Raw genomic sequence first — 72089 nt, forward strand, 5'->3', positions numbered from 1 at the left:
TGTGTGGAGGGACTGTAAAGTGGAGGTGTGTTCAAGCAGTGGGTGATTTCTGCTGGAAGGAGAGCTCTTGCTGAAGTAAGTTCAGAATACACTGGAAAAAAAATACTGGAATTATGAGTAATCACACTTTGACAGAAGGTAGAGAGAAGTAACACTGTTTCTATTTCTTTTGAGAAACAACAGGACAAAATGAAATACACAAAGCACACATTTTCAAAAAAAAAATTCTGTACAGTGCTTTGAGTCCAAAATGTGGGGAGATGATGTTACTCATCAGCACTTCTATAGTTTTATTGATGGAGTGCCCTGTTCTGCTTTGATATATACACGCTTGATTAAGATGATGATTGGTTAAGTGAAATGATGATTATCTGATGCTAATTTTAAATGGTTAAAGGTGAAGCTCACCAGTGGAAATTGTTGGTCAATCTGCAGTAACATAGTGTAATATTGGTTATTTTCGTATATTCATGCAAGGTGCTTTGTCAAAAATCAATCCTTGTATTAATGGGAAGGCAAAATTACAGTAATAGTTTTCATTTCCATTTTATTTGTGAGGCTGCCTCCTCATCCTTCCCCAAGGAACACTGAGAAGCTCCAAGAAGAGTGTCAGCCTGACTTGAGGGCTGGGAGGTTGTCTTCTTCTGTCAGTGAGTAAAGGAAAAGGACAGATAAAATGCTGGTGCTGAATGTCAAGCTGGGGATTAAGCATGGGTATCAGCTAGGTTTTTTCAGTTTTTTTTGTGAGGGGCTTTTGATGTGTTGTATCTGGCTCTTTTTTTTTTTTTTTTTTTTTTTTTTTTTTTGCCATTAGCCATCTGGGAAAGGGCTTTTAAAGGGTTCAGCTGAATTTGAAGCAATAGAACCAATGTACACAGTACTTAATTAAATTGGCCAAAGTACTTTTGGCTCCACTTTAGGGAAAGGCCTTATAAAGATTTTCCAATTTGCTTTCAATGATCTGAAAATTAATAGCAGCACACTATTCCAATATAGAATAAGATCTTTTATCAGAAAATTTCAAAGTGACCTCTGTAAGTTTGAATTGACCTCTGTATATGAAAAAATATATTTTCAGTGAGCTGTGATAGCAAAAATACTGTTAAAACAATAATTTATATAATGGATCTTTAAGACTGCATACAGTTTTACTGGACATTTACGAAATTACCAGCATGTACTTTTAAAAAGAATTTATAAGGTTGAACCTCATTTACGCTGGATTTTAGTGGAGCAGTAAGCTGCAGCAGAAATTAAAGGAGTATTAAATATGAAAATATCATATTTGTCATGCTTCCGTGCTGTCAGTACCATTATACCATCCTACATTGCTTATTCTTGTTAGTATTTTGGTTTCCAAATGAAGGCATTATTGAAGAGTGGACTCATATTTTAAGAAAATTATTTTTCTTAGAAATTCAAGGAGACTATTTAAATACTCATTGTAAGTAGGATCAGTTTTACAATGGAGGAACAACCCAGACTTCAGTACACACACAGAGATATGTTTGTGCTTTGATGTATTTTTTCCCAAAATATATTTGTGTGTAGTTTTAGGTCATTTGGGCAGTAATTTGAAAATAGGCACCAAAGATTGTTTTTTTCCCTCCTAAGAACTCAATTCAGCAAGAGCATTCAGGCTGGAGTAGATCTGTAGAACACTGAGCTTCTCTACCTGTGCATTTAGAGTGGTTGATCTTGTCAGTAAGCTGAGCCTCCAAGGACAATTTTGGATAGAAACTTTCTGCACTAGCTTTCTCATCTTTGACAAATATCTGAAAAATCTCTATACTATATTCAGTTTTTACAGTAAAGTCTTTAGGCTTGTGCTTAACTCTATGCAAAATGTGGAGGCTTTTTTTCTGATTAAAAGCTAGTACTTGTTGACATTTTTCAGGCCATTCCTAGACATTTCATGCTTCATATTTGTATTCTGAATTTGAATCTACATTATTTCCCTTCCTAAATGTCTTTAAAATTATATGATACTGTATAACAATTAGGGTTCGGAAATCTGAAGCTTGCTAATGAATCTGTATGTACTTTTTAGCCTATTAGGCCTTACCTTTAATTTCTACTCTCTTTGTTAATAAGAAATTAATTTAAATTAATATTGCAGGTCCATTGAAAGAGGTAATAAAGTCAAGAGGTAGAAACATGCCAATCTAAAAATACTTCAGAATGAAAATAATAAATATAAAGGCATATTAACAAAAATATGAGGATTGATAAGGACACAAAGGATATAATGAGTTCCTTTCTTATTTATTTCATTTAGTAAGTTTAAAAATCCTGTTTGTTAATATTTCATTTAAATCCTGGTTCTCATCTGTTTGTGTATTGCTGTGAATGTGTTCCTAGGAACACCACAGTGCTTTAGCAACAGAGGAACTGAATAGCTCACGCTAGAATACTGGACATTATCTGGCTGTAAAGCTGGCTTAGAGAAAAATATTTTGTGATTTATTTAGGGCTATAACTATGACATCTGTTTTCAATCAATCTTCTCATTGATACAAGTTAAATATTGATAGCCTTACTGAAATACCAATTACATAATTACTAGGGGAATGTTGCAAATTAGGTAGGAAGCTACCGCTAAAAGATGCAATTGGGAGTTGGAAGATATGAATAAATTTAGAACATTTTTTTTCCTTGCACTTCATATGTACATACTTTAATTTTTTTTGTTTGGTTGCTTTTGTGGGGGGATTTTAATAACTTTTATAGAATAATTATGATGAATAAGATTCTGATGATAATAGGTTAGATGTGTATTTTGTGTGAGCATGCCCATAGAAAAATACTCCTATTATCCAGCAACTCAGGCAAAGTCAAAGGTCTTTGAATATGTCATGAGAGAAGGGCTCATGACTGTTCATGAAGTTTCTTGCAGCAGAGGTCAGAGATGCAGTAGCTTTAAAAACTGCTAAACCCTTAGGTGTCTTTGTAGTAAAGTTGATATGTGAATTCAGATAGTTCCCAACTGACTTTCCAAGCCCTACCTTGCCTGAGCAGGGCTATTGCACATATTTTGATGTTCTACTAAAGTGTTGCAAAAGTCCAAAGTTACATTTGCTGCTTTCTTAGCTGTCATTTGGCTTTTATATTTCTGCTATATCTGATTACAACCCAAAGATTTCTGAACCTGGCAGCCTAAGCCCCAGATGAAAACTGCTGTTAAACGGTTTCATGATTATCTAGGTTTTTAGGTCTTCACCTTTGGACATACACTTGCCCCTCAATCTGAATTATACTTCTGTGATTTCCCTTTCAAAATCAGTATGCTTCCACAAAAAGGCTGTGTTTTGAAGAATTAGAATTTCTTGATGTTTGACCAAAAATTCCAGACAAGTTCTAACCTTTTACTAGACCCACCCATTTTCTACTGATTATAGCTTGCCTAAAATCACACTACAAATATGTGCAGGAGGACATGCCTGCACTGGCACATAGAGGCAGGTCTGAGCTCCCTTTAGTTGTGTTAGCCTACGAAAGCCAAGGAAAGACTGGGCAGAGACACCTGTGCAAGTTCAATTAAATTCCAGCAACCTTAGTGCAGCACTTTCACACAGCTCAGTGTAACCAGCTGAGAACTCACTGTTAGCTCATTGTGTTCACAACACTGTATAGGACGTGATAATTTCACGTGTTCACCATCCTCTGCTTGTGAAGTCAGCTCCTCCCAACAAACATACCTTCAAAGTGGCCATTTTTCCCCATCCATTCCGAGGGGAGAATGGTCTTCTCTCTTACCTGTATGTGAATCTGAATGTGGAACACTGGAAATGAGTGATTTTTTTCACAGTTTGAATTTGCTTAAACAAATTTTATCCCCACTGATCTTAGCTGGTAGAAGGAGAGGTATGCTTCTGCACAGGGTAATTACACAAAATCTCTACAGTAAATCCAAAGCAGGAGGGGTTCTGAGACTGAACTGTGCAGACACTGGCTACAGTGTTCATTTATCATGGCACTTTGGCTGGAGCTCAGATATCAGAAATCTCAGACAAAAGCACAGCACGTTGTTGAGTTAATAATGGAGGCTAGAATTTCTTACATACTGGCTCCAGCACTGTCCTGACTATAAATCCAAGTTGGATTAATGAAAAAGTAATATAACTAAAGAGCAGCATGTAGAGCTGCAGCATGAATGAAGCCCCATTTCCTATGGATTGGTGCCTTGTGGTTGTTTGGCCTTGATGGTTAAGGTATGAAAATCCTGTGGCTTTTCTTACAACTGAATATTTATAAGTGCTGGCATGCAGATTCTTAGGTGTCATGAAAATTGTGATCTCCTACTGCAGCCTTTTCTTCAGCCACCAACTTACAGGATCTGATCTCAATCCTCAGTTTTATATTTCTACAGAATGTATGGAAATATAATAATCTTTGAGATCAATATCCTTTTGTATCATTTCCACTGAAATCAGACTGTGAGTTCCAAAGCTATTTAGGAAGCACACATGGGGATATGTATGGAGTGTACTCAGACAATGTTTGACAGCAGAGCAAACTATGGCAGAAACAACACTTCATTTTTCCTAACTGTCATTAGTGAAAAGTTAAAGTATATTTTTCATAATTCTGGATGTATGTAGGGGAAAAATTGTTGTCTTAAAAATTTCTGCTTTGACAAGTTTGGACTAAATCTTGATTTGTGCCTGAGGAAATAATGCCAAATGAACTAGCTGTCTTGGAACTTTCAAGACACAGAAACAGGATGATGGACAATAAAGCAGGAGATTACAAGACTATAGATTTGCACAATTTTGATTGGTTTTGAAGCTTCAATTTGGCACTAACCTACAACTCAATTGCCGGCTGCTCATAAGAAATGCTTTGCCTTTCTTGTACAGTAATGTTGTCTCTTCTTTCAAACAATAAGTTGGAAGTCAGTTCTTAATATTTTATAACTTTTGTGATTTTTAAACATTCCAAAGTAAATCCAGATACCTTGGCTAAATTTTAAATATCAAAGAAATAAGTTTTTAGGGGAAAGTAATAAATATCTCTGTGTTTATAACATTGATTTAATACTGATTAAAACAGAAAACCTAGTTTTTCTCTGAGATATATTTGTGATGCATATAAATTATGGTTTGAAAAATATAAGTTATCAGAGCCTTTAGCACCAGTAAAATATTATTCTTGGCAGACATCAATTTCAATAATATTTGAATCTCAGTTTATGCAAAGTTCTCATAAGAAATTATTGCATTCATCTGTGTAAGGCTGAAAAAAATCAGACCAGAAATAACCTATGCAAAATGTGGAGAAGTCTGGAGAATGAGCCCATGGAAATGGCACTGATTACCTGACCTTACTGCCTCCTCACAGCTGCTCATGTCCAACACAGCTCACTTTTCCTCTGCTTTGGAGTGTGACCACACAACAGCCCTTTCTCCCTGCTGGTGTTGTCTCGTGATGCTGCTCCTCTGATTTCTGCAGATTTATGGAGCAATCTGCCAAGAGAGAGCCGAGCTATGAGGCAGTATATTTATTTCTCAGGGGAGTTACCTCATTAGGAACTCTCTTTGCATTTGCCAGTTCAATGCACGTTCCTTCACTGGACAGTGAGCAGGCACTTACCTGTGTACTTACTCACACATGCACATGCACAGAGGAACAGTAGCTTTGGATCTGCATCCCAGAAGCAAAAAGATCATATTTAAAACTGAGTAGCCTCTGCATTTGTGAATTAAATGGCTGTTTTTACAGCTGAACCGAGTACTGAGATAGTTGCAACCCATTTACCATACTCTTGAGGTGTAGAACAGAGAAGTGGGAGTTTCTGAAGGGTGCAAGGGAATATGTACTCTGGTTGCCAGCAGCAATAGAAAAAAAAAAGCCATATTTTTGAGAAGAAAGAAGTGTTATTTATGTCTGTTTTTTTTTTCTTTTTCAGTATGACTTATATCTGTTTTAATTTCTGACATCCTTGCCCTTTTGATTTGATCTCAATCTTCTACTAAGCTCTATTACAAGGCTTGCAATCTAATAATTATTTAAATTCAGGAGTGTAAAATAAACCTGTTAAAACTCATAATCAGAAACCAGCTATTTCCAGATTAGTATGCTATATCTGTTCAAACTTCCAGCTATGGACAGTATTACCTTGTGGCCTTGATGAACAGTAGAGGATACTGAGGAACATGTGGAAATCAATTTGCTATGCCATAGGGTACCTCTGCAAATCTGCACAAACCTATGAAGTCTCAGATGCATCCACAAGCTCTATCACTAACTATTTTTTTCTGTTGCAATTTTCAGGTCTTACTGGAATATCTGAAATAAGTGATGCCAGACTGATAATCACAGATAAGGTACTTTGTTAGTCTATATCAAGGTACAAAAGAACTCTTTGAAGTTCTTTAAGCATGTCCAGATTGAAAAACTATAAAATATATCTGAACACTGAAGTTGTATAGTGGTGACTTTTTCTGATTGCCTTTAGAGTTGTCAAAAATGTTATATATATTTTGTGCTGCCTCAAGGTCCAGCTGTTCTTATCTAAAAACCCTCTTTATTTGCATGTTATTGTCTCTTCTGAGTAATAAGATTTTCAGAAGTACCTCAATTAGATTGTTAAGACCTTTAAATAGTTTTAGAAAAGTTACCTAAATAAATTCAATTCCTAAGGGTGTATATGAGAAAGACCTATAGAAACAAACAAAAAAGAGTTCATTAGGGGTTTGGAACACCTCTGCCATGGAGAGAGGCTGAGGGAGCTGGGGTTATTCAGCCAGAGTGACCTTAGAGCACTTTCAGGTACCTATAGGGGCCTAGAAGAGAGCTGGAAATCAACATTTTACATGAGCATGTAGTGAGAGGACCTGGGGGCATGACTTTATGCTAAAAAATGTTGGAAGGTCCCTGGAAACATTCAAGGTCAGGCTGTCCATGGCTTTGGGCTCTGTCTAGTTGACAATGTCCCTGCTCACTGCACAGGGGTTGAACTAGATGAGCTTTACAAGGCCTATGACAAAGCCAAAACATCCTATGACTCTATGAATAATTTCATTAATCAACACCTGAAATTTAGTCTGAATAACCTGTGATATTACATTCCTATGTCAACAATGACTGCAATGCACTTCTGTTCAGAAAAACCTGAGTTGATACTTGGAATCAATGTTTTCCAAAGGCTTTGGTAAAGTATATGGAAATGCTTTTGAGGATCAATATAAATGTTCACAAGACTAAATTTTAGCTTGTTAATTTGAAAACATTGGGATTTTGAATTTATCTTTGTTCTCTTTGTACAGTAATCAGAGTATTTAGGAACACGGGAACTGTGACATTTGTGATTAAGGGCTAGAAGAAAACTCATGGGAAGTATTATGTGTACTGGCTCTGTTCTTCTGCTCTTCCTGGACCTCCACATTTGATCACTATCAAGAGCAAAATATGAACTAGGCAGATCTTTGTTGTGACTCATGTTCTTGTAAGTACTTTCTGCATTTTTCTGTTGCTTGAATTGTATTCCATTACAACAGTGAAGCCTGTAAGCTCAGAAGCTGTGCATGTTTTTTCAATATGCCCAGCATTAATGGGGAATTAACCTTTGCCATTTCTTGGTCTGCCCTGGAAAAATATCAATAACATGACTAATAATGTAATACTACATTATTTTCTCCCTCTAATGTAAAACTACGGTTTTACATTAGAGGGAGAAAATAGTGCAAAAAAACAGTGCAGGGAAATAAAAAGTGAACTTCCATGAAAGTAATGGGAGTGGAATTAAAGAGTAAGCTCAAACACTAAATCAGTGTTCAGGTAAGAATGTGATCTTCTGCAAGTTTACTGAACCTAAAAAAAGCTAGGACATTTGGGCTTCACTTTGTATCCACCCATAATACCAACACCTGTATTCATGTTTTAATGCTGTTATTTTAGTAATCCCAGATCCTTCAACCAGACCATGGTATGCTGGTATCCTTTGCTTAATCAGATTTTCAGCTAATGTGGTGGTTTTTATAACTGTGTAAATAATTTGAAAATAAATATTGCAAAGTTAACTGAAAATAAACTAAAATATGTGCACCCACAGTATGATTGACAATTTAGCCTGAAGTCTGAAAATATCTCTTCAAGATTGTTCTGTAATGAAGTGGTTTTCTGGCTTGGAGAAACTCTTGAGGAACTGGACAGATATACCAATGAAGTGTTTCTACATACTCACACCTCCCTTATGCCTTAGCAGAAGGGGTTGAAGATACAGAACTAGGTGCACATCTTCTGTGACTCAGAAAAGCTGTTCTTTCTCTAGATTGTTGCATGCCACTGATATGTGTGTGGCCTCTTTCCCCCCTATTAATTTCATCAACTAAATCAAGGTTTCAGATGACATAGTCCATTGAAGCTTTTGATAGATCAGTGCATTATTTGAATAATTCAATATTGCTGGTGTGGGATTAGATGAGTTGTTTTAAGGATCAATGGAAGTGTGCCTGTGTGACCGTAATATCTCTCATATGAGAATAGAAATTAATTGCCATTGCCATTCCTCTTGTTCATCTTGGCTGTTCTTCTAGAATATACTCTATTGTTTTACTGCTGGAAGTCTTTGTCAACCCATGATCACCTTTTAAAAATAATCCTGCTAAAGAAAATAGATGCAAGCTTTCTCTATGCAGGGTTGCTAATTAAATGAAATAATTATTTTCAGTTATGTCTTGCTGGTTGTTTTTAACATTGAAGTGACATATCATCAAGTGGCCCATCAAAGTGTGTAAATTTCATTCTTTAGCAAGACTCTTAGGACATGCAACTGCTGCCAGTAATATTCTTTATATCTATGATAACTGATGAGTGTAGTTTCTTCTTGAAAGACTTAAAATACAATGCTTATGTCTAATTGTAAGGTGTATTCCTAATAAAGTGCTTATTTGGCAAAAATTGGAAATTGCTTCTCCAGCATGCTATGTGTTGTGTAGAGAATTCATCTGAATGAGAGGTGTTGTAATGTTTTATTAGCACTCACTTAGGATGACCTTACACTGCTCACAATTGGCAAAACCACAGGTGAGTCACCTTGGTTAAACCACAACACATGGCCATCCTAAATGCACACCAAGAAAGTCCTCATGCTGCACTGCACCAGGAAGGCCACTGAGCCATCAGTGAGGCACTTATTAAGTAGTTGACAAGAGTTATTCTCTTCTGGAGAGTAACTCTGGCTCATATGGCAATCCACAGGAAAAAAAAAAAATGACACTTGCTTTGGTTTCTATGATGTGAAGATGAAGATTAAATTTGCAGATAGTTGAGTCTAATCAGAAAACAGGACAGGCCAACTTAACAGGCTTTTGAGCATGGGAAAAATAAAAACAACATCCACTTTTTTTGTACACTAATGGTGTGCTTATTTATCAGTCAAAAACTTCAATAAAGACACAAGTCATAGAACAGCAATTTAAATAAAACAGTTAATTCTAGACTGTGACATTTTCCAGGCTATAGTTGACATATCTAATATGTGCAGGTATGTGACATGCAATATGGCTGGCTTTATAATCAGGAGAATAAATTGTTAAGTTTATATCATTATACAGTTATGGAGGGGAAAACTGCTTCAACAAATCTTTTGCTTTCTGCTGTCCTTCTAAATTCTGTATGCAGCTCTTCTAGCTCTTCTGCTGACATCATGAATGTGACATGTTGCTCTTGGAAACAGAATAGTAATTTCAGTATATTTGTCTTCTTTCCTTAGTGAGTCCCTCTATTGCCAGTCTACATTTCCTGCTCCACTTTGATGTCCTGTTTTGAGTCTAGAATCTGTTTTGAGTTTAGAATCTTCCACAGTTTTGTCCCAAACTGTAGGGTGCTAATATGTAAAAGAAAGATTGAAAGGGTTAGACCTGCAACTTGTTTCAGATGGAAAGGAAAATAAAACTTTAATTTTGGTTTACTATGGCTATAGAATTAATCCTGTGATAAAAGGGAATAAATTGAATGTTGAGAATTGTAACTGTAGCTAGATCTTAGTGAGAACATCCTGTGACAAAAATCTAATCTATTCACCTTCATGTCTTATATTACTTGTGATTTTCTCTTGTTCTTTCCTACATACGTAGGGCTTCTTTCTGGATATTTTCATTTTCAGTTATTTCAGATTTTCTCACTTTTGCAATGTTCCCTGTAAATTTCCATATGAAAATCTTGTTCAGACTGGTAAGTTTTGTAACAATTACAGTATTTTTCTTTCAATTGCAGTTTCATCCAGAATACTTCACTTCATAGAAATAAGACACTTTTCAAAAGTAGACACTTCTGGGAATGAGAAGAGGTGGCAGTATAATGATAATGATGCTAGAGAGTAGCAAAAAAATCATTATTGTTTAAAAACTTGTCACTGGACTGTTAATAATAATGTAAAAAAATTACAAAATATATTTATTTTGTTACCTTTTTTTTTTTAAATTATGCTGTAATTCTGCGAGATTTAGTCACAATTGAATTCACAACATTGAATTTATTCCCCCAATGAGTATTTGGAGTGGCTGAATCAGTGAGAGCATTTGAATATGTGGTGCCAGAGAGTCTAAGCTTGCTGTTTTAGGATAACCCATTCCTGATTTCTTCTTGCTTTTTAATGGAGTGACTCTTTTTAGTTTTACTTAGAAATTCCAATCTCTTATGCCAGAATGTTTGGCAGCTACTTGGATAATTTACTAAGCTGTGAATTTACTATCTTGCTTTTAATCCCAGACAAATGATCCACCTGCCTGGTATTCACTTCCCTGTTATTTTCTCCAATAAATCTCGGAAATAGGATTGGTATACTGGTTTGTGTGTTATGGTGATTTTTTTCCCCTAAAGTCTGCTAATGCTGTATATTTTTTTAGCTTTGCAATCAAATAGTTTTGCTCAAATAATATGCAAAACCACTCACACTCTGCCACTATAACTGAGGTCATGAGATATCCATAGAGTGACCAAAGAACTCACATTACTTAGCAGAAAGTTAAACATCTAGTGAGATAGTATTTAATCAGATAGGCATAAGCCCACATTTTAGGAGGAGAGGTAGCATGCTCCAAATCACAGAGCATGTGCCATGCTGCAGCATTCCAGAGCAGTTAGAGCTCTGCTGATGATCAGGGCATTGATGCATATCCATGCTTAGAGAGAGGAAAGATTCCCTGCTCAGGATGTCAGACATACAAAGTGAGTGTATCACTTCAGGGATGAAGCAAAATACTTCAGAAGGGAGCATCCATCTCCCTAGCAATCTTTCCAGAGTCTTTCCTGTGTGGCATTTATCTTAGGGTACAAGATTTTTTATTAAAATATTCCTTTGTGTATTTTTTGTTGTTTTTTTTTTTTTTTTTTTTTTTTTTTTAAATAGCATCCCGGATGAAGTAAAGTGCCTCAGAATGATATTTGTATCAACCAGTGAGCTGAAAGTCTAGTAGCCAGCCTGGAGGCAAGAAAAGATTTCTGCACCCTGGTTGTTTGGCATGTAGCTGTTGATTTTGAAGGAAATGTCAATCTATTACAGAGTTTTGGAGCTATTCACTTAGGTGAACAGATTTTTTTTCATAAAAGTTCAGCGTTGGAGATATTTACTAGAATAAAAGTGATGTTGTTTCAATTACCTTCTGTTTGACTTAGAATGGCTTAGAAGATTTTAAAGTTATTTCTCTCATGTCTTAAAGAATGTCAGGAAAAGTGGGCAGTCTAGTAGCATTATTTCCCAGTCTCTCAGCTTGGAATTGCTAGATTTTGCAGAAACAAATGTTAATTTCAGGAGTCACTTAAACCTCCCTTTTCCTTGACATTATTAAGTGTTATGGTTATGAAACTAAAGAACCACTTTCTTATATTTGATGGGGTGTGTGTTTCTGTCTGTACATGTCTGTCTCCTGCCATCATTCAATGACTGTTTTTGTCTGGGCAGAGGAGTGACAGAAAGTGTTGGGTGAGCACTGAACCGCTGAATTTCTGTGTGAAATAAGAAGCAAAACCTCTCCTAAATCTGTTTTCATCCCAAGCCTTTTTATGGAGGTCTCATTAGTGACTGTACTTTCAGAGCACCCTAGGGACTCCAAAGAACAAATGATTACAAAATCTGTTGGAGTGATTCACACCAGCTACATCAGTTGATCCAGTGTTTCATTAGGGCCGTCTTTGCTGATCCTCCCAGGCCTTCTGAATGTAATCCTGAAGCTGTGAAATTATTTAGCTCAAAGGAGAAGCTGGACTTGCCGTGATAATGGAGGGAAGGTGAGACAAAGACAGAACCTGCACAGGGGTTTCTTCATGTGCTACTCAGTACTGTTCAGTGTTTTCATGGTTGGTATTTTTGGTATTATTGGTATTATTTGGTATTTTGTAGTATTTTGCAGTATTTGGTTTTCAAGTATTTGAAATTTGAGAATTTCAGATATTTGATGACATAGCAACCATCTGCTAGGTTAGACAAGTGTACCAATTTTGGATCACGGGGAACCAAACTATTTGTTCTCCAGAGTACCTGTGCTGCAAACTTTCTAACATGAATGCAGTTTTTAAGTCAGAGGGGATGGCTTTTTCACTGCCTTCTTCACAGATGCACTGCTTTTAGTTTACTGGTAGCTCTTTTAATCACAGTAGGTGTAACCTGGGACTATTTCATGCTATTTTCTCCAGTATAACTTCATAAAGCAACAGAATATGGTAATTGGGAAGAAAAGAGAATGTGGCACATGTATTACAGGAAAGAATACTTAAAATGCAAGATGCAGTTTTCAAAATACTTAAACAGTAACATTTTCACACTTTTTTATTAACATCAGGGAGATTTTTCAGCCTATTCATTAGGATTTTTTTTCCTTTAAGTAGAGATCTTATTTGCAATTAATTTCATTTTTTTATCTGCTGTTATGGACAAATATGGTTGTTAGTGGATATCCAGAACAACCTAATGTGCAAACTAAATGGGAATAAAATATGTTCTACAATGAGCACATCTCATATCTAGTCAGATGATGACAGCAATTCTGCTATTGTAGTCCAGATTTCCTTCTCTTTTATCTTTTAACCTTTGTTTCTTTTCCTTTTCTGTACTCAAGACAAAGTTGCAGCAAGGTTTTTGTCTTCAAAGGAATCTCTTTGGTTTTGAAGTTCAGTCCGCTCAGAAATGGATGACACATTACTGATTTAAAGACAGAGTTTCAAAGTTTTTATAATGAGAAGTTTTATTTTCAAAATATAAAATTTTTTGTGTGCTCAGGGAATCAAAGATTTCCAGGAAAACTGCCACTTTTTCTTTTTCCCTCTTTCTTTTACGCATGCTTTTATAGACACTAAATTATTTCAGTTCTATCTGGAGGATTTTGTGTTGAAAAGCAGCCTTAGCTGAGGACAGTGTCATGTTTGCATAACTGCATGCCATATTTTTCCAATTTGCACCACAAGAGAAGAAATAAAGTTTATAGCATTTATCAGGCACTGGGTAGAATGCCAAATCCCAGACAAGGTTTTTCTGAAGTCTGCACGTGCCAGGAAGGTAATGGATAATGGATTGGTAGTAAAATGTCAATGCCAGGGGAAAATACTGGCCTGCCATGAAAGTCCCAAAAGGAAAAAGGAAAGCTGTAGGATGAGGAGTCTATTGCCAAAAAGCAATGAGATCAAGTAAATGAGTGCAGCTGCCAGGCAGCAACATGAGTGACATCTTTATGGTTGTGAGCCTGTTTTTCTAATTCTGCACTTCCAAACTGAGTAAAACCACACCAATGTCAATTCTTAATTCCTACCACCAGGCCTACTGAGGTGCTCTCTCCCAGTGGTACTGTGGTCACTGAATGGGAGCTATCAGCAGTGGCACAAAGATGAGACTTCCCTCAGCAGAGCCACTCACAGGTTGGATAAGACAAAGGAGTCCTATGGAATGGACAAAATTTATTTTCCCTCTTTCAATAGTTCTGTCGTAGAGAGCCACATTTGTCTTCATGCTCACTGTTTATGTGACACAATCACATTTCAGCTTTTGTATTTCAGATCTGTTTACCATACCACAAAGACACTGCTGAGCCTCTGCTAAAGTGGAAGGCTGGAGGTAGGTTGTTCTCTGACTTAAAAGGAATAATGGGTTTATGCCTGATCTGATCTATGCCACTTCATTAAAGGAAATTGGAAAGACAGAGACTCCCAAACACTAATAGGACAGTAATTCAATTTTTTTTTTCTTTTTTTTTTTTTTTTTTTATTTCTAGTTTGGTTCACTTTGATATGATGGTGTATAAGGTGTGAAATTCAGTTATTTTCTTAACAGAAGAGAGCCAGTATATAACACAGGTTTTAGACAGTACTGGGAGCCAAATTTATATGAAAGTGAAAAGCTGTGAAAACGGGGAAAAGTATTTTTTGTCAAATAATACCTTTTTCTGTCCTTAATTTTGTATATTTCCTAAAATAGCATAAACCACTATTATTTTGGAAATGAATTAAAATTTAGTTTTTATTGCATTCCACTTGTGTTGCAAGCACAGAGGTAGTTTTTATTGAGGTTTTGGGTTTTTTTGTTTTTTTTTTTTTTTTTGTTTTGGTTTAGTTTGGGTTTTGGGTTTGGTTTTTGTTTGTTTGGTTGGTTGGTTTTTTTTTTTGGTTTTGTTTTTTTTTTTTTTTTTTTTCCTAAAGAGAGAAATTAAATGATTACTCAGTTTTTCACCAGACAGAAAATCAGAGAAGAAAAAGCAAATTCCACGGGCAAGACCCTATCTAGAATTCAAGACACAAACCAGATTTGCTGTGCTACTGAATACTTCCAATACATTCCTGAATATATTGCTTGGTTTCCCTTGCACTTTGGCTTGGCTCAGCAGCACTCCAGTACCTTGCAGGCCATTCTGAGGCAAAGCTGCAATAAAGGCTTAGGAGAGCTCAGCTCTACAGGCACAATGCAGACATCCTCTATTGAACTGTACAGGTCTAATGATGTGACAAGGAGAGACCTTGCTTGGGGAACAGATTACAGAAAAAGTGTATCATAATCAGGTAGTGTGGGCTACAGAACTTCTAGAATTCATTGGTAGCATGCAAACAGGAGCTCATTTTAATTTTCATAAAAATTAGTTTAATCTATAAATGATGCCTCTTGTCTGTATCTTGTTAGGTGTCCCAGCTGCTATTCAAGCCTCTGTTTGCAAAGGCCTCTGGATACACAAGAGTCTCCACAATCACAAACCAAATAAAGGATATGATTGCAGGTTGGTTTTAGCAGTGAGGAGTAACAGAGCTCCTAAATTATCATAGGAAATCATATTTTATTAACGTTTAGGCAGATAATGCAGTTATTCTCTGCTGTAAGTGAATCTTGCATATGCTAAAGATGCTGAGCTGAACTCTCTACAATATGATGTGTAGGGGTCATTCCACTTGTATCCAGAGCAGCTGAAGAAGCTCAGGTCCACCAATTTCTCTCCCTGAGAGGCAGAAAGAGAAAGGTTTCCTGCTTGCATACTGACCCTCCTTTGCGTGCCTATGCAGATGACAATTTGAGAACTATGATTGGTTACAAGATTAAACTACTCAAAACTCTTCTGGGAAGTGGTGCTGCTCTGCCTTGTTCTGAGATTTCCAAATAAAAAATATTGTAACTTGGTTCTCTGGAAAGTAATTTTTATGTTGAAGGGAGTATGTTGTAATCACTTCTGTCCTCTACCTATTTTTATTCCTTGTTAATCCATAGCAGTAAGGATTTGCAGTGAATAGTTTTGTCTCTAAATATCAGGATTAAATTTCTGCTGTATGTTCCTTCTCTTGTTGATGTTGCTCTTAATTACAATCTTGTTTCCTTTTTTTATTATCTGGGATTTTTAGATGTATTCTAAAATAAAGAGAAAAAAATGTATATATGATTATAATGCAATGCAATGTATTGATAAAATATTAGTAATGTAATTTACTCCTAACTAAGCAATAGTGATCAAATTTTCTCTTAGAATGTATCATATTGAATTGATATGAAAAAGAAACCCTGAATGTTAGTGATATAGTTTTACGATAATTTAGTAATCACCACAGCCTGACCATAGCCTTAGCCATACTTGAAAGAATTGCATTACCTTAGCTCTTTCCTTTGCCCAAACATCTGCTATTTCATATTCCATGTTTGTTTTTAAACAAAAAAACCCACTCACTATAATATCTTTTATTTTCTTATGAATCATATTCTTCACAAAAGCAAAATTGAATTTTTTTTTTTGTGTAAAGTCTCAGTGGGTATGCAAGAGTTGTTTTTATCTCTCTGAAACTGCTTGACTTCATTTTTAGGGATGATTGGAAACCAGAAATTATGTAGAAAAAATACCACAGTTTACAAAGTCGTGAAGGAGTACAATGTGTTTCCTTTCTCATTTGGTTTAAGCTCAGGTGCCAGAGGTTACTGGTGATGGCTACTGATTAAGGCTGCAGGCTGGAGTAGTTTTTTCCAGCCTAGATCTGGAAGAGGCTTTTCTTTTCAGTCTCCTGTGTTGTTTTTTGATTAGCAGGACTGAGGACTTGCATTATCAAAACATTTGCTGTTGAAAAGTTGTAAGTTTGATTTATTTACTTGTATTTGGTGGTGGTGGCAGCCTGTGATATTCCTAGGAAGCAATGGTAAAAAGGAAGTCAGTGTTGGAGAGACATCCTGATACTCATAGTAAACATACCATAGGTAAGAAGAAAGGTAGGTGTAGGTTGCACTCAGCAGGTATGTTCTGGAGGAGGGTGACTTTGTACTTGGTGTGTGTAGTGCTCCTGCATTGGCAATACTGTAAAGTGCTGGAATGTGGAATTGTCTGGGAGAGAGGAATCTGTTGTATGTGTGTCTTCTTCTGGCTTGGAAAAACTTTCATATGTGGAGATGTTCTGATCCAAATATTGCTTTCAGTCTATATCATTAAGGGTAAAGGATGCAAATTGTGAAGGAGCAGCCCCATACTGTGTTCCTGCATAAGCTGTGTCACTGCTTGCTAATATGTGTGCTATAATTATATAATTAGGGAAGGTTTTGCCTTGTTTGTCCCAGAGCCAAATAATTTTACATAATATAAATGTTGATCTCCTCCCTTCCTTTATTGAATATTGAACTTTCATTCACTAATGGAAAGGTACATGTGATCCTAGAGGAGTATTACACCTTTTTTTTTCACTTGGAGAATCTAATTTGGAAAGGATGAAGCAATAGGTAAAACTGCAGTTAAAGTAAGTCTGTTAATACTGAAAACTCTACAGAAGAAGATCATTATTATTTTACTCTCTCTTCTTAAGTGTAAATCATATGTTTCATTGGGAATTTTGCTTCTTGGTGAAACTTTAAATAAATCCTTACCAATACTAAAAACCAGAGATGAAAAATACCCTTCCTAATTCATGAGTCTCTGAAATCAGCAAGTAGCTTGCTCGTTAGATTTGACTTTTTTAATCTATAAAATATATAACTTCTCACTTGGTATATCTAGCCAAAAACACTGCAAAACTTTCCCTTGAGACATAATCACAGTTTTCTTGGGCCTTCTGATATAAATAGATTTCCTTTTATGTCTTTTAAGAGGCATTAAAATTGAATTATCATATTCATGGGAACTAATGTGAAATTAAAAAGCACAGGGAATAGTGTCTTGTAGCTTCTTTGTTTCTGTGGGCCATGGTGACCTGGCAGGATCTGAGTAGTGTGTAAGTGAAGGCACCTGCTGCAAATTCCCTCTATAATGTTGGGGTTTTTTGGTTTTTTTGCCAAAGCTGCTCTTTGGTTCTCTGCCAGGGAGTTTTCTCAGTCAGTCTGTTTTCATTCAGTGGAGACCAGACTTGTTTATTTCTCATGTTTTCCATGTTGAGGTGATGTGGCTTCAGATTGCTCACCGAAAACAGAGTGAGGCCCCAGACATCAATGCTGGCTGAGGGGAGAGCACGTTGTTGCCCAAGAATTTGGGATGGCATTTGCAAGTGGTTTCAGAGATCCTTGGTGATTTTGCGTTTTGTAAAGTATTTGGAAGGTTCTGTGGTGGGTATACACTGTTCTGGGAGATGCCATGTCACTTGTGAGTGAGAATGGCCATGGTTTGGTGGTTTTGGTGCCTGTTTGTTTCAGTTTTTTATTTGTTTGTTTTTCTAGACTGCCCAATTACTTGAGGTGGGCACATGCTAGAAGACTGGACAATTGGGATTTGTTATAACTTTATGAAGCATTAAATAATAATTAGTGTTGGTGCTTTAGGTTACAGAAGGAAAAAATCATCAATATCTGTGAAGAACAATAATGAAGTTTTGGGCAGTAGGGAATGTGTTTAGAGATCATGTTGGACTTAATTACTGTGCTTTTTTAATAGTGAGGGGGGAGCACATTATACTTGAAATAGCTCACCAAGGCTGCTTTGAGTTGTTTTAATTTGGAGAATTAAAAAAAACTTTTAATGGGAAAGTAGCCTCTCAACAGAGAGAAAAAATGGAAAAAAATAAATGTGTTTGATTGTCTTGTTAAGTATACACAACTTCTAGAGAAGTATAGTTGTGTGTGTATCTGCTTATCTATGTTTACACACTTACATGAATATGTACATATCATAATGAATTTTACCAGGTTGTCAAGGGTTGGTGGTACTTTTTTTGGTTTTTCTAATAAGTGGCAGAAGTAGCACCCAAAATACAAGTGCACCAGAGGGCTTATTTAGACACTTCTAAGAACTGTCCCAAATGACAATTTTTGGTCAAATGCTGCATCTGTAGGCTTTGGAATGGAACAGTCTTAAGAATTGCCATGCTGTTTAAATAATTGCAGCAGCATGTATGGGCCAACCAGTCACACATTTTCTTTTCAAGCTTCTAAAGGAATTTCAATAGCAGAAATTGAACTGTCACAACAGGGTTAGATGTTCTTACAGAATTGAACTTTGCAGTAATTTTCCCTTTGTACTATTACTTCATTGGACATTGTGAGCCTCAGCAGGCTCTGTGAGTGAAGACGGAACATTGTGAAAACTAAATTCCAGGGCTGTCAAATCAGGACACACAAATAATATTAACTCTTGTAGCACTCTACATTTTAAAAGTCTTCTGAGTAACACTGAACACGGCAACAACTTTGGTGATTGCCAAATGGAACCTGTGTCTTGGTTCATGCCTCAAAAAAACAGTTATGACAAATGACCTGGGCAGAGAGAGAGGGGAGAGTTTGGAGAACTGCATCACTTCATTTCACAATTACTAGTTATTATGGCAGTGTTAACTGAGATTTCCATCAAAGCAATGCAGAGGGCTTTCAAACTGAACTAAACAGGTCTAAGCATCACAGGCATTGTGGCCTCTGTTTTATTAGGAGTTACATAGCCTAATGAATTAGAAAAAAAATGAGAAAAAATTAAGCATGTCTCTGAGTATAAGCTTCATCCATCTGAGTCCTATTAATTTGTGTGCAGAACTGAGAGCAGATTTAATGTTGCAGGCCTTCCAATTTGAATTTTTAGGACAAGGCTAGACTTCCAAACAGATGCACTGGCAGCCCACTCCAAGAGCAAGAAAACTTCCTGTTGTCCCTGGAGATGTTGTAAGAGACCTCTAGATTTTGATCAAAATTAAGAGGTAAACAGGGTAGAACCAACTGACTATAAGGTAAAATAATAGCTTTCAGCTGAATATTCAGAGAGGCTGAAGTATCTTGGCCAATAGAGCTTTTGACAGTCTTGTTATTCTGCTTGTCAGCTTTGAATCTGTGTTGTCAAATTCTTGCAAATCACTTGCAAATGGATATAGTTTTCAGGCAGGGCTTTTTAAAAGTAAGTGACTTTGAATTTTATGATTGCAAACCGATCAACAAACACAATTGTGGTTTGCCATAAAAATTGATCTGAAGATTTAATATTGTAGAAAAAGTGACATAACTTTAGATTAAAGGAACATAATGAAAACTATTTGTCATATTCAGTTTTAAAAGATAGACATAAGCAAAACCAATAGAACAATCACGCAAGCATTCTTTTTACTGTGGGCCATCTACAGTCTACATAAGATGCAGAGAAACAATATAGGCCTGGCAAAATTCCATTTGTTAGACATTTGTAAAGAAAAGCCTTTTACTTTTAGATGAGGTATTCCCACAGTCTGGGGAGGATATCAGAAGTGTAAGCAAAAATTTCTGAAAGAAGACCAAGAAATTTGTTACACTGCTTTAGTCATTGGCCTGTCTTATTTGAAATACTTTATTTTCCATAGAGCCTATAAATTCTTTCTTGAAAGTTCAGTAAAATTTTGTAGCCCTATAAACATCTGAGCTACAAATCAGGCTTTGTTCAGAAGTTTGGGTCTGTGACAGGAAGAAAATAATTAAAACGATTCCCTGAGAAGAAAGGGCAGACTGAATATTTTGGCAGAACCTAAGACATTTTCATTACTGGTATTAAGGGATAAAGGTTCCCCTGTGGCAAGCATACCTTGGGTTCTCCAGCAAAAGTGACTGACAATGAAATTTATAAGGGAATGAGTCTGGCAAAAAAAAAAAAAACCAAACAAAAACAAAAGAGCAAAAAAAAAAAAAAAGAAGGGAAGGCAGTAGAGGACATTTGAAATGCAACTGAATTTGCTTGTGGATATTAAATGACAGTAGAGAAAGTAGGGTTCTCATTACATCTGAATCTATTTGCCTGGGAAGGACTGGCAAAAAATAATCTGCACGTTCCTCACAGAGCTCTGATTGCTGTCAGCCCATTCTCCTCACAGAGTCTATTGCCATATTTCACATAGCTTGATCTGGGATGTATAAAGTCTTTTGAAGAAAAGTAGTAAAATTCAGGTGTTGCTGGTTTTGGGTTTGCTAGTTTATTCTAAGTTTTGGAGAGTAGTATTGCTACTGTGTGTAGACAATTTCAAGTGACCTGGTAGAAAAAAAGGCTGGAGCCATTATGGCATTCTGTTAGCGGTTAAAAGAGAGGGAAGTGCAAAGTCACATCATTTGCCACCAAGATGCTTTCTAGCTTAGGAGAGCTAACGTTATTTAAGGCAAAAGTCCTTGCCTTGGGAAGTACTCTGCTTACTGTCATCCTGAAGAAACATCACTTTCAGTTCTGAGCCTGTCAGCAAAGAACATAAGCTCCATCACCCAGTACATGTAGATCACCTTTTATGAAGTAAACACAGCCAAATTGCTCTGAAAGGAAAATGGAAAATACTGGTGGACCCTTTTGTAGAGCTACCAGTCCTAGAGCCAGTAGCTGTATGTACTATGACTCACACTAAATTTCCCTTCTACTCCTCCCCACTCTCTGCAAAGCCATGATTAAGTGCTAGAAAGAAAGTCTGTGTTTCAGACAGCCAAGGGATGGTGGGAAAGAAGTGATCTGTGATTTAATCCAAGTGGGTTCCTGGGTGTGAATGGGTAATGCAGAGACCTCAAAAGTCTGTGTAGAATAATATCAAAAAAGGAAAAAAAATAAAAGAAGCAACTGGTGGCTTTAAAATGATTTAATGTTTTTGCACTTGTCACAATTTGAAAATGGGTTTTCCTGAGTCTGGAATGTTCCATGTAGAACAATGTGCATCTAAAATAACTCAAGGCATAGCCTCAACTGTAGTGAATTTATGCTCATGATAGCTGGGCTACATATCAGTAGGAAGACACATATCTATAAAATTGAGCCTTCATCTGATACAGAAAGAAATCCCATTAAGATGGGGATTTTTTTCCAGATTAGCTGCATTGGGTAATTGTACCACATCCAGGAGCTTGGAGAAACTGAAGAGATAGAGCAAATCTATATTTCTCTATTTGACAAATTTGTTCCTTCCATTGTTAATAAAAGTTATCTCCAGAGTCTTTCTGTAAAAATCTGTACATCCCTGTGTTCTGTGTTTTAACATTTTAGAATGTGATACAGAAGTGCCTGGTGTGGATAACAACTCAGCCTGATAGTAAGAGTAGCACATTTCAATGCTGTGCACTGTGGTTAGGGTAATAAACATTAATTTCATGCTAGGAACACAGCATGCTAAATACCATTTTCTTTCTTTTCCCCCACCTTTTTATGTTGCGGGAAAACATGACATTTTTTGTCCTATTTTTTGGTCAGGACACAAGAGAAGATCTATTTGAACAACGTGTGAAAGAAATGAACTTTGCATGTAAAAATACTTGAATAAATACTTTGGCATGAGGATTAAAATTGAAGCATGTTCCATCTCCTGCACGTTGCCTTCCCCCTCACTCCTTCTTCACTACTTTCTGAATTTGCTTGTCTTCAGATGCCCTGAATTATGACACTATTCCATCCTGGCCTTTTGGCAAGGCTGGTATCACAGGCTGTGCTTCTTCAGTAAAATAATACCTGTAATCTTTTTTTCTCTGTGGTAGCTAGCTTGACACAGTTCAGAAAGTAGGACAGAGTAATTTTTTTAAAAATTCATAATAAATGTAATATACTTTTTTTTTTCAGGTTGCTTTTCTCAGAACATATCTATTCTAGCCTCCACAAACACACCAACATCCAGCAACTGAAATAATTTTAAAAGAATAATTAATGTTAAATTGGCAGTGTAACTATCTCTTGCTGTCACTTCAGAAAATTTTACGTGACCCGTAAGTACAAAATGATGAAGTTTGTTTCCAGCTGGAAAAGGCAGTCTTTCCATGGGTGAGGTGGTAGAGGAAATGGCATTGAATGTTTTGTGACTCTCGTTTCCTTGAAATCCTTCAGATGCAACATCCCCAGAGACCATTTTGCTGAGAGGAACAAGTATTCAGTAACTTCCTAGGGAAAGAAATAAGCCAATGTGTCTGTCTTTGAGAAGTTATACTGCAGTAAAGATGCCTTCTTTCTCTCTCCTGTGTTTTCAGACTGCCTCTTAAGGCAATATTATGAAAATTTAAAAATATTTTTATGCTGTCTTCAGTAAATATGATTGCCCAAGATATTAAACTCCAAAGAATGTTATTAATCAGTAGAAATTATATATTAAGGCCAAAGAAAATTAGTTTTTCCTTTGTGCTCACATTTTTCTCACTTAAAACGTAAGTTTTGTGGATCATCTGGGACAAAATTATTTCCTACTTGAGGCCATTTAAATTCATTATCACAAAGCCTTATTTTTGAAAATATTTTATTTTTTTTCTTCACAGATAAATAATTAGATTAAAAAAGTAAAAGGGCACCAGATGCCAGAAGCTATCATATTTTCTGCAACATTGCTCTAAGTCAAGGTGGTATATCCTGATTTTGCCTGCAGAAATAAGCATTTGTCTTTGGGCAAATATGTCCATAAATTCACTTTCTCATGTGTCATCATCAGTCTCACCAGATTCCTTCATGTCAGCCAAGGCATTGAGAATCCTAGAGACACAGGGTGAAAAAATGAGAACCAACCATTCCAGAGACTGGATAAGATGGGATCATGACATTTGTTGAGAACCAGCTTTTAGAGGGAATATTCCAAAGCCCCTGTTTTTGTCTTGTTTTGTTTATTTGGTATTTGGGAGACTCATTGTCTCAGACTCTGTTGCTTGCAAAGCACTGCTGGTGGATTCCAGAATGCAACACCGAGTGAGGTGAAGCAGGCCGTGCCAGCTGCTGAGGGTTTTGGTGAAACCCTCGACTGTCCAGAGGCATCGAGGCATTGTTCTTGTGCTGCAGCTCTGTGTGAAGTGCCCTGGTCTCTGAAATGTGCAGTTGCTCCAAACAAAGTCTGCATTTCTTGCAAGGCTGCTCTGGGGCTGCCCAGGGGAGTGTGTCTGTGATGGGCGTGTTGCTGTGGGAACTAATGCAGTTCTAAAGTCGGCAGTAAGATTTCCTACTGCTTTGATTCCCTGGAGAGGATGAGCAAGTCCTTTTAAAATGCAAATCTTCAGTGTGCAGCCTTAGTTGGGGGAATAAAGATGGGAAGGAGAATAAATCTGTATTAAGCTTCAGGCATTTTCAAATTGCTTGTGCTACTGGCGCCCTTTTTTAACCTTTCCTTTTTCATTTCTGCAGAGCATTACCTTGCATAAGCTCTGCTATGCTAAAATCAGCCTGATGTTTGGGAGTGACTTTTTTTCTCTGTGTGCAGGAAGTTGGTGGTTTTAGTGAGAGTCTACATTCTTCTTTCCTCAATGATGGGGAAGTAGAATGCTTCCTGCTCCCCCAGAATGATCATGTGCAATTTTTGACCTTTTTCAGTAATGCACATTGTGGTTTTTTTCTGTTTGTTTGTTGGGTTTTGTGTAAGTTTTGTGGTTTTTCCCCACAAGTAAATAGAAGCATAGGATGTGGCATGAATCCTGCCAGTGTCAATTTATAGCTCTCTTATTCCCTGGGCTCAGGGAGTTACCATTGCCCTTGTTCCCTTCTTTTCCTCTGACTGTAACAGCCCCCACCTTATGGTTTCATCATTGCTTAATACTGGATTGCAGAGAATAAATTTTAGATTTCCTTCTTTGACTTTCAGAAATACTTTGTTCTGCAACTTGTCATCAGTGCTAAGCTACTAATTACCAAGTACATTCTTCCAACATTCCCAAAGTATTTATTTCCTCAAATGCCTGCAAAGTGTTCAGCACCTTTCCTGCAAGGACATGCAGAAGCCTATAATTTGGGAACTCTGTCCAGTGGAAGTTCAATCAAAAGTTGAAACTAAAAGATGACTGTTGTTAGTTGCAAAAAGATGTTGTCTGCTTGATGATTTGAAAGCTGCCTTCTCCCTGAAAGGTTTGCAATTCACATGCTTTAGGAAAAACTTAATGGCTGGGTTGAGATTGCTGCTGCTGTTGGAGAGAAAGTACTTCAAGTGTTGCTTCTGTGTTCCATCAACCTGGGACTGCTCCACTGAGTTCCTTTGAGTAAATCAGCATTTGGTACTCTCTGTCTCTGTCACCAGGGCCACTATAGGTCCTTGAACTGCAATCATGGGGTAGGGCAGTAACAGGTAAATGTAAGAGAGGGCAGTGCTGCTGGGAGTTGTGATACCATTGAATGCCAGAGAATCCAGCCTGAGGACAGATACAGTTCTGTAACACCTCCCTGAACCACCCAAAACCTCTCTGAATCACCCCCAAAATGGCTTGGATCAGTTAAAGGAGGAAAAAATATTGTCTGTCTTGCAGATGGGGCAGTTTTTATGTATCTATTAAAATAAGTGATCAATGAATCAAAATACGAGTTTTCCTTATTCAGTAATCATTATCAAAGCTGTACACCAGTCTTAATTTTGGGAGTACTATTAGTTCCATTGAGTTCAACAGCATGACTTCTGCTTCTCAAGGGAGGAGAAAAAGTAGCTGGACTCATGTTTTCAGTTTCTTTTAATTCTAGTTACTAAGTAGGTCATGACTTTTGCTTGCCATGTGTTTCCCATAAAAGCCCTGGCTGCCTTGAGTGCTATATGATAGGTTGTCTGGAAGCTGCAGACAAAGTGCATGCACTATGCTAGAAAGACTTTCTGAAATATTTTGTGTACAGTAGCTGGGGCTGCCACATGCTGCTTGTGCTTCAGTGTCTGTGTGTGGTCACAGTTACAGTGTTCACACTGCAGCATCCTCCAGAAAAATATCCAATGATAAAAGGGCTTCAGTGCATACAGGATGATGTAAAAAAAATGTTCAAAATAAATCTGTGCAACATCTAAGGAGATGAAAAATAGACTGTGCTTTTGTGGACAGTGGCAGGGAAGGGAGAACTAAAAGCACATGTCAAAACATACATTGAAGGATATAAGAAATGTTCTCTCCTTTGAGATTTATCCTTTGCAACAGAAATCAAGATTCAGAGCTAAAACAAACCAAATCTGTATTGTGTCAATGTAGACTAGCATGCTCTTTAGCTTGTAGAAGGGGGGCTAAAGGGTGATCACCCAAAGCCAGCACTTTACCAAGATTTTATTAAATGTACTGTTTATTTGGCAATACAAGCTACCAGGATTTTCATGCTGGGGAGGGTGTGTGGGAAGGGTTATTTTAGAAAAGTCACCACTTGTGTGTAAAAGTCACCTTCATGAAAGAAAAAAGTATAATAGTTTTTCTACCTTTATTCCCTGCTTGAAAGGCTATGTTTTTTTCAAGCTTGCTGAATTCAGCACAAAATCTTCCATTTTCAGTTATTGTAGGCCACTACTTGTTATTCACATCATCTCGGCCATGTGGCTTCGGTGGTCTTGCAACGACTGCTGTGGTTTCCTTTCATGGGGCAGGCTGTGCTGCACACAGAAGACACATCCCTGGGATAGCATAGCTGTCTCCAGTGGTGTTCCAGAAGGGACACTGATGACTTGGTAATCTTTCTGGGAAGGAGCAAGGTTTGCAGAAACCATTGCCTGCAGGGTAGTTGAGCTGCAGAGCAGACGGATGAGCTGCTGGCGTCCGGAGCATTCCCCTCAGGAAGGGCTCAGCACCAAGGTGTGACATCATGGACTCATGGATCAGGCTGGTGCATCAGGAATGCTGCTTCTGTCCTAAGGAACAGCTTCCTGCAAAGGCCAGATGTAACCTTTGATGAAGGATAAGGTCCAGGCAGACAAATTTCAGGCAGAATCCTGCAATTCACTGCTTCTGCCAAAAGGCAACTGAGTAGTCACAAATTCTGGGCTTTACCCTATACTGGTTAAATTTGTGGACTTTCTGCTGAAAAAACAAATTGAAATTACCAATGCTGTTGCAATTCTTAATGGCTTTGAAAGACAAATATTTAGAAACCAGCATTCTTGTTATTAAAAAAAAAATTAAAACAGCAGTGCTAATTCATGTCTGTGAGTGATGTCTTTTTGGTTACTTCTGTACACAGTTTTAAAAAATTGCTCTGTAATTTAGGAGAAGGGGAAGAGAATAATCCCTGGCATGGAAAATAGAAATTCTGAATAAGGAGGATGACCATAAAATCTTTCTGTCTGTACTCTAGTATGGCTTTCACCATCTGACATATAGATATGATAGCTGAGGAAACTATGTGATGGTTTAAGTGCTTTTTGGAATAGGGAGCCTTTCCTGAACAGACAGAACCTTGGATGGATGGATCAGGAAAGACGCAAATGTCTTGCTGAAATATCTGTCTTCTCTGCATCTAAATGAAGTTGGGACTGTAAGGCTTTTATGAGGAAAAGCTGATGATTAAGTCTTTTCAGTGCACATAAGCACATAATAAATCTGGATCTGAACTCTGCAATGTGACTGACTGTACAGCAGGGTGTATCTGAAAAGCTATAACTTTGAAATCTGTGGAAAGATTTTGCAGTCCTTTCTCCAGTTCTGCACCTTGAATTAATCAGTTGCAATTTATACTTCTGTTTTGATTATGGAATGCTTGAGTAACTTACAGTTAGCAGTACAGGAGCCAGATTTATAGTGGAAATGTATTAATCCTTGTGAGATAAATATCTAAAGTCCTTTTTGTAGTCTAAATAGAAGGAAAATGTGTGGGAAGGTGAGAGGGATCTGGTTGTGTATTTAATCTTTAGTATCTGTTTAGCAGGGATGTTCATAGATAAATAGGAACAGTCTACTTTGTTGCAAGGGAAATTCTCACTGGTTTGTATGAATTTCTTTGTTGTCCAGGTTTGTTCTGTAGAATTATTCTGACTTATTCATCAGCAAGTTTACCCTAGCTAAATGAGGTCCAGCTCATGTTTTCTGTAATATTGTGAATGTTATGGCCAGGTATATTTCATCTGAATTTGTTATGTTAGTCAAACTCACTTATATAAACTATTATAAACCTCAGGAAAATACTCCAGGGCATAAATGGCATCTTACTTTTTAGGTGGCTAAATCTGAATATTGATTATGTATCATGAAAAACTGAGAAGTAAAGTTGAAGGAGCTCATCTGTACACAGAGGCGCAGAAAATCAGGAAAGTTTGGAGGATGGTTTAGTTTCTGCTTGGGATTTTTTTGTTGTTCTTTTCTTTTTTCTTCTTTTTTTTATTTCTTTGTTGTTGTTCTGGTTTTGCTTTGTTCTGTACCTCTGTGTCAGAAGACTTAATTCAAAGGACAGCTTGAATTTAAGACCCAAAAAAGGAAAGAAGGCAGGATGCAATTCTCTAGAAGTTTCTGTTGTTATGTAATTAGGAGAAGAAAAATGGATATTTTTTTCAAAGATGAAAGGGTTTTCTTGTTTTTCTTCTTCAAAGAGTTAGTTAGCCTCCTGCCATTGTCAACAAGTGAAACTAAAATATTTGCGTCTTACCTTGCTAAAGTGACCCCATTTTTTCTTTTTTTTTTTTTTTCTTGGATTGTTTCAACATTAATCAGGACTCTCTTCTGGAGCAGTGTCAAGAAACCTTGACATATCTGTGGTAATGTTTTCTGGGAGATGTACATCATCATGTGAGGAATGATTTGATTATACCTTTCCCTGTACTAAATTTCTCTTTACTCCTCTGCCTGTGCCTCAGACGTTTTACCATTTCTGTGTGGAAATGGAGGCCTGTCCACACCCATCAAACCTCTTAAAGCTGTCCCCAAGGCATTGTCCCATGTTATTGGTAAATGTGACAGATCTGGTGTGTAGAAAAAATGAGCGTAAGGAGACAAGAAGGGGTTAGTGTGCCTCTTCCATCTAAATTACAGCAAAATCTAAGAAAAAATTTAACAAACCCTTTATGGGCAAACACATTTATGCAAAGCAACTATTCATGTTCTGCACCCACCTCACTGGTTCTTTTCTCAATAGGTACAAAACATTCCCCTTCCTGCAAATTACCATGTGGAATTGAGGATCCACATGAGATGGAGGAGAGTGAGATATTGTACAGCAATATAAATGCTAGTCAGAATGTTTTGTAGCTATTACACTTATTTGAAGGTAACTGTGCAGCAAAGCTAAAATATTACGTTTTTGGTGAGGGAAGAATGCTACTATATAAGTCTTACTTGTACCTATTGGATTCTGTGCACACACACACATACATGGTTGATTATGCAGTTAGGATATATGTGCTTCATTTTATTTATCTGTTTGTCAGGATCAATTCTATATGATTGTATTTATCCTTTAATGTGTAATTGGTTTTCAGAAATTTACACCTATCCTGAATATATCTGTTAGAGTTGTTTGGTTTAAATGTCCTTTAATTTGCTCTATTATCAAAAAAGGCTATACATAGGACAGATATATTCATGTCTCATCTTCTTTCATTTTCAGTTTAGGCTGCATCAGTTTTATTCCATTTACTTTTAGTAGTCTAAGGGCCATTGTAGAGCTTGAATACAGTCCTTTCAGCAAAAAAAATTAGCCTGAACTTTGGCTCTTTTCTCTTTGGTAGAGGTTTCTTTTGTGAGGCCACTCAGAAGTGGAGCACTCTATTTATCTCTTTCAAAATGAATTTTGGAAAAAGCAGGTTGGATGCTGGGAGTGCACTGACCTCTTTGCCCTCACCACACAAATTCTTAAGGGATTTTTTCTCCCCAAAGTGTCTTGCTACATAAACAGATGACCTACCTGTTTACCAGACTCATTCCTGGATATGAAATAAATTTCAGTGACTCAGTGCTTCCTATTAAGCAATATTACCAGTATTCAGAGGAAGGTGGTGGAATTTTCCATGCTCTCTGTGGAAAATTATTTCCAGCATGTCTGAAAGACTTGCTGCAGATGCCTTTCTGATATATCTTCCTTTTAGAAACTAAAGAAGAGATATTTAGAAACTTTAGAAGAGATATTTTAGGTATCTCAGGACCAGATAATATAGGAATTATACATGAATAATATTACATCAGTAATCATTTCCCCAACTGTAAAATGAATGGAACAGCTACAAAAGTTTTCAGTTATGCCATAAGAAATGTGAACACAATGTGAATAATTTTCTACAGTCACAATATGAAAATCTGCTGCTACCAGTAGACCATTCCGTGGTACACTGTTATTTTATTTAATCATAATCTTTGATTATGATTAAATCTTCAACACCATTCAGAAATTTTGCGTGGGGTCCAGCACTTATCTGTAAGGGATGACTTTGTTACACATGGGCATAGATCCCCATGTGATTGTTGTTGAGGCTGTGTCCATATGTGGCCATTTACCTGACAAAAATTGATCTGGGATATAGGGAATTTTGAGCCCACGAGTTAATCATGAGTGCATTTTTGTTTCAAAGACTAAGAAATTAGTAAGATCCTATTCTGCCCTTTTGTGTCTGCTTGGGTACTGCAGTTTCTTTTACCAACTTGAAGAGGTAAAGCGCTCAGCAGGCAAGAAAGCTGAACTTTCAAGGTTTATATTCCAGAATAAAGGCAAGTAGGACTCCAATATTTCTATAATCTCTCTTGGTAAAGATTCCTCTGTGAATCTTTCCTAAGCTGGGTGCTAAACAGTTGGAAGGGTGAGTGTGTGTATGTGATTTTTATGTCTGATTGGGAGCTGTTTCCAATATATTTTTTCTGGTTTGATAAAAATTGTCCAGAGATCAATACTGGTTGGCTAATTCCCACGAATGCAGTCTGCAGAGGCATCATACCTGGCTAAATGCAATGTTGGTGTAGGAAAAAAAATGTTAAACTAACTCTTGGTTAAAAGATCCTGCATAGTAATCAAATCTCTTCATCTCAAACCAAACCACCTTTGCTTCAGGTGTGAGTTAGAACTTACCAAACCCTGAGCTGAGAGCCAGTGAAGCTGGGTGAGTTTGCCCTAGCTAAAATATCAGAACACCCCAGTTTGCATCACGATGTGTATCATCTCCCAATAGAGTCAGTATCAGGATGGGTTTTGGTGGAATTCATAGGTGTCCTGCTGTAACTGTCCTCTCCTCCAGATGGCTTTCATAGCTCTGCTGAAGTGTGGAAGACAGATCTCTTACATCATCTGCAGTGTAACTTGGAGTGATTTGCCCGGTTGAGTCATTGATCTGACTTACAGTGACTTGAGGCTCCATGTTAAACAGTGAATAGAGAGTAATTGAACTGAGGGCAGTGGCAGTGGAGGTAAAAAGGGATATGGAAGACTAATGAAGTCCTGGAAAGCAGAATGAATGGATATCTTGAAAAAAAATTACAGGGCTGAGCTAATTCTTTTGAAAAACAATTTGGCTGAACTCATGCTATAAAGTCTTGTGTGGCCATAGCCAAAGAGGAGGTAATTCTTGTCTTGGCCGTGAGTTTACAATGCAGTACTTTTAATGCTAAATATAGAAAGATATATTTAGCATGTATATCTAACAGTAGCTTTGAATAATGTATTGTGCTATTATAGCTAAATGTTTCACCCAAAGATGAATTCACAATAGATTTTTTTTTCTTCCTCTAAAGATTTTGATTGAATGTCAACTTTATAATGAGTAACAAAATACTTTGATAATTTAAAATCTGGAAATTAGATTACAAGTGTCAGACACCGATTTTAGTGAGGAGGTGCAATATTCTTAAAAAATTTTACCCCTTTTCCTCTCTGTTTCATTGTGTACACCTGATTTGCTTGATCATCACCATGTTTTTAACCTGTAGTTTTGTGGGTATTGTCTGTATTTCAATTAAGGGATTGGAGAGCTACAAAAGACTGTCCTCTGGAATGTTTCCTAATTTTATTTTATTACAAAGTACTTAAGTGTAATATGTGCGTAATATGTGTTGCAGCGTTCTGCATCCTAAATAACCTGAATGATAGGTAGCTATTATCAGTATTATCACTCTGATTTCTTCATGACTCATTTCCTTAAAGTGAAACTGTGTCCAGTTGGTCATTTATTTAAGGAAAAATACTATTAATCTGTCAATTCTGTTATGCTCTGAGAATGCATGAAATTAATTCTCCTTGCATCTACATACATACTGGCTTATTACAATACATTTTTAAATCACGCTTGAGATGTTAGTGGATTTTTTTGGTAGCTTACATTAAAAATTCACCAAAGCTGTAGGCTTTTTCAGGCTCTTTTAATCAGTGAGCTATATGTATTTCAATTTACTGAGCAGTTTATTTTCTTTTAATTTATTTGAAAGGCCACCTTACCTAATTTTAAAAGTTAAAACAAGGTTAATTTTTTTTTCCATTGAAGGGTTGCAATTTATTATGAGCTGCTACAATCTTCTTGCTCTGTTTCCAGGAAGACAACTTCAATAAATGTCAGATGTAGAATGCCATGACATATAATGACATTGCTGCAGCAAAGCCTGTAGACTTGTCACATGTGCCTAAGACCTTTGTCACAAAACTACCTGGGGAAAAAAATCCAGTGTGTTTTTCATTTCTTTTAATTTCTTTCCTCCCCAGACTGATCCCTTCAAGACACCATGCTGAATTCTTCTTTCTAATATATTAAGGTAAATGAAGACTGAAAAGATCAGTGTCATCCCTGTAATAGTGGAGTCCTTGTTGAAGGAGAGAGGCTTTTGCCTGAGAATTGTGATGATTCTGCATTGGGTACTTATTCTGGAAGAGTAATTTTTCATTGATGTGTTTTTGTGGGGGTTTTTATTGTTTGCTTGCTTTTTTGTTTTCTTTGTTTTGCTGTTTTGTGTGTGGTGGTGGTTTTGTTTGGCTTATTTGAATTTTTTCTGTACTGATACATGGAAGGTATGAATTTCTTCCATGTCTTTGTATTCCATGTGTCATTCCCTTTTGGGAATGAGAGTATTGTGTCTTCTCAAAATTAAATTAAAGTCTAGCATCAGTCACTTGGAACAAATCTCAGTGATTTCTGTCTGGAGAAGCAGCACAACATGGGTCACATTTACTCCAAGCTGCTGTATATTCTGAAGTTATTTATAAATACCTTAAGAGTCAGTTTGATCACTCAGGAGGTTGTCAAAGGAACTTGAATGACAGCAGCCACCATTTAAGTATCACTGCTGCCTCCAAGCAGTTGCAGGGACATCCATCTAGGGCTGCTGTCCGTGAATCTCTGTGCCTTCACTGTGGCCAAGGGACAAAGTTTAAGTGACACCTTTTTCTCCTAGCCTTGGGAAGGGGAGCTTTCACAGTGAGCTTGTGCCTCGTACTTCGGGAGAGGTGAAGGTTACAGTGGGCAGGACAACCAATCCTTTGGATGGAATAAGAGAGAAAAGGAAAGTTTGACCTCCTGCAGAGCACCTGGTTGGAATATTTGCCAGTGTTTTAGGACATCAATGTCCCACCTTGGGAGCTTTCTAAAAATAAGGGTTTTGTCTACTCTGGGGGCAGGCTATAGAAAAGCGTAAATGTAAGCATGTTTTAATTTTTGTATGTTGGTACTACTACCTTGGTGCCAAGCTGGTGATCAGTCTCTGGGGTACACCGTGCATCACCTCCAGGTTTTGTTCATTTTCTTTGTAATATATACATATGTATATATCAAGTGTTCTACATTAATTTGACAGAAGCTGTAGCACTTCTTCTGCAGTGGAAAAAGAAGCATGATATAAGGCTGGCTTCTCTGACCTTTTTTTTATCATGACTTTACATGATTTTTTTCCCTGTAGAGTCACCATGGTAACACTTGTCTTTTTAAAAATGATAGTTGCATTTACTAATAGTAGCTATTACATTTTTAAGTATGTATAACTTTAAAGAACTTGCTTTCAGGTACACTGACAACTGCATGCATAATCAGTAGTAAAATTTTTAGCTATTAATTATTTTAATTGTTAACTTTATTTAAAAAGTAGTTGAGCTTTTTCATCAAAACAAAAGATATGTTATTCATTTCTAGTTTACTTTTAGGGATGGGTGATGCTGGAAAATTATGTAGAAAAAGAATGTAAAATGCAGAATTAATATTCTTTTCATCTCCACAAATGAATGTGAGGTTTTCAAATTGTATAAGGTGCCATGCTGAAAGGATTTTAATTCCTGATATCTATTTACTTGAGTTTCTGCATTGCACAGCTTAGATGTCTTTTGTCCTTGGACTCTTCACATTTATGTGTATAAATATCTCCCTGCAATGTTTACAGAAACTCTGTATGGCAGCCACATTCACGTGGAGTAAGGGTGGGGTCTTTGTTGGTGATTTAATACAACTCTTTCTCAGTCCTTGAGAATTTTGTCATCCCTACTTGACTCATTTGTCTTTTCTTCTCTCCTCTCCCTGCCATTAAAAGAGTTTATTTTAACTAAATATTATAAATGCAATGTCATCGGCTCGGCTTAGAACAAAAAGAAAAGCATATCCTGGTGGGCAAAACAGAGGCAGATCTCCTCTGCACATTATCAGTGATGGTGGGGGGTGTTATATGTGGCTTAGAATTACAAATAAGTTTATGCATCTGTTTAATATAGTCAAGTATTTTAAAGAACAGGAGCTAATGTACAAATTAAAAAAAAGAAAAAGAGTTCCTAGCCAATGGTGATCCTGTAAGAAAAGATGGAAGTAAATATGAGAGGACAACAGGAAAACTAAGTAAAGAAAATGCTGGGAGGTTTTGTTTTTGTTTTTTATTTTTTGTTTAATTTATAAGTCTAATGAACTGATGCTGAATCACAGAATAGTTAGGATTAGAAGGGACCTCTGGAGCTCTAGTCCAAGCCCCCTGCCAAGAGAGGGTCTCCTCAGGCAAGTGACATAGGACCTTTGCCAGTTGAGTTCAAAACATGTCTTGAGAGAGAGACTCCACAACCTCAAGGGTAGCCTGTTCCTGTGCTCTGCCACCCTCAAAGTAAAGTTCTACCTCGTGTTGAGGTAGAACTTCTTGTGGTCATTTCTCCTTGTCAAGTCTCTGGGCACCACTCTCTTGACATCCGCCTTTGAGATGTTTAAGTGTCGTGAGTCCCCTCTCAGTCTTGTTTTTTCTGAACAGGCCCAGTTCCGGCAGTTTCTCCTCATAAAGGAGGTGCTTCAGACCTCCTCATCTTCCTCGGATTGCAGGGACTAGAATTGGACACAGCACCCCAGATGTGGCCTCACTAGGGCTCAGTAGGCGTAGCAGGATCAACTCTCTCGCCCTGCTGGCCACGCTCTTCCTGATGTACCCAAGGATCCCACTGGCCCTCCTGGCCCCAAGGGCACTGCTGGCTCATGGACTGCTGTTGCCACCAGGACTCCAGCCTGTGCTGGCACTTGGGTTATTCCTCCCCAGGTGTGACCCTACGCCTGCCCTTGTTGAACCTCGTTAGGGTTTCTCTCCATCCACCTCATCCAAGGTCCTGCTGAATGGCAGCACAGCCTTTGAGTGCATCAGCTTCTCCCCCACTGTTTTTGTCATGGCAAATTATTCTGAATTATCCTGTAAGGTATCAAAATACATTGATCTTATGCCTCTGTAAAAAAATATTTTGTATTGTGTCATGGGACAATAATTAAAAGCAAAATTGTGCTGAAAGGAAACAGCCAGAGGCAATTCTTTAAAACAAAGTACGCGAATGAGCATTTGAGCCAGAGTTGCACAACGATGAGTGCCAAGACTAACTATTGCTGTGTCTGTCAAATTTGGGAATGTATATGTCATGCCAAAAATGAAAGAAACCTTCACAAAGAAGTAAGAAATTTCACTGTTGCCAGAACTACGCAGGAGTTCATTTAGATGCTTTGCAAAATCTCACCAGGGTAATTCATGGTGAGAGTTTAGAAAAAGTGAGAGCTGTAACTATTCAAACTATTGTAGAAAAATGATCATCTGTAAAGGCAATCCAATGACCAAACAAGTGAACAAAATCAGTAAAGATTTGAATATTTAACAAGAAGTGACTTTTTATGGTAGATTTCCCCGATAGCCAAGAGTTAATAATGAGCTAGGAGGGCAGCAGGGATGTGACTGATATGGGTTTTGCATTTGTCTGCCTCTTGGTTTGGGGATGGTGCTTGCCTCTGCTTCCCTGCTTTTATACCTTCATTTCTGCAACCTGGAAGATTACCTTAGCATTTAGGGAGGAGGGCAAGACAGTTGAGCATAGCTGTGTTTGATTTTTCTCCTTGAAAAAACAGACCTGATTTTGAAATTCGCTGAGGAGAAGGACAGGGAATTTTGAAAGTTTGAACTTGAAATAACAAGCAGGTAGAATTTCTGTCATGTGGAACAAATTTTACTCCATAGCAGATTTAACGTAATACATGAAAGAAACCACCATTGCAAAATACTATTATTGAGATTATTCTTGATTCTCTATGGGATTGCTCAACCTCCTAAAATCATATTGTTGGTCCACAATCATAGCTCTTTTGACCCTAATACAGTATATATATGAGGTTATATAAAGATAAAACGTGCATAATGGTAGTTGGTCTGGGTATAAATACAACAGTCTGAAATACTGTGCCTTTTGGTGCCTTATAGCTGGTTTAAATTGATATTGTATATTTGTTGTTTTCCCACACCTGGTTCTAGTACAGTTAGACTATAATTTGGCTTTACATATAAACCTAGCGTGAGGGAGCAGGTGGAAGAGGGAGTACAAAATATAATAGCACATTGGCAATTACTATCCACTTCCCAGCTAATAATGAGTTTTCATTCTTCAGTGAATAGAAAGCAAGTGAACTTAAAAATTAAAAACCTTTCAACTGTTGAAAAACATGGCTGCATCCACTGAAAAATAAGATCAAAGGAGTTACTTGAACAGCCTCTCTCTGAAGGCTGCTCAGTCACAGTTTTGCTTGTGGAACACAGAGCTTTGAACTCCTGCTCAGTTCTGGCAGCTGGCAGCAGTTTATAAGGCTGTGTTTTAACCCTCCATCTGCCTTCCCAATGCTATCTTTGGTCTGGTTCCATGGTATCTCAAGGATTAGCTGTGTGCATACTCCAACAGCTTTGCATGTCTCTTGGCAATATCCAGCTTTAAACTTAATACAGTAGGAGGTCATTCTTCCCATTGCTGTGCTTCTTATTTGTTTAGATTTCATGCAGTCACTGGATCTGCCACAAGCTTTAAATTCCTGCAGGATTGGTTGGCCAGAGAGAGCACGTGTCTAACTTACTGATAAGTGACACATTTTTGTCATTGTTTCCAGCCTGGTGTAGTTTGCTACGCCTGCCCTTTTGTGTTCAGTGGTAATCTAGTTCAGCTGCTGTGCTAACGTGTCTTAATAAACTATTGCTTTGGACAAAGTACCTGAATAATTTCATTATGCTTATATAAACAATTATCTTGGTTGTTTTAACGGTTATCTTTCTAAGTACAGCTGAGATGAAAAAGCAGTAAACCAGTTTTCAGGGCTCAGAGCTGGAGGGTGTGGGTATGTGCCCACCACCTCCCTCACACCCCTGCCCAGTGAGGATAATGGTACAAGAGTCACCTAAGGAAGCTCAGAGTTGACATTGCCTTAAAAATTTTCATTGTGGGGGATGCCTGTGAAATTTTATTTACTTGACTTTGTACTTACTGGAGAAAAAGCAGATATTTGTCTGAAGGAAAAAAGGGGAAAATATCTTCTGTGATAATAACCCTAGCTGCTATAAAGAGGGGTGTAAGGGCATTGCCATGAATTTCAACGCTGATCTAAGAAATAAAATAAAAGAATTGACAAGTAATAAATATTCTCTTTCTCTTTCACTTTCCAGAAGTCCTACAAATGTAACACTGTAAAAATGGTACTGAATATTATCAAATGATTTTGAATAGGCTGTTACCTAAGAAAAGCTCTGCTCTGACTCATGTGGTACTTAATCAGAATGAAATGTGTCAAGAAGCTCTTAACTCTTGCTGATGTTGCCAATTGTTTTTCTAGACCATGATTCCTTGCTTTAAATTTGATGACTTGTTGAAGCACTCTTACAGCTTTACTTAGTTCAAATTTATTTTAAACCTGACAATGCCTCCCTCTAATTTGGAGTTCTTCTCCAATAACTTAACACTGAATAAATGCATTTCAGTCCTCTAATGTTTAAGAATAGATAAACTAATCTTCCCTACCTTGGAATAGCAGTTTCTGGTTTAATCCTTTGGAAATGCCCCTCACCCACTTCTAGCCCTTTCCAGAATGAAATAAGAGATTTTTTAATTCTGAGATTTCTGTACCCATTAGCCAGTAGTCTCATGCAGCTGTATAAAAAAGGAAAAAAATTAACCAAAACATTTTGTGCTACTCAAAATTCGTGTGCATCTCAATTTGGAATCCGCAGAGGGTTTCCCTGCGTTTTGCAGATTGTGCGGAGGATTTCCAGCTGATGCCCAGCTGATGCCCGGCTGTCACCCAGCGCGGGCCCCTGCCCCGGGCAGAGCAGGGAGGATCCCCTGGAGGGCAGGGACCGCTCCGTGCTGTTCGCTTTGGTGGCCACCGGGTGTCATTCTAGGAGCAGGCTTCGGCCAGCCCTGGAGCACCACTGCGGCAGCACACTGAGTCACTTTATAGCACCAAATCAGCCTCTAAAGCAGTGATTATTTACTTCTGTGTCTATTTTTTTTTAATTATTCTAAAGTATAAACAGTGTTGTTAACTTCCATCTCTGCGTTCAGATTGTGAATGTTGGGATGTAGAAAAAAGTGCTGAGGGAATCAAAGGCATTTGTGTTAAGATGTTCTGTAAATGCTACACTTGCAGCTAGGGAAAGTTCTGCACCTACCCATCAAATTTGCATGAGCTTTAATACAGTCCAACCCAAGTCATACTATGACTCTATGAATGCCCAGAGGCTGTCAGGGAGCAGATATTTTTGGTCTTGATAAGCAAGAGCAAGTTTTATGATGAGTTTATATGATGCAGGGGGTTTTGGGGTGTTGGTTGGAGAAGGGCAGACACATTTGTGGCAACCCTGCAGAGGTTGGTACTTCTCCTGTCATCTTGGAGCTGAAATAGTTCTCATTCTCATACTTAGAATTCCCAAATGCAGGGTTGATGTAAAGATTTTTTCTGAAGCAGTCGAACAACTTGAGATTGTCCAAAAACTTGTGAGTTAAGTGCCGTACCAATTTTGGGTTTTGGTTGGATCAGACAAAGGAGCATTAAATTTTTTGTCATTTCACTATGGTTGCATTTCTAGTAGTTTCAGATCTTGAAAACTTGCCACCTTTTAAACCGATAGCTGCTTTAAAGACTGTCACATCTACAGCCAGTAAGTTTTCCTCTGAAGGTACTTCCACCAAGAATACAGAGTAAGGCTCTCAAAGAACTTGGTTTCATTTGAGCTATTTTTACATTAGAAAATAAGTAGTTTTTAAAATCCACATTTCAAAAAAGTTTTGTGGCCTTATTCTTTGTACTTTGCACCATTACTGTCTGTACCACGCTATCTGAGCATCAGCTCATATTGGGTTAATCAAGATGACTACTCTCTCATGTCGTGCTTTCCTTTCTCTTCCCTATTGCCTCCCGAATTTCTCCCCAGGAAGAAAATGGTGTATATTATATTCTGTATGTATGTATGTATGTACACATGCTACATGTGCAGGTGTTAGAAATGGCAAAGCCAAAGTGCGTGTGAGTTTAATTCAGAAGAGACATTCCTCGCAATAGCTGCTGATGTGAGGGAATGCTGATTTCAATTCAGGTCAGAATCTGCTTTCTGGGGATTTTGGACATCTTATGTGTCAAGCTTTTGATGGTTTGAAGGAAAAAAATCAGGGGACTCAAAACCAGCTGGATGGCAGCTGAAACAACTTGTCATCTCCCAACAGCTGAAAGTAGCAAAACTGACAAACGTATGAGTCAGGCAGTAGTGGAACCTGAGGGATGAGAGGGTGGATCGGGCAGGTGTGGCTGAGCAGTTTAAAACTCAGTGGCACAGCACTGTGCTACCAGCTGCTCCAGAACCCTTCCTGAACATGATAGCATATTCCTCTGCTTAACTAGCTCTTTTTAATGAAGGTATGAAGTCATTTAAGTATTTCTTTGGCAAAAGCAATATGATCAGTGATTGTGAATGATCTTACTGATGCTGTTTTCCAACTTTTAGAGCTCTATTAAAAAATTATTTTGTGTCATTTCTAATCACTGCTCCAAAGATTGTCCCTTCTATTGCCAATAAAGTTGCTTACTGGAATAATGCCATCAAGAAAATACAAGCCACATCCATTCAATGGCTGCAGATAAGAGACTGGAGGTCGATTTCAGATTTTAAAATGCATATTGGTGTTCCTGTTCCTTCCAGGGTTTTTAACATTTTTAGTGTTTTCTGCTGGATGCATGCCACCTTTTTGGGAGTGAAAACATTTGTCAGCTTCGTTTTGCCGGGGGTTATAATAATACACAGTTCATCCAGAGCTGTTGGTGTGTCTCTCAACCACCTTTCCTTTGCAACAGAGTATTTATTAAGTTACACCTGCCTGAGGGAGCTTCTTTCCAGAAACTGTCATGGGCAGTACAATTCCCACTCTTTGCAGGCTGATCCTTGACAGGAAACACTCCTTAGCCCTTGAATGCTGTAAAGAATTTCAGTTTCCTTCTGATTCAACTCTCATCTTCCTCCTCGTCCCCATCCTAGTTTTAGACAGGCTCAACAATAAAACAGAAGGATCTATATATCAAATATTTACAAACAAGATTTTAGCTTACAGATGGGAAATAAAGATATTTGTGAAAAGCTTTAGATTAATTTTTGCTTTATAGCTTGAATTCATAGCTTCCTAGCTTGCTTAATCTTATTTCTACCCCAGCATCAGTGTTAGGAATTCAGTGTACTGTGACACCTTATTTCACAATGGTTGCAAGTGCTTCTGAATTTTCTTCCAGTGCCTCTTTCTGCCTTAGTGGTAAATTATAGGAAATAGATGAATTGCCATGAAAAAAATGACAGCTAGAAAGAGAAAGGCTGGATACTTTGCAGTGAATTCATCTACCTCAACTGATATGCAGTTTACTGGGCCTTAAGTGAAGCACTTTTGACTGGATAGTTACTAAAGAGCTACTAAAGAGTTCAAGGGATTGCACAGCAGCTGTTCACTTTGACTGAGTAGTTTCATTTATATTAAATGTCACCATGCAAACAATGCATATTCTATGAAGTCTGTGATTTGTAAGCAAATACTAAATTTGTCTTGTAAGACAAAAGATCTTATTGACAGATAAGTGATGCAGCCACATATTGTTGGTTTAGATGTATCTGTGAGATCTGGTTTTGTTTTAAAGTGTGTTCCCAGTGTGTCTTCTTAGTCCTGTATTGGAGAAAAAGGGTTTGGGATTTTTTAATATCTTTTATACCAAGTTATGCCAAACAGTTTGAGGGGGTTGCAACAGACCTAATTATACTATTGTGTTCTTAACGAGACAGAAAAATGGTATGTTGCATACAAGTAGTAATTACTGCAAGACTTAGAAGGTATATTTGAAAAAAAGATCCACTGGTAATGGCTTAAAATATTGTAGCTGCTGCAGAGTTTGCTTTTAATGTTAGGTTGGGTATATATTCATACACAACACATCCAGTAACCAAGTTTGACTTAACTAGTAGTTGTCTTGCTCATGATGTTGAGCAAACAAAACAAAGAAGCTACTTTTTTTTGAGGTTTACTTTTAGTCTTGGTTTTGTTTGGTTGGTTTTTCTCTTATTTTTAGAGGAATAATATTGTTGAAATCTAAGAACTATGGGGTTTGAATGTGTTATCTTGAGCTGGATGCTGCCGAAGCTGAATTTCACCATCCCTCTATCCGCGTTTTTCAATGTGGACATCTTTAGAAGATGGAGGGAGTAAATCTTAGTTTTACTTAAAGAGAATATTCTCCACAAATGTGTGCCTATATAGAGGCACAGAGAGAAAAATCTCCTGCTTCCACAGTGATATCATCCTTTTCTTGAATAGTTATGGACCACAAGGACCAGAGAATAAGGGAGGGAGGAATTTAGGCAGGCCTTGTTAAGACTAAATTTCCTTGTTTAGGCACTTTTTTTTACTCAGAACCACTGGAAAGTGAGTCTTACCTTCTAGCTCAAAAAATCTTTGTTTCTTTCTGGTAATATGATTCTAAATTTAGACACCATTTGTGCATGCATGGCCTGATCTCTTCTTAAAAGACACAAGTTTTTGGGTTTTCCTCAACAACAGAAAACTCTGTAGTTGTTAATTGTTGCATGGGATGGAATGGTCCTGGTAATATAGTGTTGTGAAGTGTTTTGAGTATTGACCACCTTTACCTCTGCTCAAATTTATTTGAAAAACAGATTCTGTATTCACATGTACCTTGATGCATGAAAATGCTTGAATCCAATGTCTCTATTGGAAAAATAAGAATAATAAACATCAGAAAATTAGTTCTGTCCTTCTGCCTTGTTCTTAATGTCAGGCACAAATGAGAAACTTATAACTCTTATAGTAGATCTGGTACCTGTGGGAAGGTAAAACAGAATTATTTCTCCTTTCTCTAGTTCATAAGACAATACTCAGGTTGTGAAACTAAAGATTGACACATGGAGGTTTGTGTTTCTTGGGAAAACAGTGTTTGGTGAAAGTCTTTCTCTCCCTTCAGGTATAAATTAACTAAAGGTTAGCTAGCGAACCTATGCAATAAAGTTCCATTAAGATTTTTTAATATATAAATATAAATTCAATGTATATATAAATATATATTCCATTCCATATATATATAAAATAGATGTAATTAGTAATAATTAATACTGTGTAAATATTCCCAACAATTAAGTAAGATATTAAAATCTCTTTAGTTTAAATATTACTTGGTATGGTCTTCGTTTGCTGACTCCAAGGCTTTCACTTCTATCTCCAGCAAACAGCCAGAATCAATATGCACTCAAATATCATTGGATCTGCACTTCCAACCCAGAGATTTACTGCTGCTCTGATATGATTATAGCAATAATGAGAGATCTGTGTGCCTCATGGTTGTGCAATTCATGCCTTTCATGGTTGGTTTTGCCCTAATCCCGCTAAGTGCAATATTTGTAGGGAGTTACTGAGTGACTGGAAGGTAACAAGTTCAGTTACATTAGCTCCATTTTGAAATTGATTTAGTTCTCTGGAGATATTAATTGAAGCTCTGTTGAAGGTAGCACAGATCTACTTTGAGGTCTAATTGTCTAGCAACATAGAAATTCTGAGTGGCACTCATTTTATTTTTTTCTTTTAGAAGATTACAGATTCCTAATAATTTTGTACCAGTACCTTTTTCTGTTTCTATTGGAACAATTGCTCTAGTTCATCATCACTTAAAAGCATGGAGTTTCATATTATTTTCATTGACTGACTTTTCTCAGATATCTGAAAAATATCATACAAATACTCTCAGCTTTAACATTTTTTGCAACAATCATGGCACCTCCACAAGGTCAGCTATAATACTTTGGGAATGAGGCCTGGTGCATTTCTTTAAATTGTGTTGTAGAAGTCTACAAAGAAATATCATGTCTACTTACCAAATGCTTGAATACTTGATTTTAGAGGCTGTAGTTGCAAAACATCACAATTTGTGTGTCTGAGGTGAGGAGGACCTAAATCTGATTCTAGAACCACATGTTTTCTCCACAATGTTTTAGCAGACCACTGATTTTTAAACTTCAGATACAAAGCAGTAAAGTAATAATATGAGTGAGTGTGAGAAGGAGAACTTTATCAAAACCTATGTGGAAAGGTAGCTGCAGTTTATGACATTGAAAATAGCAAACCAAATTCACAATAAAATAGGGTTGACCAAGACTTATTTCTTAGACCCGTTTGGGTATTTTTAAATTAAAGTCACCACTGGAATATTAGGAAATAATTTGGGCCTGCAAGTTTTAGTATGCACTGCCATTTTGGTAAGTTCTCTGAGACTTGAGTTGGAATCGCACACATTTGATTTGTTTAATTTTTGTTTGGGTTTTTTGTGTTTGTTTGTTTTCCTTGCTGTGATCACTTGTTACTGAGACAAAATGTGTTCTCCAACATCACTGATTTATTTATAAAAGCAATAATAAGCTAGGTATTGCTTTCTTCCATGTATTTTGCATCTGTGTATAACATATTTTTCTGGTGTAGATCATAGGGCTGCTAAAATTCTAAGTCTTTGCTGAGGAAATCCCAAAATCAATGTTTTGGGAAAATAAAGATCAAGGAGTGGGTAGACATAAAGATTCTTATTGGGGAGAGGGTAGATGTAGTGAGGGAACATAATTATTACCCCTTTATCTCTAGAAAGCGATTAAATTTTCAAACAGCTTGATGCATGCTTTGACTTCCTATGTATGTATTTTAGTAACATGGAATAGAAACCCACACAGTTGTGTTTTACAATTAATTTTTGTAACTTCCCAATGAGTTTGTTGTTTTTCCCAACCAAAATGTATTTTGTTTCTTTGCCAGGAACTAAGTAGATTATTCTGCAGATTAAACCTCTGTGGATACACTGGAATAAAAACAGACTTGGTTTAGATGGAAGTTGAACCATGCATTCCTCCTAGTCAGTGGGGACTTGATCTTTTTCTATAGGTGATGTAATTTGTATGACTGTTTGAAGAAACTTATGATATGACAATTTTGGTTATAGGGAGTCTGGAGTTCAGTGACTTGCAAAGTCACTTGTCTTTCAAGGTAAAGTACAGCTTTATACAGTAATCCTTATTTCAAGGCACTAAACCAGATGTGGAACACTGAATTTATATATAGATGTTGCAAACATTAAATTCGTGGGATGGGTAGCTCGTTCCAGCAGGCCACAGTACCAGCTGGCACCTGCAGAGAATGGCACTGACATTTGTGTAGGGACAGGTAATAACACTGATTACATTTTGTACTCATATACAAATACCATACTATGCATAAAAAATTTAAAAAGCTAAAACTCTCCCCAGGTCAACTACCATTCTCTGTTAGTTCAGCTGTGTCCTTTTACAAGCTGTCTTTAATGCTTTCATTGGTTGTGTTCTTAAAAGACAAACACTGCTCCCTTTGGAGGCAGTTTCATAATCAATAGACTTCATTGCAGGCAGTGTTTTCCCTCACTTTGTTCTTTTTATTAACCCTAGATGACTCTTGCAATCTCTCAGGAATCTAATCCCTAACTCTCTTTGGATCTCTTCCATACTTCAGCCCCCACCCTTATCCCACATAGTTTGGAGATATCACACAATGCCTCCTAGCAAAAAACCTTCAGGAATTAACTTCTCTTTGCACTGTTGAACAAAGAGTGCACTTAATTACTCATCTGACATACTTGCCAAAACTATTGCTTTTTTTTTTTTCTTAATGACTTTGTTTCCTATTCTCTTTTACTACCTGGTCCCATTAGGAATAAAAAAATATCCTTTTTTTCCCCAAATGTTTGGAAGAACAGAATTGTTCACAGGACTAGGTTTGGAGGATGCAATAGACATTCACCTGTGAAGGATGTTAGATTTCCAGTTGTCTTCCTAACTAGCACATAAAATCTCTTGCAATGAGAGAGATACAAAGGCTACACTGATGCAATGTAGTGGAACAGTAATTAACCTTTTTCTTTTATATTCTCTATTTGCACAATCTGATGGAATGGGTCCTTTTGCAAGGACAAGATTAACAGGAAGTGATCCAATATTGGTATGAAGTGAGAGAGTTTGATTTTTTTTCCTCATTAGAGTAGGAAATAGAACACGTATGTGAGGATTAGGTCAACCCAATATGTGTCAGTTTATGAAAGATCTTTAAAAGGTGAATCCTGAAGTAGTTTGACACAAAAGTGCTGTGAGGAAGGTGAATATGAAGCAATTTACTTTTCAATTAGAATATATTTATTACTTACATGGGCCAAAATATTTACAGGAACATGTTGAATCTCTTGTTCTTTCTCTAACTTGCCTTAAAAGCATATCTCACTGTAGTCTTATTCATGACTTCTATTCTTTAATAGTGTTTTTAAAACAGGAGCCAGTATGTCTTTTCAGATGGTGGGAAAGATGGTGTTTTCTATGGTAGAAAACAGCTGAAATTGGAAACTGAAATGCTTGAATGTTCACCAAGATGAAACAAATTATTAGCCTCTTTATTTTGTAATTAGAATGTAAACAGTGAAGCCTGTGAGAGATAAGAGTATGAGCAAATGAAAAAGCAGATTCCTTTCATTCTGCTTGCTTCTGATCAGGACAGAAAATGTCATAAGCTATTTGTAGCCTGGCAGAGTAGGAAAAAAAGCAGTAAAGACCATGAAAAATTATTGATGGTGTCTGAAATATTGCCTAGTTGCCACAGATGTATCATAACACTTTTTCAGAAGAGGGCAAGCACCTGCCTTATTCAGCACTGCCCTACAGGGCCACACCCTGTAAACTGCTTAAAATCAGATTCTACAGTTTTTGACATAAAAGAAGAAGTAATTTTTGATTCTTTTAACTGCTTATATTGTTTCAAAAGCAGAATAAATACTGCAGAGGAATTAAAATAGACTCTCCCTGATCACTTTCTATTCTGAAGTGCTCATATCCCAGGACCTGAAGGGATGATCAGCACAGGACTCTGCTTGTACTGTTCAGTGCCCTGAGGTTATGAATATTTATTAAGAACCAAGCCTATTTCATAATTTACTGCTTTCTGAATGAACATATAAAAGGCTATGAGCATAACTATAGTTTGTGTGAGAAGGAGAATTATGGCTACCAAGTTTCTACTATATTCCCAATTAGCTCCCAATATTTCCTGATAATTTCAGTTTTCCTCTTGCTTAGAAATATGGATAAGCCCTATCTTGCTCAGCTATTTTTCTGATTTTTTTAAATTTTATTTTCAATGGGCAGGAAAGGGAAAAGGTTAAGATATGCCTTTATTGTGGGATTTAATGCTTAGACCATTGTTCCAAAAGTCATTTGTGACTTTTCCTTCAAAGACCAATCTGCTCCTCAGTGACTGAATTCAAAAGGTCACTCAAGATCCTGCAGTAAGTAAGCTGTGTGCATTGATCCAGTTCATAAACTTGTACAAAATATGATTCAGTGTGCAAGCTCCCATGAAATACATGATTAATTGTGTGGAAAGTCTTCACCCTGAAATTTGAACACTGCTGTGTGATGCAGGAAAGAACATTTTACATCTCTGTGGGCTAATAATTTATTTAGAACTTAGAGAAACATCTGTTTGAGGACAGCAGATGCCCATGGCTCACCCAGCCATGGGACATTAGCCTTTCTAAAGAGATGGAAGCAGTTTATATTCCAAAAAAGAATATAAACCTTCAAGCTGTTCTGTGAATAAAGAACTGGCACCAGTTTTGGGTAGGTATCCCTCTTTCCTAATGTAGTCCTGGGAAGAACTCAAGCTTTTCAAATGGAGGAAAAAAAAAATAAAAATGGAGAAATGGGGAGCTTGAGAGGAAGAAGTGTTTGTGCACAAACTGTACTTCTGCTTGCTGATAGGAAAATTGAAGAAAAAGCTCTTGCAACATGTGGGATTGAGTTACATGACTGAAAAACATTAAAGCAGCTTTACAGTTCAGTACACAGAGTAAGAGACCATGGGATATGACCCAAAAACCTTAAAAATGTTAAATTTTTTATTTGTTATTTTGAATTTCATATATTATTTTTATTTATATAACTATATAATATATATATTTACATATAAATATAAAATTAAAATCTATTTATTTTTTATTTAATACCATTGGTTAACCTGCCTTTGTAAAACCTAGTGTATGTTTAGAATTGTTAATGAATATTTTTATTCTTTTCCCAATCCCTTTATGTAAGGGTCCTTAATTAATTATTAAGAGTAATATACACAATTCTATTTCACTCAATGAGATGATAAAAAAGAAACCAAACCAACCAAGCAACACCAAAGAAAAGGGAAATAATGGATAGCTGGAGAACTTTTATAGAGATCTAAGAAAATTCTTCTTATTCTGCAGAAGAGGTTCCTTTGTGAAGCTGGAAATACATGTATGAGCATTCATAAATAAATCTATGTCTGAGAGATTTGTGATGATCAGAAATATACTTGGCATAAAAATAATAAATTGGAAGAACCATAAAATATTCTTTTCACATCTGAATTGCAGGAACAAAGAAAGATTTTTTTTTTTTTTGAGGTTTTGCTTTGTTTGTTTTCATAACTCTCACCTTTAGCTAGAATATTATTTTTCTAGACTATTTCCTTCCAGATAAGCCTGAGTTCCAGAAGGGACAATTATGATTTATTTCTCCTTGGCCCAGGCATTGGACACAAACCTTCCAGAGACTGCAGCTGATCACTTATCTAAGGTTTAGATCACTTTTAAGGCTGTGTTTATTCTAACCCAGAGGGAGTAAGGCACTCATCTGCAAGCTACTCCTTCAACGAGCACCTTCTCTAGACCATTTGGACAACTCTAGTATCAACTGTCCTTATAGCCCACCATTATAATTGAATGCTCCATTGTTCAAAGTGAGGTGATAAATATGCTAGCTGTAATGTTACAGCACTTCTGATTGCCCTCCTTATTGGGAGCTTGTTCTATTCCACCTGATAGAGAAAGAGGAAAAAACTTCAAACAGGCATGTTTTTAATCAAGTCATATCAGATTAACAAATCCTGTTTTGAAGTTTATTTAGTAGTCATCATCTCTGGTGACACCAGAAATGCAAACAAGTGCTCTGGCAAAGCTGATGAATGAGTCATGACTAAAAAGGTTTATTAGTTTGATGGGGGCTTTTTGCAAGTATCAAGTATTTGTACTACTGGGACATTGTTTTGATATCCCTGTGCAGTCTGAGTCCCTGGTAAACAGTCAGGCTGAGTCTTCAAAATATGTATTAAAGAACAAAGTGGGCTACATGTAGGTATCTTACAGACCTATACCTCACCTCTCTGCTGTTTCCTTCTAACTCTCACTGTCTACACTACTCCTTGCTGCATCAGGTGGTCTGTGTATATTGTATAGTTTTTGGGGGAAATAGCTAAACATAATTCTATAATTGCAAGCTTAGAATGTGCCATTCCACCCTCTGCCTTTGCTCTGGGTGTGCATTAAATTCCAATTTTCCCTTGACTGCCAGAGTAATTTCTGCTGTCACTATGAGCAATGCATTAATTTCTCCCTTTAGATGAAGCACTAGACATTCACACAGTAATGAGGGAAGGATGTGAGTCTGTGGATCCACTAGGATGTGGGACCCCAGGATTTATATCACTATAGGAGGGAAGAAGGTATGTTTCTGTGAGAGGGCAGAGCAGCAGGAGCTGCTATAATATTTAAAAAGAATTATTCATAACAGTGCTAGGTATAAGAGTCAAGCCAATAAAAAGCTGAGCCCTGGCTCTGGATGCAGAGAACCTGCACCTGACACAGGAATTTCTGCCAGCAGCACAATTTGGATTTCCTCTGGAGTCAGGAAGTTCAAGCAGCTGCAGAATGATTACCTTAAATGCACACACTCTAAGGTGGGGGCTGCTGTTGGTTCTTTCTTTCTTTCAGGTGCATCCAAGGAGGAGAAGTCAGTTTTTGGTCTTCTCTGTAGCCAAATTGTAGATCTGCCACAATTTACTGCACATTTTTCTGCTTTTAAGGTAAATGCTGAACCCAAGAGCAGTGTGTGTACTTTGGAATGTACTTGCACAATAATGTTAGTACTCCCCAGTGAATATTTTGTTGGCCTATGTATTACAGTATCTTTGATATTTTTCCTCTTTTTTTCCTCATTTGTGGTGCATTTTTTAGGTTTTGTTTAGGTTTTACACTCAAGAAATTATCCAGGCTAGTGGCTACTGCAGCTGCCAAGTCCACTCTGCCCTGACAGAGAAAAATGCAGAGCTCTTGAACTTTGTAGAACCAACTGTATCACAGGAGATCTCACTGTAATATATGATTTTATATATGATGTACTAAAAGAAAGCAACACTTTTTCTTCTTCTTTCATCTTGCCATTACTAATTTTATCTGGTTTCATCAAGGATTAGCAAAATATGAACCTGAAAAGGATTATTTGCCACTTCGTTTTGAAAAAATTCCTGCCCAGGAGAATACCTTTGGATTTTTTTGCAGTCTGCAAAACCTACAGAAAATCATAAATTTTATTTGGGAATCTTTTATTTGAACTGAAGGAAAGTATAATAAAGGTAATTTGAATGGAAATAAAAAAGGGAGAAAATGGTGGTCTGATAGGGTTTAATGGAGAAAGCAGACTAAAAGATTTGCTTTGGTTTAGCTAAAATAGATTTCCTGAGTGCTCCTAAACAGCTGTCTACTTGTGCTCCTTTCTGAGAACTTTTTGCCTTCCAGATTGGATATTACATATTTAAATGACTGTTGTAAAAAATGGAGCTGATTTAGAAATTCTTACCTTGAACAAACAGTTGTAATTGGTTCCATTCTCTCTCATGTGCTTACCAGATTCTTTTCTTTTTTTTTAGCTTTTAGATGGTTAAGCTGCCAAAAGTACACACATAACACATCCTGTTTCTGGGTTTTTGACAGTTAAATTACACACAACTAATATTTTGGCAAATATTAGGTTTTAAAACCTAATGCATGTATCATTTCAGTCTAATATCTAAGTTAATTATACAATAAAGGGAAATGGGGCACAGGGAGTAAAATCCTTTTTTCATTTTGTAAGGCCATTTCATGTCTAAAAGCAATAAGCAACTATTCAGCCTTCTGGTCTAGAAATGATGGCACATCTTTTATTTCAGCTTTTGCTAGATTTTTAGTGCATAAGTACATTAGCATTTATATGAGATTTTGACTTGTATTTCTTCCTATCTTGCAGTTCTCTTCTTCATGGCATGCTTTGGGCATCAGTTACAGTTCAGGATAAGAACTCTGGTTTATTGTGAGCGTTCCTTTAACAATTATATTCTGCAGTAAAAGGCAACAGTCATGGCAATTAGTTTGAGGTAAAGATGGGTGTTAAAATGGGTATTGCATGTCTGTATTTTTGGGGGTGACCATAAACTTTTTGTCAGATTAGGAAGACGACTTTAGAGCTGTCTTTTCTGAAATGGCATGAGGTTGCTGGGAAAAGAAATATTTACAAATGTTTGTACTGAAACAAAGCAAAATACACAAACAACTAAGCTTTGTATCTTCCCTTGCCTACACCACCACAGAAAGTAGACCTTACACTATGAAAAAAAGCAGGGAAAACCCCTCTGTTTTGGGGGACTGTGGCTTGTTTGTTTCTTGGTTTGTTTAAATTTTATTTATTTAATGAAAGAGAGCAGAAAGAAACTGAGTTTCTGGTAGACGATGAGGTAGCTATGCTGACCTGTTGCTGGCAAAGAACCAAGGAGTGTAGAGGTGGTGGTTGTAGCAAAGGATTTTATTTTTTAAGTTGCCTTAAAACTAGGGTTTTCTGGGGAGTTATTGCACCAGAATTGGTTGTCCTCACTCATCCTTAGTAAATTTAGACCTTTTATCTACAGGAGATCTGACCATCTGCATGGTTAAATTTCTAGGAAACCTGGAAAAAGCTTTATGGACAAGCAGTTCCAAACAGCCCAAATAGAAAACTGCCCTCGTTTCTTGGATGATCATTTCTATGGTGAAAAATTTTTAGTCTTGTAAGTTTTGAATTCAAATTTTGTAGAGATGTAGAGCTCCAAACTCATGTTCATGTAAAAGCATTCTGATTTTGCATCGATTATATTCTCTCTATATAAATGGTTTTATATAAAATGACAATGTGAGAGTCCACAACTCAATTTCATGTAGAATTGTGCCAACAGGATTTGGCAAATACTTGGATACATCCAAATATATGGTCTGTGCTTGCTTTAGTCTGAAAACTGATAAAAGAGAGCCAGAGCTGCTGCATAGGTAAGCACAGCACTGAGATCCATAGAGCCAGACTTCTGCAATATTGATAAAGGACCACATCCCATAGCAACAATGTTGATAGCTCATCCTTCATCTTGAGGGTACTGGAGCATATTTTGCAGTCAGTTTAAAGAATTTCTCTGTAAGGTTTGATGAGGATCCAGGATTTTTTCTGCTTTAAGGACCCCACAGGGCCAAACAAACACAGAAAAGGGATACTAATATCATGTCCTTTGGACATCAGGCACTCAGTATTAAGCAGTGCAAAAATTGAGGCAGGGAAGGCAGAGGGAACAAGATTTGTGTATTTTTATATAAAACAAGACTGCTGTATTTTTATATAGAAGGATATTTAATGTTACATAAGAACATAGTACTAAGGGGAGTCTTAAGGCTGTGCAACTGGTGAGAGAGGAATCATTTTCCTCTGCATATTCCCATGACTTCCCTGTTTCTGTGTCTCTGAATATACCAGTGTCTATTTAGCCAGTTTGTGTGTCAAAAAGCATTTATTTTATTTTTCTAACTTGGCAAATGTGTTCTCTGCATTGAAAATCTAGATCTGTATGAAAAAGGGAAATGAGTTCACATTGTCATATTCCAGCTAGAGTCTTAAGTAGTGAGGGGTGTTCAAGGTATCCTGAACTATGGGGCATTAGCAGTACCTGGCCAGCTCCTCTGTGCTTGGATGGCATCTTGGAAGTACCCTGGTCTTCCTTGAAGGTCTGTGGTGCCTGCATGGTAGGATCAGATCCCATGAGATATAGGTAGGTAGCATCTGCTGAGGACCTGAGCCTTGGCATCTGTTGAAGAATAATGCCATGGGAGGAAAAGCAGTACATGCATTCTGTTATAGATTAAGTGGTAAAATCGATTGAAGGCTTCTGACATACCTATTAGGGTGTCATTGCATGTTTCAATTCTATTGGAAAATGTTCAGGAATCTCAACAAGATATGGATCTGTTAGATTCCCTTCCTCGTTTGAAGTTTTGGGTTATTTGTGTTACTGCAGTCTGGATTTCCACTGATGTTACCTTGCAAGCAAGTAATTCCCAAAAGGTAACTGTAGGGGTGAATGAATATTGGAATACATAATCTATATAAACATGAACTCTTCAGCAAATGACTAATAGGAACATTCTAATCTAGTTCTTGACTTGAATTGAGAACTCTTCCTGTTGAAGCTGATGAGGGACTGCTGCCATGTTCTCCATTGTTAACTTTGAGTAGAATCCGCAGCATGAATGAAAGTAAGAGTTTCAAGGATCTTTAGTAAAGATATTGCTATATATAAGAACCATAATTCAATTAGCATTTATGATATGGGATGTTGTAAATTAGGTTTTGAACTACTGTGACTAGAGAGTCTTTCGCCAGAAAACTGTACTGGAGATTTCACAACCATTTTGAAGTTTTAAAATGTTTTTCAAAATGGAAAACCAGTTAGATTTTGTTTCAAGAAAGAAGAATAAGGAAAATACCCTGTTTAAATAATCTCTGCTCTAAGAATTTCTTAGGACTGTAAAGAGCTATATAGACCCTGTAACTGAGAGAGGAAAAGGGCAAGCTTGAAAGGTGGATGGACCATATTTCATGGTTCTGGGAGTCACTGTAATGGGTGTCCTGTTTGTGAAAAGGAGGATGAGATATAGAAGAACAGGGCAGGAAAATCAGCTTCTTGTAAAAAAAAAATCTCAGCAGTAAAGGGAGAACAACTTGGAAAAAGGCGACATGCTTAGAGTCCATTGTGTAAAGGCTATCTGGAATTCTGTGTTGCCCCTCACCGGATGTCTCCCTTAAGACAAAAAACTTTTAATCTGAATGATTGGCAATACAAGCTCATTTTCTTTCCTCTGTTTTTAATCCTGGGAAGTGTAATCCAGAATCCTGTGTATCAACCAGCTAAAGCTGAAACTGAAAGGGGTGGGAAAGGGAGGGATCATCTTTCTTTTTTGTATGTTTCTAAGGCAACCTTCAACTAATGAAGAGGATTTTTAAAATAAAAATCTTATTATAATAAGGCTCATGCTTGCTTTTCAGAAAAAAAAAAGGTGCCTAGTGCAAGGAAACTTCCTAGTGGGGGGTGGGATTTAAGTATTTTGGGTCACATAAAATAATGTAAAGCACAGCACAGAATGTTGGTAATAATGAGAACTGACAAAATCCTTACTTTGGATTGCAGACTGTGTTCTGTGTTACTGAATGTACTTGCTACTGAATGTAGAGGGCTACCTAAATCATCACCCCACCTCGCCAAGCCCCATGTTATCGAGTAGCAGATGCAGTACTAGAAATGAAAGAAACAGTCATTAAGGTTCTGTAAGGGTGAGAAATGCAGGCTCCATGCAGCAACAGCTGTGCCAGCTGTGGCAGTCTTGTAGGACAGTGGTTGTAGGGGTGGTTTTGTAGACATTTCTAAACAGGTTATCATTAGGAGAAGGTGTTATGGATGGATTTCAGTGTGCTATGTCATATCTTCAGATTTGCAGCATGACAAGTTCTAAATGAAATATGGTTGCTATAGGAGAACTAATATTTTTTTGCATATCTTTGTAATGTACTGAAAGATTCCATTCTTTTATCAGCAAAGATAACCCAAGCAGTGCTAAAGATTGTGACCATGAGCAAGGAAAATCAATGGAAAGTTAATTTACCAGACATTTTGAAAACAGAAGAAAATGATGTTGAGTGATGCAAATTTCTGCAGGATGCTACAGCATAAGTTATGCATTTTTCAAAAAGCCAAATGCAGGGCATTTATTTGGTGTCTCTTCTGTTAAAAGATTTGAAGGAAGATTAAAACTGGTGGACTGCAGTTCTTCTGCATAGTTAGCTCTGGATATCAGCTACAATTTCCTAAAGCCAATACACAAACCCACAGTTTTTAATCTTAGGCTTTGTATCAGAACAGACTCGAAAAATTCAGTTTTTCCAGGTCTGATTCAGCATCTTCATTTGGAAAGGCTTCCTGGCTCATAATCTGAGTACACTGTGGTTACATCCTATGCTATCCCAGTGTCTGGTTTTGTCAGTTCAGTAACATAATGTACCAGCATTGATGTCTGTAGTAGAGGATAAGGATCCTCAGGCAAGGTAGAGGCCTTAGAGGTAGGCTTTTTTGTGCATATTATTGCATATGGCACTCCATCCCCCACAACATGCGTAATTATATTTTTCTGTAAGGGAAGTAGCAGAAGAAAATATCTAAATCTGCATTTAAATTTACAATTGCATAGGAGATACATATATCAGAGATGTTTATTAGCAGTAACCAGCTCTTGCTCAGCTTGTTAAATCAAAGCTCTGCAATCTCTGAAGTCAGTTTGCCCATGCCCCTGTTCCCCTCCCTGGAGCATAGCTACCTGTCCCAGTCTTGCTTTGGACAGGTTTCCATGCTGGAGTTATAACTAACCACATCCATTGAATATGGACATATCAGGCAGTTGTTATTTTCTCAAATCCTACTGCTTTCCATTCTGTAGATGTACTTGCCATCTGGAGTCAAACAGAAAAGCCATAGCAGTTGGCTGCTGGATGTGCAGCCAAAAGAAGAGGAATTTGTAAGTAATTGTGTCTGAAATCTGTTAACTGGAGACAATAAATGGATAATGAAGAATACAGGAAGGTAAGTGATTTTGAATTGAAGCTTGTAAATGTATAGGAAGTGTCAAGTGTCAACATAACATAGCACTGAAGGAGAAGCTGTATGATCAAAGCTCATCTGAGAAGCTTTGTACCTTTTGCCACTCACAGGAGTAAGAATAATTTTGTGTAGAGTACAAAAAATGCTCCAGAGCTCTCCACTTAAGCTGCACAGTTCAGTCCCACCTGGATTCTATTTGACACAGTTCAACCATGGAGACCTAATTCTTGGTGTTTTTAAGTTGTGAAGAACATTGCTGATCTGCTGAGGAACAGCTGCTTAAAAAAATGAAAAATATAAATAACCCAGGTCTATTGTGTTCTATTCTTAATATATTTGGGTGATCATCAGATAAAAGGATTTTTATTCAGAAAAGTTAGAGATTGTACTACTTCTAGCTACTTAAAAATGGAGAGAAAACAACTTACAGAACAACCTTATGTTATGTAGCATCATGCAAGTAAGTTAGACTCGGGCAACAAATAATTGCTACAAGAGATGTGAATAAGCATTGTCAGTTTGAGTCCTGTCCTGAGCTGCCTTAGCTGTCTCATAAAGCACAAATGTAACTGTGGAATTGATTATTTGCTGCACATTTAGGTAACATTAGCACAAAAACTGGTCATGAAAATTCCTTTTGCTAAGGATTTTTATATCACTTGGTGTAGCTGTGTCTGTATATTACTATGCCTTGTGCTTTAGGATATCCTGGATGTACCAAAGAAATGCTGACAAATCAGATCATTCATCTGTAAAGTTCTCCTTGTGATCCCTGCTTCTCTGTTATGGCTCACATTATTACAGTACCTCTAATTCAAGATCTCACATTTTTGCAGAGGGGAGTAAGAACTCTTGCTTAAATTACATAACCCAAGGAAAGCAGGGAAGGAAAATTAGCATGGGATAAAGTAGGATCTAAGGCACACAACCACAACTGCTAATTATTTCTGTATAAATAGCAGGTAGGCACTGGCTGAGGTAGACCTCACAAGGTAACTGTGAGGACCACTACTTAATTGCTGCTAAATGCATCAAAAAATTTCAAAGTAAAGACATATTTGGAAAAGTCCAACAGCTTTTTCTTTTTTCCTTCTCCTGTTCCAAGCCCTTTCAGGTAAAAGGAGAAAGGAGAATAACATCCAAGTGAAATAGTCCCATCATATCTGTAATACAAAGAGAGAAAAGAGGATTTTTATAGTTTTCCATTTTAAAACATTTTTATAGATTAGAGTACCAGCAGATCTTTTGTTTGCTGTATTTTGTGCCAAAAGCTTTTACAGTCAGTACCAAATAACTAACAGAATGTCATTTCAGTGTGTGCTATTAAATGTGAATAAGTGTGCATTGAGGACAGCTCAAAAATAAATTTCACCAATGTTAAGAGCTTATAGGATATAGAAATAGAAAAACAGTAGAAAAAGGAACATATTCCTGGGATAAGAAGGTTTGTAAGGAGGCAATGCTGGAAATGCAGAATTTTCCTCTTTACCTTTCATTGATCTCACAAAAGCATTGTATGCAGTAAGTTGCTATGCTCTTTGCAGCCTCACAGAAAATCCTTGTCTGTTTAAATCATTTGAGGTGGACTTCAGAACTGCTTCATATGAGTACCAAATGAAGCTCAATAGACTGAATTTTCCATAGGATGACTCAAAGAATCCATCTTGTAACTAGTCTTGTTCATGCTGTTCAGTACAGTGAGGTACATGATTGCTGTGACCTTCAAATGAGCATTTGTATTTTTGAAATTTACAAGTGTCACTTGTTCTCTCCAAATAGTCTAAAAAAGCTAAATGGACAAGTTAAGAATACTTGATTATAGCCACACATAGGTTTTCCACTCCAATTTCTAATTTAAAAGTGCTGGAACAGAAATTTATTCTTCTCCAGACAGCTTTTAATTTGGCTGTCAGATGAAAAATTAGGGCTGCTAGAGGGAACAACAAAAAAGAGTGTCCGCTGACCCTATAAACTGAACTCCTTGTCTGAAAGCTGCTTGTTTTTTTGGTATTTGCTGACTAATAATGAATGCCTACCAAGAGATGGGCCCAGAAAAAACAAGATATTCCTGACAGGCACTTTCAAGAAAACAGCAGTCTGGCATCAGGCTCTCCAGCAGGTGCATTAATGTTTTGAGCTTCATTTCTCCTGCAGGATAACTCTTTGGGAGCTGGACAGAAGATAAATCTGTGCACTGGAGTTCTGCTGTGGAAACTGCAGCTTTCCCCTCTCTGGAGGACAGGCACTGTGCTATGAAATGATCAGCGGCAACGTTCACACTTTGTGCTCACCAAGGTGTCACTGACTGAAGTCCAGCTGTGAGAGACCAGAGAAATGTTCCATTTGAACTGAATGTGAGTGCTCAGCTCCTGTGCAGTGAGGTCAAATGAGTCAATAGGAAGCAGGGTTACTGCCAGAGGGCTTCAGGAGCTGTAAATGTGCTCCTGACTGCTTCCAACACAGCACGAGGCTCTTCAAGATCCCAACCACGTGTAATGGTGCAAGCAGCCTGGCTTTTTGAGGGATCACAGGGGTCTGTCCAAACTCTTTGGCTGGAAAATCACTCAAGTCAAAGGATTCACCCAGCAGCAGGAATGCCTTGGCCCACAGATTGAATGGCAGCATAGGTTATTTAATGCCTGTGTACTCACCAAACCTTGACACACCATTGCCTCAAAATGCTTTCATCCTCAGCTTTAAGAATTTTCCTCTAATGACATCAAAAATTATATTAACCATTATATTGACCCTAATTTTAAATTTGTATCAAATTGTAAGTAATAAGCTTTTGACTACTTGAGTCAGAGGTGAATAAATTAAAACCACATTTGCTTATAATCTAACTAGGATTAAAATTTTACTCTTCCTCATGAAATCTCCACAGAAATTTCAGGGTTGAGAGGGAAACATGAAAATTAGATGTGAAATTACACAAGGTTCTCTGGTAGGTGTGTCTGCAGCTTTTTGTGAGAGTTTAGTGATATAAATGATCTCTTTTTTTTTCCTTTCAGGACAACACTGCATATGCTTATTTTAATATGGTAATTGGCAATGTAAATAATAGACTTACACTGACAGTGAATGTAAATGTGTGCTAAGATCAAACTATGGAAAACAGAAGTTTGTTTTTATGGGGGTAATTGTCTGCAGCAAAGGGATGGTATGAGGTGATTCAATTGCATCAGCGTTTTGAAGTGTTAGAGCCAAATCTGCCAAAATTACTTCTGTCTGAGACCTAGGTCCTGTAATTATTACTGTCTGTAGGTCCTGAGACAGTACTTTTATACCTTAGACTATTTTTCCCTGAGTTTACAGCTAAAAGCAACGTAAGATTTGCAGAGCTCTCTGTATCTAATAGAATGAGACTAAAATTCTCCAATTATGTGTTTATTAATATGTTGTATTATGAACATGAAAGATGCCCATGCTTGTTCAAAAAGGAGAAAAAGTTAGACTTTCTGCCTCCAAGTGCTTACAGTCTTTGGACCTTATCCCTCCTGAAGCAGAGTTCTGCAGTTGCCTGTAAAAGGTGCAGGACTCAATTCTAAATAATCCTAAAAAAGATTAAGGCTCTATTAAATAAATGTACTTTTGCTAAGGAGCTGAAGAAAAAGCCACCAGTTTAACTTATTCCATATAACCAAGAGGGTGATTAAATGTTCCAAATATGCAGAAGTCAAATGTCCCATTTCTGCTTTAAATCTTTTCCTTTTATAGGCTGTGGGTTATACTCCCTGCTTTGAAAACCTGTGCTGTTTAGGAACAAGAATTTATTTACAGTTTTAAAAACTTGCAACTAATCTTGGATGAATAGTCTGAATTAACCTTTGGCAGAGAAGTTGTAATTTCTAAGCCAACACATAACTGTATTTTGCATTAGTTTAGGAATATTGGGTACTTTGAGGGGTTAAGAATAAAATATTTTCCATGATTCATATCTCTTTTAGCTTGAAAAGTCAACAACTCGATTCCAGTGTAGCCAAAAGGGGTTTTCAGTCCAAAATGTCTCATTGCTTGCAATTAATTTGGGCTCTTGCAATTAGGGTTTTGTATCCCAATGCATTAATGCATGAAAGCAGCTGCACAATGAGTAGTGCCACATGTTTGAACTAAAAATAATCTGTGTACATTGTTGCTGTGCAAACAGTTGTACGTTTTGGTCACTGAAGATAATCTCTGTGTTAGAACAGCAGAGATGCAAATTGTGCAGCTGAGAGGGACAATTGTGTGTGCCTGCTTGTGCCACTTACCCACGCCCTCTCCCTTTCTGGCTTAGCAAGTGTGCTGAATCCTGTTTAAATCCATCCTCAAGTGCATAAAAACTTTGAGTGAGAAATATACTTAAGCAATTGGAAACAACTTTATTTTCCATGAAATAAGGATTTTGGAGCTTAGACTACTGACATGGTGCTTTAGGAAGGGGGGAAAAAAGGCTGTGCTAGTTTAGAATGAATTCTGTCTTGCAGATGTATGCATGGGAGAGGGTAAAATACCCCCTCAGCTGAAAATGGCACACTTTCCAACTTTCTGAGCTCAATCCTTCTTCCACCGTGCTGGTTTTGGCTGGGGTAGAGTTAAATTTCTTCACGGTGTCTAGTGCAGGGATGTGTTTTGGATTTGTGCTGGACACAGGGTTGATAATACAGAGATTTTTTTTGTACTGCTGAGCAGGGCTTACTCAGAGCCAATGCCTTTCCTGATTTTTGTACTGCCATGATGGCGAGGACATTGGGGAACCATCAGAGGTTCAGAGGGGACACAGCCAGGACAGGTGACCCAACACACCAAAGGGGTGTTCTAGACCGTATAGCATCATGCTCAGTATGTAAAGTGAAGGGAAGAAGGAGAAATAGGAGGACATTGGAGTGATGCCATTTGTCTTCTCAAGTCACCACTACTTGGTGTGATGGGGCCTGCTCTCTTGGAGATGCTGAACACCTGACTGCCCATGGGAAGCAGTGAATTGATTCCTTGTTCTGCTTTGTTTGTGTGTGCTGCTTTTGCTTTCCCTATGAAACTCTCTATCTTAACCCACTAGTTCTCTGGCTTTTACCCTTTCAATTCCCTCTCCAGTCCCATTGGTTGGGGGGTGAGTGAGTGGATGGGTGGTGCCTGATTGCTGACTGGGATAAACCACATCCATTTAAAGGTCAGTGTTTTGTGGCACCATTGAAGAGTCCTTGCCTTTCAAGAAACTCCAGAAAATATATTCTGATCCCCATCCTCGGAACATTCATGAGTGGCTTGCCAGTGGCCGACTTCTTTATCCAAACTTAGAGTAACCTTTGTGTCTCAAAAGCACTTGCTCCTACTTCCAGCCTTGCACCTTAATCTCTGCTCCCCATTCCAATGCAAATTATACAGAGGAATAGATTGTGTCTAACTTTTTTTTTATCTTTTGTTGCGGTTCTGCAGCCTACATCTTACACTGTGTACACTGGTGGGTGTCCAGTGCAACATTGCACTAGACCAGAGCCCTGGGTCATCACAGGTGCTGGGAACTGCTGACAAAGGGCATCGTAATGCGGGAGACAGTTCCATTAGAAGATAACAGGACTGCCAGCTATCACTGTTTTGTTGGGAATAACCTCTTAGGCATGTTGTCTGTCTTTGTTTTCCAAGCTTCAGTAGAGTGCAATGTGCTTGGATGCAACAGCCATTACTGACAGACTTTGGCTGCTGCCTTTCAGCATGGACCCCTGTCTCCAGTCAAACAGCTTGGATTATAAATTTCCAGTGGAAATGATGAAGTCCATTCCTGCCAGTAAGTCATAATCTTATTTGGTGGGATGCAGTTGCAGGTGGCTGTTGGTCACCAAGCAAAATCTGAACAGCCGGTGAGTGCCCTGTCTGAGCACAACAGAATGGCAATATTGGTGAAAAAACGTTCCCAGTTGTAGTACTAGCACATAATTTATAGTAGAGAATAATATAATTATGGTTTATAAACTAGGTGCTTTTAAGAATTTACCAGTCCTTAGATAAATATCTAATGTTTCAATAGTTCTCTTATGTCTGTTAAATTAGGTTAATGACAATATATTATCAAGCTGATACATGCACTTTCTGCTTTTCTTTCTTCCAAAAAGGCAGCATCAACTGAATCTGACAGTGAAGAGAGGGGCTGGGATCCTGCAGCTGAGCACACAAGAAATGCATCACAGAAACAGAGAAGTGTTTAGTTTCCCATTCAGAAGGAGTCAAGAGAGGAAGTTTTTCAGTCCAGAGTGTTAGCTTTGATTTGTGGATAAAGAAACTGGTTGCTATTGCATCTGTTCCTTAGAGAGTGGGAAACAAAAAGGGATATAGTCCCTCTAATTAGGATTACAGCTAAACCTGGTTATTAACTACTTCTAAAGGTAAAAACTTGAGTATTTGGGCTAGAAAGAATGATGGGATTTGAGCATGTCTTTCTCTTATTTCAGACATGGTCTCTGCTTTTAACTCTGTGTTCATTTGTTCCTTTAATTTTTTTCCCTCTTTTTTTTCCCTTTTGAGTGTGAGACAAGAGTAATGTGCGCCCGTGGAAGGATTTGCACTGTACAAGGGTTTCCACTCCATGTTGCCAGACAAGTAGATGCAGTTCTGGCATCTCATTTGTGCTCATTTGGGTTTGTTTACTGACAGCAAACAAACAAAAAATAAACAAAAAGCTGTGAGATAGCAAATTTTTTGCTTGTACTTTTGCCAAGTACTTGTGTACTATCTCTGTGCCAGATTTTCAGTAACGATGGCATTAAACCATACTCTCTTCTCCCTTTGGTCATAATAAGTAAGCTCATTTATTTTTATTTAAATTGGCTATTTTAGAAATGCTCTTATGACTTAAACCAGCTTATCTTTTCTAGAATAATATAATGGTTGTGTGATTAAATCAAAAGATCATACTGCAAAAGAGATCCTGTAATGTAGAATGAGGTATTAATTTCATAATGTAATAAATACTTCTGTGATTTTCCCTCTCTTCACCATAGTAGTTTGTTTGGACAAATTTCAAGATTCTGAACACTGGATTTTGTTTTTTTTAGAGGCCTAAAGATCCTATACATCCAGCATTCCTTTACCTGAGTATTGTTCTCAAACTTATAGACCATGAAAAAAGGAACTAAAATATTTGTAAACATGGGAAAAAAAATAAAAGGAGTCTTCAAGAATACCCAGATTGCAGGTTGTGTGCCTTCCAAAAAAAAATTGGTAGATTATTAACACATGAGAATTTTTCCATTTCTGTTGATTTAGGGAGAAGCTTTGAGAACCAGGCCTAGGCTTCAGAGCCTACCTTCAAGACCATGTACACTACGGGGAGTACTCAGGAGGGTTTCATGATGAAAATGGAATCCAAACATTTACAAATGTCTGTTTCAAAACACCTAAAGGTGTCCAGTTTATAAACTGTCAGCATTTAGTTTTTTGTTTTTTTTTTTTTTGCATCTTATCCTTCTCTTCTTGGTTCTTGGTGTCTCTTTTTCATCAGAATCCACATTCTAGAACTCTCTCTTTGTAGATTGTGGAAAGAATGGAAATCTCTTTTGAATATAATAACTTCCTTGACTAGGCTGTCTGTCCAGCATGTCCAGCATACAGGGGAATTTCCTTCTCTCCTTGAAGAGATGTATCTGCCCCCTCTCCCTTTATTCTTTTTTTTTTAGAAGACACACCAGCCTGAATTGTGGGAATAAAAATACATCGTCCAGTAAATCAGAGGGTGATCATCAGAAGGTATGTGACAAGGTATTAGCTCATTGTTCATCATCTGCCTGGGATGGAGAATTGCCCAATTATGTCAGTATTTAATATGAAATAGTAGATAAAGAAATTATACATTTAGTGTTGGTTGTCCTTGTATCAATGCTTTTGGCTATACTCAGCTAAGGAATATTTTGTCTTCATTTTAGCTTTGCTAGTAAATAAATAAAGGTAGATGTTTACTCATAGTTGCTTAAACATATGAGCTACTATTCTTACATCTCCATTGTTTTTACTACCTTGTACTTCAGTGCTATATGCCACCATTTGATTTGCTCTTTTTTCCCTCCCCCATATCCTTAGAAAACTCAGCCTTGAGGAAAATTAGATGTATCTGGAAACATTCAAAAAGTCAAAATTCAGACACAAGGAGGAGGGTTTAGTACTGAGGCATTTCAGGTTCCAGGATAACACAAGTAATATGGGGGGTTTAAAAATTTCAGTTTTAGATTCAAACACCTAAATTCCATTTCATGCCAACATTAGGCACCTAAGTCTTGCTTTTTCTAGACAAATACTAAAGGTTTTTTTTAACTAGTATTCTTTATAGATATACTCAAGTTCCTAGTATTGTAATTCTCTGCAAAATTGAACAAAAAATAAAGAAATGTTTAAGAAAGGTAAAATCCCTTTGACTTGCATTAAAATGGTGTTCACGTAGCCCAACTACTGTATGAGAGACATTTCTCTCCCCCAAGAAAATGTGTATACCTAAACCCAGAAGAGAGGCTGAAACTTGGCTGCTACAGCCTGGCACTTATTCCCCTCAGGGAAAGTATTAGCTAACTTCTGGATATGAGCTGTGGCAAGAGGCAGAGGTGTGAGAAATCACAGGCGACAGTGGAAACCCACAACAGAGGAGACTGAATGATCCAAGAGGAGCTCTCAGAAATCTGAGTCCAGCCCTGCATTCTGTGCTGAGCAGGAACACTGGGGCAGTGTGCTGCAAGCTCCTGGTGAATTGGAACAAGTGGTATTGGAACAACAGACACAAATAATCAGCAATTCTGCTGTGTACCGCACTATTAAAATATGATTCAAGAAATGGAAGACTGTTCAAGCCAGGGTATCAGGGTCAGAATGACCTGCACCTCTCCCACTTCAGAGAAGTGGGACAGAAAAGAATGGAGAACAGCAGATATAAGGAAAAATTTAAAATGGAGGGTTTGAAATGCATACAGATATTTAAGGTTTTGTTAATTGAAAAAGTTTAATAAAAATAGGGCACTATCTGAACAATCTGTGATTGAAGCTATTATTGTGTTTTACATGTCATACTATCAAAAAGGAAGTTAAGTTAGTTTATCTGAATCACCTAACAATATTGCTTAGAAGTATAAATTTGACTAAGAAGTAAGAAAATTAGTCTTCTAAAACATGAAATAGGGCACAAAAGATCAGTCTTGATTTCCAATGGCAGATAACTGTTTGATGAGTAAGTAGTATAGAAGGCTATTGATAGCCAATAGAAAAAAAGAAACCTATTTTTGTTTGTTTGTTCAAGTGAAATAAGTTATTTAGAGGCAATGGTTTTGCAGTAAATAAATTTGTTTCTATGTTAATGTAAAGAGCAGTCATTGCAGCAACCCTTCATAGAGCATAATTTGGTGCGGGTTGTTTTGCTTGTGGTTGTTGTTTTGGGTTTTTTTACAAGGAATCCCAAAGGAATCTAAATTTAGATATAATCAAAAATTGTTTCCTTTCTGTTTGGTGAATTCACATGCTGCAATTGATGAAAGAAAAAAGGCAGTTTAACTTTAAAATGTAAGCTAGTCAATCCAGTGAAACCTGCTTGAAAGAAGTCTGAAAAGAGGCAATGAGTTCCATTAGTAACAGTAACACACATTGTGGGGGGAAGAACAGAATACTCTTATGCTGATTAGAAAATAGTAATGGGTTGTTTACTTTAAAACTTGCAAAGATTAGTGCTTTGTACAAAGGTACCAGTGGCTTTCTCCTGCCACTGGTACCTTTGTATTTGTAGCCTGAGCACGATTTCAGTCAGCTGAGACTGTGCAATCCCTTCCAGAGGGCTGGAGGCATGCACTGCTCTTCTCCTTCCTCAACAGGTCACGCTTCTGAGCTCCAGACTGACAGGTTCAAATGCTGCAGCACAAGGGTAGCAGGATAAAGGGTCTGTTTGTTCCTTTTTGTATTTGGCAAAGCAAATAAGGAAAATTAATAGTTTTATCAAGAAGGCAAAAATAAATGACCCTTTCCCACCGAAGCACAGTAATGAGTTGTAATGAAAAGCAAGGGCTAGAAAGAAATTTTTTCCCCTGTTTGGCCGGTGTTCTCACATGAAAGTCCTTTCCCTAAAAAATATTGCTAGATTTCTCCACTTTTTACATTCCTAGAGAATTTCTTTTAGAGAGAGGGGGACCTACTCTCTGTGCAGTATAATGTCAGGGCCTAAGGGTACGGGAGCTTATGGCTCAGGGTGCTGTGGTGCTCTAAGATAGTGAGGGAGAAAACCCTACATCCTTCCTTTCCTGTACTTGGGAAACTTATTTCTGGCTTCTTTATACTATCCAAACACAGTAATAGTCATAGGAGAATAATAATAGTCCTGGTGATTACTGTGCAGTAGAAGATAGACTAACCCTTTTACAGAAACAAAACATTATTTTTGAAGCAACAATTCCTCAGATTTGCTTGTGCTGTTTATTCTAAGACAGCTTTTTTCAACTTCATACTATTTCACCTTTTTTAAAATATTATTATGTTTAATCTCTGACCAGAAAAAGAAGGGATAACCTATTGTCTGCAGAAGTTGTCTGGATGGGAACAGTGGCATATAGACTTAAAGATAAAAAGTAGGAATGGAACAGAACTTGCCCAGAGAGATCCTAAGTCTTCTTCCCAGGAAAAAAAATAACTTTCCTATGAAATTGCTTTTATGCTTTTTCTGAAATTGCTTTTTAAAAAATTGCTTTTATGGCCATATGTATAGTAGATAAGATTATGCCATTTCTGATACTTCCACCAAATAATTTCTTAACAACGACATCATTTTTTAATAACTTTGGAAATTACCTACAACTTATTATAATGTTTTAAATTAACATAATTACAATCCATTAGAGAAAATCTGTAGTTGATTTGGTTGGGACTTTTTTTTCCCAAACAGAATTATTGCACTTCCTCTTTTCTATTTCAGTAGTATGTAATAAGAACAGAAAACAGGAAAGTCAAATTTAACAACACTGCTACAATTACCAGTTTCATTGCAAGTTGCAAAAATATCTGGAAAGTCTATTTTATGTTCAATATGGCTTCTGTCATTCTTAGAAGATGCAGCCATATGCAATAATAATATTGTACTTAAATGTAAGTAGGCTGGTTCCAGTTCAACTAGTGGAGTCTGCAAAGCTAGAAAAAAACAGAAAGGACCAAATATACATGAAAAATTATTTGCCTGACAGAAATTAGGAATTTTTTGATATGTCAGGTTAACATTGCTTTGAGCCATTGGCAGTAACTGCTTTTCATACACAATGTAAATTAATCCTTCAAATTTAGTAATCAGTATAATGCAGGTCAGGTGTAGATTTCTAATGTCTATTTCTTCACCAGCCTACAAAGAGAAGAGCAGGGACTTGAATAAGTCTGTAAAGGCAATGTTCTATTGGCCAGGACACCTCACGTGCTATCATACACTGCTCCAGGTAAGCATAACTGAGAATTCAACTGACTTTTGGAAAAAGTGTCTATTCCGGAAAACCTACTACATGTTTTTAAATTAATTTCTAGCTTAGAAAATTGTAGGTGGCTGAGAAATATAGTTTGGTTGTCAAAAGCTAGGGTTTTGAGCACAGAATAATTTTTTATCATAAGTGTAGCCTTTCTGTGTAGTAAATTTTTAGTAAAGTGTAATTAAACATTAAAATTCCAAATACTATCTTGCTTACAAATTTAGGTCTGGCATATGGGTTTAGAAGTGACAAGGCAATGTATACGTACAGAACCAGCACAGACTGTTCCATCTGAGGTTTCACTGCCATCCGCTGTGGCATGGCAGACTTGGATGTGTAGGTATTCTTAATATTCTGTTTAGCTGTCCAAAGAGAGTAAAAAGAAACAGAATTCTTACATGTTATTCTGAAGTCCCTTTTAGAAATACAGTTAATCAATTCCTAGTATTAATTATAGATACATGACTGTACCCTGAATACATGTATTATTTCATATTAACTCCATTCTCAATATCATAGTGAACAATGTGAAAATGAAAGTTCATTGAAAGGAAAATTAGAAGCAGTTTCAAGAGGGTAATTATGGTAACTAATAGCAATTGCCTTTTTTTTTTTTTAATATCCATTCTGATATTGAAATACAAAGCTCAGGTTATTCAAATGAGAGTAATGGGACTAAATGTAGAGGACTCTGACCCTTTAGAGATGGCAGTTAAAATGAAGTATCAAAAGAAATTATCACATAAAGATTTGGTTTATATGTCTTGCAACAGACTGATATTTCAGTCCTTTGCGTGCTCCATCCTTACAAACAGTATTTGTGTTGGCACTCCATTGTCCTTTCCCGCACGACCTCACTATGGTTTTTGGGAACTGATGCTATTTGGGAAGATTTTTTTCTTTAAATATCTTCCTCTTTAACAAAGTTCATAACATAAGGAAAGGCCAAGCCAAGAAAGCAAATATAGTTAGGAAAGAAAGCAGGGTAGCCACAGCCAATACACACTGGCTATGGTCCGTGAGCTACTTTTCAATTTGAGAGATTTTGTGGATTTGAGCAGGTCAAGTGGAACAACCCTCTATTATGGGACTGTGAAAAAAAAAGTAGAAATTCATTGTGGTGCACCTTTCTCAACACTAGTGCGTAATTATGAGAGGAAAAGTGTAAGCAATAATTAAAAAAGATAATTTGACTATACCTGTTGCAGACAAGAGAATATTAGACCAAAGAAAACCCTGACCCCATGGAGATCACTAAATAAATGTTTCCTTCACAGGGAAATCTCTTCTACTTATTGCTTTGAGCATTAGATCTTTTTTAAAATCAAGCTTTTATTCTGGTTGCAAAGGAAAAAAAATAATTTGAGAAGGTTTATCCATCAATAAACAGCAAGTGATGTCACTACTGCTCTGTCATCCTCAACAGAATTATTTTCATTATGTTCTTTGCAAGCAGGGAGAACAAATTATAAGACCATCTGTTACTGTGTAGTACTACACCTGCTTAGTTGTCTTCTGGTGTACAATCTAAAAAATTAAATGTCATCTTTGGTATTGCAAATGCCACAGCAAAAATAACAAAAATCTGAAATGAAGGTTGTACCGAAGCTTTAATTTACAAGTAAAACACAAAGCTTTCTTCTGGAAAGTGGGAATGTTTCTCAGCTTGAGACCTCACAACTTTCTCTAAAACCTCTAGCCATTCAAATAACTCCTGCTCTGGTGACCTGTGAGTTCTTTTGCTGTAATGCTACAGAGTAAATAATAATGGCTTCATTTCTGGGGTATTGTACAGTTTTAAACAGCATTTATAGGGATTTAAAAATCAAGTAGTAATATTGAACACCTGCTGTACCAAAGCATATCACATTAGATGAGCATCTCAGCATTGCTAACTTGCAATGAGGTGCTCTCAATCTGTAGCTTCCCCCATCCCAAATTTCATTAAAAATGGCTCAAAAGAGTCTCTGTTCCTTCCAAATTCAGTCATAGAGCCACGCAATGAGAAAGGGCTGCTCTTTGTCACACTGAGACCCTCCTACATGGCATCAGTATGCCCCATGACACGGGAAGATCAGGGATCATGCACACAGGAAAATATTTCGACTATGGGAAAAGAGCAGAAATGTCTATAATCTGGCAGAAACAAATAACACAATAATGTACACATATACTATGTTTAGTTGGTTTTAATATACCTTTTAACAGTGCAACACAAAACAATGTTTAGATGTGAGGTGTAAGAACAAGATTTCATGATAGGCATTTTTTGTCTAATATAACAATATTAGACAAAATTATCCATATTTATATGGATAATGCTTCTGTCATTAGAATTCACATACACAGACCTGTGTCAAATGCTAGCAGATAGACTGGAAAAAATATACCTACTCATTGATACACATTTTACAAGTGTTAATCACTTCTGTCTTTCATCTTAATAGACAGAAAAATATCTTCCCACTATGTGAACATATGTCAAATAGGATTATAAATGTTCCATTATTATTCTCATAGTAAAAGATTGCATTAAAAAAATACTAGCTTTTAACAATGTTCCCCTTTTCCTGTTATTTCCTTCGCCCATTCCTACCTCATTTGTTGGTTTTGGCTACAAATGCAAACCCTGAACTTTCATTTCACCACATATGACAGGACGGATTTTGGTGACGGAAGCCTCCTGAGTGTCCAAAATGAAATAAAAACCAGCATTTGGCATGAAACTGTTAAGTCTTTGTTTTAGAGCTGGGTAATGCCACAATGCCCAGGGAAGGATGTCAATTTAGTGTCTTCCTTTCCAGTCCTCCTTGTTGGCAGAAAAGAGGATTTGTTACCAGCAGCCTTAGGGGTTCCTCTCATAGAGCAGCCACTGGTCAGGGAGGCGTGAGCAGGTAGGGAGCAGTGACTGTCAGGGCTGGGGAGGGATTGAAGGGTGGCACGGTGAGTGCACTCAGTGCCGGGCACATCCAGGCAAGAGAAGTGGAAACTCACCAAAGAAAGCTTCATACCTCCCCCACACAACCAGCTTTTGCTCAGATCCTTATGATTTTGAATTACTGGATTCTTATTCAGTCTTTGAATTCAATTTTAATTTTCTAAAAGACAGAATTATTTCCATGGGAAGTTGTTCTTCTGGGAGGCTAGAACAGACCAGTTCACTGCTCCTGAGGCACTAAGAATGCTCTGCATGAATGTACAAATCCCAAGATCCATTTCCCTCATCACTGAAAAAGTACTGAAGGGGAAAAGGTGACTACTTAACGAAAAGAACCAAAGTTAATGCAAAGGGTTTAGTCTCTCATGCCACAAATACGACAAAGATGACAGGGTTTCCCTGATGTGAAAGGTTTTGAGAGAAGTGAAGCTGAATCTACACATCTTACCTTTAATATTGTGCCCCTTGGTGTTAGCAGAGGAGGCAGAAGAAGATTCTCATTCAATACAGATTAGATGTATTGTCAGATGCATTTTCTAAAACCAAGAATGGCGAATTAGAAAATATATTTGGATTTTATGCTGATGCTGATGAAATGTTCTGCTAGCTCTGAGTAAAGCTTCTTCATTCCCTGTGGCTCCAGCCAAAAAGAACCTCTAGTTTTGCAAAAGTCTTGATTGTGGTATAACTTCTTTCCTATTAATTATCAGTCAAACAACAGAAAATTAAGTAAATCTAAGGCATGCTGATGAGAGCCTCTGACCTACTGCTACAGTATGGGAGTGCTGCAGCCCCTTGCTCCACAGCCATGAAGGGCCTTCACACCATGAATGAAAAACAAATTAATAGAACCCTTTGATATCCTTCTAATAAAGCCTCACCACATTCAAAGTCTCATAAATTCTGTTACTTGAAAAGCAACAGAACATACTCATACTGCTTTCAGTAGAGGAGCTGCTGGAAAAGGCTGTCTTGTTTCAAGAACCTGTGTGGAAGGAGTTACAAAAACAGTGGTAAATCTTCCCTTCACATCCATTAAACAGCAGAGTATAAACCACTGTTATTTGATTTCTGTCCATGCACTGGTATTGAGTTTCCAGTGGAGATGGTGAAAGCAGCAAGGTAGTAGGGAAAACAAAAATCACTCTCCTGAACAACCCTGAATGTAGAAACATGCAAGAGTTGAGGTTTAACAGAATCAGAGAATCATTAAGGTTGGAGAAGACAACCAAGACTGTCCAGTCCAGCCTTTGACAGAGCACCACCATATCAGCTGAACCATAATGCTAAGTGCCATATCCAGTCATTTCTTCAACGCTTACAGGGATGGTGACTCCACCACTTCACTGAAAGGGTGTCTAAGCATTGGAAAAGTCTGTCCAGGGAGTAGATTCTTCCTGAGGTCCAACCTGAACCTCTCCCAGCAGAACGTGAGGCCATTTCCTCTTGTCCTATTGCTGTCCTGGGAGGAGAAACCACCCCTCACCTGGCTACAAGTTCCTTTCAGGCAGCTGTAGGGTGCGATGAGGTCTCCCCTGAGCCTCCTTTTAGGCAGACTGATTCTGAACTTAGCAGAATATGGGAAGCCATTTGGAATGCTGCTCTCATCTTGCTCCCCACTTTAGGAGGGAATTCTCATTCATTGTACCCAAGTCCTTTTTTCTTAGGAAAAGAACTGAGAACTTGGTATCCCTCTGCTACTACCTGAGAGCCTGTTGTTGCCTGTGGATAATCAGAAGTGTATCATAACTTTGTTTTCTACTGTCTTTAATATTTACTGAAAAAACTGCTACATCTTTTGGGGAATAGAAAACGCCAAAGAAAAGTGAACTCTACCACTTAAAGTAATATTTAAAAAACAACAATCAGAGCAACCAAAAAGCTTCACAAACCCAGAAGCATGTGAATTTCCTTACATAATATTACTGTTATGTCTTTTGACACACCGAATGCACAAAGCTATTTTAATGATACCTATGATAATGTGTGAATATTAATATTTCTATAATATACTTTTTTTCAAACCATTGCTTGTAGAGGCTTTTATAGTTAAATTCATGAGATGAAAACCAATTCAGAAAATTTATTTTTTTAGCTTTAAATATCAAACAACTACTAGGGAGGTAGATTTACTTTCTGAACCAAGGCTCAAGAGAAATAGATATAATAGAGAATTGATAGCAGAAGGATCTTCAAAAAGTCATACATAGATTTTTTTTTTTTTCTACATCTTTCACTGCTTTGTTTTGTGGCCAGTATCCCAGACTTGGAGGCTTGCTAGTGTATCACCCCTACACTTCAGTTAAAACTTCTTCATTCACAAAAAATTAATACCTGACAATATGCACCAGCTTTTGCTAATGAACTCCGTAAATCAAAGTTCACCATGAAACTAAATATCTTTCTAACACTGCAGACTTTACCTATACTTGATATATTTGTGCTCTTCCACAGGTGCTCATGACAAAATGAAGTATAGCACTTCTACCAATTTTTAGTGTTGGAATAAAAAGGAAGTCTGTTTCCATAATTTGTTTTGTAAAACATTATTAAATAGTAGACACCTAATTATTTTCATTAGAGAACATAAAATTTTTTGAGATCTAATTATACGTTCACTCTGCATAAATTGGGAAGATATTTAATGATTTATCGTGTGCAGACAGA

At 37.3% G+C, this 72089-nt stretch overlaps 1 long non-coding RNA gene across 1 annotated transcript; it reads left to right on the plus strand.

Annotated features, from left to right (window-relative positions):
* The first annotated feature begins 16410 nt into the window (after positions 1-16410).
* LOC132072634 (uncharacterized) lies at positions 16411-58904 on the plus strand. Its single transcript, XR_009418360.1, has 3 exons — positions 16411-16524; positions 54883-55025; positions 57198-58904. It is a non-coding gene; the product is annotated as an uncharacterized LOC132072634 (long non-coding RNA).
* Positions 58905-72089: the final 13185 nt, after the last annotated feature.

This window comes from Ammospiza nelsoni, chromosome 4 (genome assembly GCF_027579445.1).
Source record: "Ammospiza nelsoni isolate bAmmNel1 chromosome 4, bAmmNel1.pri, whole genome shotgun sequence".
NCBI lineage: Eukaryota > Metazoa > Chordata > Aves > Passeriformes > Passerellidae > Ammospiza > Ammospiza nelsoni.